At 38.9% G+C, this 72,089-nt stretch overlaps 3 protein-coding genes across 3 annotated transcripts; all 3 read left to right on the forward strand.

Annotated features, from left to right (window-relative positions):
• The first annotated feature begins 19,406 nt into the window (after window positions 1-19,406).
• Window positions 19,407-27,125, forward strand: LOC104220986 (protein argonaute 1-like). The gene is made up of 22 exons (XM_009771957.2): window positions 19,407-19,529; window positions 20,086-20,867; window positions 20,979-21,187; window positions 21,266-21,415; window positions 21,540-21,673; window positions 21,793-21,902; window positions 22,084-22,190; window positions 22,364-22,502; window positions 22,584-22,700; window positions 23,754-23,861; window positions 24,026-24,097; window positions 24,468-24,590; window positions 24,674-24,839; window positions 24,925-25,184; window positions 25,262-25,404; window positions 25,589-25,651; window positions 25,742-25,805; window positions 25,931-26,066; window positions 26,195-26,268; window positions 26,350-26,444; window positions 26,535-26,566; window positions 26,707-27,125. Exons 2-22 carry the CDS (start codon window positions 20,094-20,096, stop codon window positions 26,925-26,927), a joined length of 3,297 nt encoding a protein of 1,098 aa, XP_009770259.1. The 5' UTR covers window positions 19,407-19,529; window positions 20,086-20,093; the 3' UTR covers window positions 26,928-27,125.
• A 700-nt stretch (window positions 27,126-27,825) lies between these two features.
• On the forward strand, window positions 27,826-32,396 carry LOC104220987 (sucrose synthase 5-like). The gene is made up of 15 exons (XM_009771958.2): window positions 27,826-28,192; window positions 28,301-28,433; window positions 28,527-28,681; window positions 28,764-28,956; window positions 29,043-29,161; window positions 29,259-29,475; window positions 29,564-29,659; window positions 29,760-29,933; window positions 30,021-30,137; window positions 30,222-30,388; window positions 30,474-30,698; window positions 30,799-31,365; window positions 31,451-31,589; window positions 31,679-31,806; window positions 32,089-32,396. Exons 1-15 carry the CDS (start codon window positions 28,116-28,118, stop codon window positions 32,234-32,236), a joined length of 2,655 nt encoding a protein of 884 aa, XP_009770260.1. The 5' UTR covers window positions 27,826-28,115; the 3' UTR covers window positions 32,237-32,396.
• A 4,793-nt stretch (window positions 32,397-37,189) lies between these two features.
• Window positions 37,190-38,532, forward strand: LOC104220988 (ornithine decarboxylase-like). The gene has a single exon (XM_009771959.1). The coding sequence runs from the start codon at window positions 37,233-37,235 to the stop codon at window positions 38,427-38,429; it is 1,197 nt and encodes a 398-aa protein (XP_009770261.1). The 5' UTR covers window positions 37,190-37,232; the 3' UTR covers window positions 38,430-38,532.
• Window positions 38,533-72,089: the final 33,557 nt, after the last annotated feature.

The following is a 72,089-nucleotide window of genomic DNA, read 5'->3' on the forward strand; positions in this document are numbered from 1 at the left end:
CCATCTGGATGTCTCACAAGGAGATTTATTAGCACTTTTGCAATTTCCTTCGGAAACATCAACTAATACAAATAAGCCATCCACCATTTTGGGTTACTCTAACCCCAGCCAGATTCTGATATCCCATCTTTTTCTTAAACCATACATATTAGCTCCTATAGGGCATAACTGAGATCGGTGTGGCCAATTGTACATACCTCTGTTACTGTTGAAGGTAACTCAAAAGGCTTATATTCCTTTGCTTGAGTTGTAAATACTATTAACCTTCATAAACTAGGCGTCTTGTACCCTTCTTCATCTTGCTTCTTTTGCATCATGAAACTTGTATTTATCTTCTGAATCTTTCATTGACTTTCACCAAAAAGGTCGATAGATAGTCTTGACTTAAGGCTCTTTATCAAGAGGCTTATACATCTTAGTACACACATGATCCACTGAAGACCTTATATTTACTCATCATAAGCACGACGCAAAATCGAGTTCCTCTTACTCAACACTTCCACAGCTACATCTCTTACTAACCGTCTTTCTGAATATAGGCATCATTGTATTATGAATAAGATAGAGTTTAGGAAATTGAGTTCTTACAACTGAGCTTTACCACACGATCTAGAGTAAAAAGAAAGAGTGTCAGTCCTAAATGTCCTGTAGCCTCCTACTTATAAGTGTGGTGCACAACACACCCATAAACAAGACTCTACTAGACATAGCTTGTAGACTCTTTAGGACATAATTGCTCTAATACCACTTTTGTCACGACCCAAACCTATAGGCTGCAACAGGCACCCGGTACCTTACTTAACCGAGTACCAATATAACATATCTTTCTCATTGTACTTTCAATGGCAAATGGTCCAAATGAGCCCTCATGAGCTAACCAGAATAAACATAAGGGAACACTCAATATAGGATGACCCAACCTGATATAAAAAAACTTGTACATGTGACATACTGTCACGACCCTAACCCGGAACCTGGTTGTGATGGCATCTCTCATGAAGACAAGGCCAGCCAGTTCAACCTGACTCAACTTTTATAGCAGTTAATCAACATAAAAATAGTCTAAACATGATTTAAACAATACTAAATAGCGAAATATCGATAACAATTCGGAAAGTCCAACCCGACACAGCCCTAATCGGGGTGTCACAAGTCACGAGCATCTCTAAACCATAATACCAGTCTGCTAAAGTTATAAACTACTACATGTGTTTGAAAGGAAACAAAAATGATAGAGAAGTAGAGACACGGGGCTGCGGACGTCAACAACTACCTCGTAGTCTCCGAAAAACCGCCTGGAACTGGAGGAATTGGCACTCAAGAGCGGTACCAGCTATGCCTGAATCTGCACACAGGGTGCAGGGAGTAAAGTGAGTACTCCAACTCAGTGAGTAACAAATGTAAATAACGACTGAAAGTAAGAAAACACGTAAAACACAAGGCATTCTATACTGAAGCAGTAAAATCACTTTAAACAGTAAAACAGTGAAGAGTCAAGTAAAATCCCTTTTCAACAAGTAAAAAAAGTAATTGACAGGTAAGAAAACAAATAGAAGTTCACCCCTCGGGCTCAATCTCAGAACAATATCAGCCCCTCGGGCTCAATCTTAAAACAATATCAGCCCCTCGAGCTCAATCTCAGAACAATAACAGCCCCTCGGTCTCAATCGCACAACAATATTAGCCCCTCGGGCTCAATCTCACAACAATCTTAGCCCCTCGGTCTCAATCTCACAACAATATTAGCCCCTCGGGCTCAATCTCACAACAATCTTAGCCCCTCGGGCTCAATCTCACATTACAATGGGTACCCGCGCTTACTAGGGGTGTGCAGACTCTGGGAGGGCCCCCTTACGGCCCAAGCGCAATATCAAGCCATCTCGTGGCATCAAATCTAGGCCCTCGACCTCATATCAATCAAGCCACCTCGTGGCATATTTATGTATCTCAGGTCCTCGGCCTCATATCGGTATCAATATATCCTCACAACTAGGCCCTCGGCCTTACTCAGTCCAAAAGTCATCAAAAGCCCCTCGGACAATAGTAAAACAGTATTTCTCAGCCCAAAACATCATTTAAAAATATCATTTAAGTCTCAAAACTGAGTAAAGATGGTTGAGTAGTAAAACAGTGGAAAATAACATGACTGAGTTTAAGTAATAAGTCGAAACAATAAGGAAATATTAATAAAAATCCCTGAAGGGTTCAAATAGTTGGCACAAAGCCCAAATATGGCAATTAGCCCAAATCATGATGATAACAAATAAGTTTCAGTTAAATACACGGTAAAATTATCAATTAGGACAGAACAAGTCACAATCCCCAATAGTGCACGACCCCACGCTCGTCATCAAGCGTGTGTACACCTCAATATAGCACTACGATGTGCAAATCCAGGGTTTCAAACCCTCAGGGCTTCATTTACAATTATTACTCATCTCGAACCGGCTAAATCTCTAGCTCGCAACGCCTTTGCCCCTCAAATCGGCCTCCACACATGTCGAATCTATCCAAAATCAGAATGAATACGTCATAATATGCTAAGGGAACAAAGCCCAAGCAAAAACAATCAACAAAGGGCACAATTCCCGAAATTACCAAAACCCGAGCCCCGGGCCCTCGTCTCTAAATAGGATAAAATTTACATTTTCAGAATTCTCATACCCTCACGAGTCTAACCATACCAAAATTATCCAATTCCGGTACCATTTGGTCCTTCAAATCATCATTTTATATTTTTGGAAGATTCCACAACTTTCTTCCCAAATCATGAATTCAATGATGAATTCGATGATATATTCATGTATTCTAGCCAAATCTGAGTTAGAATCACTTACCCTGATGAATTTCTTGAAAAACCTTTGAAAAATCGCCGAAATCCGAGTTCTCTAGGTTAAAATATTAAATAAAACCCAAAACCTCGTATTTATAGAGAACCCCACAGATATCCATCTGTGCGGAACGCACAAAAACGATCACAGTCCGCATAAAACCAGTGCGGTCTGCACAAAAATGATTGCGTCCGCACAGGTTTTCATTTGCAGTGACAGGCTTTACTCTTTTAGCCATAACTTTCGTTAGATGTTTCCAAATTGAGATATCTTTACCTTTCTGGAAACTAAACACGAAGGGCTACAACTTTTGTTTTTGAATCATCTCAATATTCCTTATATAGTAAAAGATATGAGTTTTCGAAGTAGGACCAGTGAAATGCTCCCCACCGCGGCCGCACTTCATTTTGTGCGGACCGCGCTGGTGGGCTCTGAGGCCTGCAACCCTTCTGGACCTGCTACATCTATAATTTTTGGCCTAAAACATCCCGGAACCTACCCAGAATATACCCGAAACCCCCAGAACTTCAAACCAATTGTACCAACACATCCCATGACATCGTTCAAACTTGTTTAAAGCTTTGGAATGCTCACAACAACATCAAATCACCAATTTAACATAGGATTCAAGCCTAAGAACTCCAAGAACTCTTAAATTATGCTTTTGATCAGAAAGTCTATCAAATCTCGTCCGAATGACCTGAAATTTTGCACAAACATCTCAAATGACACAACAAAGCTACTACAACTCTTGGAATTTCATTCCAACCCCTATATCAAAATCTCGCCTATCAACCGGAAATCGCCAAAATATCAACTTCACCAATTTAAGCCTAAATCTTCTTTACAACTCCAAAACCCATTCCGATCGTGCTCCTAAGTCACAAATTACCTCCCGAAGCTAACCGAACCATTAGAACTCACTTCCAAGCCTTCTAACACATAAGTCAACATGTGGTTGACTTTTCCAACTTAAGCGTTCTTAAAAGAGACGAAGTGTCTCAAACTTCACCAAGCTCATTCTGGACTCGATCCAACCAACCCGATACCACAAAAACACGGATAACGAAGCATAAATAAGTTGAAATAGGGGAAACGAAGTGGTAACTCATGAGACGACTGGATGAGTCGTCATACATACAGACCTATAAGGCCATCATGATCATTTGTAAACTCAAAACATAGGCCGACAAGGCCATACAAGTATCCGTATATATGACATCTGTCTACAAGCCTATAAGAATACATAATTATCATAAAGGTCGGGATAGGGGCCCGCCATACCAAACAATATACATCTAAATTATACTGACCAAACAAGCAACTTTGGAGCAAATGGAGCGGATCAATATTTTTTGTTGAGCTGATAGTCTACTTAGAGGACTCTCGACCTGTCTATCGGGACTTGCGGGCATGAAACGCAGTGTCCCTAGTGAAAAGGGATGTCAGTACAAATAATGTACCGAGTATGTAAGTAATAAAAATCAGTAAATAATAGACATGAGAGAAACATGGAGTAAAAGACTCGACATGTAAGTCTGAATAACTCTGTAAATCATGTGATGCTTATAGTATTATGCATATGCATATGAATGTCATGTCATGCATAGGTACATGTGTTCATAACATCATTAGCCTCTGAGGGCATCCCATCATATCATCTCGTCCACTGTGGGCAAAATCATTAACGTATACCAGCTGATTAGGTGGTGGTGCATATATAACACCGTAACCTTTTTCCATATCCCATAAACATATATACACATATATAACGCCATTTGGTCATGGGTCATTGTACATGAATGCAATGCATGAGAAGTACATCAATAAAATCTCTCAGAATTGTCATAAGACCATTATGCCTCTGATTAATATCATGACATAAACTTTATGAATTTACGTATTTTTTGAGATCCATGAACGGACGATAGAATAATAAGACATATGAGAATTCAAGAACATAGGCACCTCTAATACTTCTATGAATAGAGTCATTATGGAAATTGTGCATTAACTCGTTTCGTTTATATCGTATGGATCATGCCAAAAGGAAAGAAGGGATATCCCTAACATACCTGAGCCGATTCTATTGACAATCCCTCTAATACACATCAATTGCAACAAAACACGTTATGGAGGATCGAAGCAGGGAAAAATCCGTATGATATTCTTGAGAAGGATTGCACTGTCCTTCCTTAGAATCACAAAATCTCACGTTAAAACTTCGACCATTGTAAATCACGTATGTAATCTCTCTTAAACATAAACCTTTTTATGTACTAGAGAGAACTTAAACCTTCCTTAGAAGTCTATAGAATATTATAAAGGGAATATAAATCCTTAGAAGACTAAACAATATTAAAAAAGGAATGTACATCCTTAGAAGACTAAATAATATTATAAAGGGAATGTAATCCTTGTATGTGCTCTAAAAATATGATACCTTTCTTCATATAATATGAGTCACTTGGTGGCTTTATTAAACATTTCAGGGGCTGCCACGTGGGGGACTTTGTCCCCACTTATTAATTATTCACAAATCCTTAATTACATGGTTAATCTCCCATTAAATCAATAATTAACCAACTACCCATATAATTAAGAATTATCTGAATTTACTTAGAATACTACTCCCTTTTAATACGCCTTATACACCTTACTATCATGGTCATGTGATACCTTGTATGGTACTAGTTCATAAATACCGGGTATTTTAGCTCGGGTCATATTTTATCCGAAAAATATCAAACTTCGACGAAATTTATTTTCTTCGATTTGCTTACCCTCTCACCTTCACGAATTTACTCATCATTTGTTTGAAATATAATAATGCTTATAATTTCAAAATAATATCATTCCCGAACTTATGTCGATTAACTTACGACAAAACTTTAACATACAAAAGTGCGGGATGTAACATCTAATTTCCCAACTTCCATCAATTTATTTATGGTGTACTTTTACGAACGAAAAACATGGGGTGTAACAAATAATATTATTGTTGACCCTAGTAAGTGTCAAGTCGACCCCTCGTCACTACTTCTTCGAGGTTAGACTGGATACTTACTGGGTACATATTATTTATATACTCATAATACGTTTCTGTACTTAATTGTACAGGATATAAAGCAGGTGCATCTAGTTACCCGCTCGGCGCGCATAATTGATCTTGGACTGAGACTTCACGGTGATATGCCTCCTTTCGAGCCGTTCAGCAGTATGCAGGAGTTTCTCTTTTGTTTATGCCTGTCTATTCTATTTCAGACAGTAGGATAGTTATCTTTTGTATATTCTGCTAGTTGCCTACACACTTATTATACTAGATTTTGGCACATATTAGTAGACTTGATTTTTGGGTTGTGTTTCTATGGTCTTTATTTCTTCTAGTGGTTTCTGTTTTGCTTACCTTATAAGTCTGTGCTTTATCAAATGATTTGAATTTAAGTAAAGTTAGATATTGGAATTGTCTAATAAAAATGAGAATTCCCTAGTTGATCAGTGTTGGCTTGCTTAACAGCGGTGTTGGGCGCCATCATGACCTATAATGGAAATTGGGTCGTGACAACATGATATCAGAGCACTAGGTTTACGTAGGTCTCTTAAGTCATGGGCAGACCTAATAGAGTCTTGCGGATTGATACAGAGACGTTTGTACTTATCTTTGAGAAGCTATGGGGTGTTAGGAAACTACTCTTTATTCATCTTCTATCGTGTACTTGATGATATACTAAATTCTCTCTCTTATTCTCTCACAGATGGTAAGAATGCGCACATCAGACGTTCTGGACCCGGGAGTAGCTGCTCCCCCCATTGCTAGAGGTCGAGGCAGAGGTCGGGGGAGGGCACTGGACCGAGGTAGGGGACAAGGACGTCCTAGAGTTGTCCCATTTACACCACCGGTGGATCCAGTAAAGGATCCCATTATTGAGGAGCAGGGTGAGGTGCCTGCAGCAGAGCTTGCCTCTGGCGGATTTCATGACAGCACTAGGCTTTTAGGAGGTCATAGACCATATGCTGTGGTTCATAGACTCTATGACCCAGGCTGGTTTATTTCTAGCAGACCCAGCCACATCTCAGGTAAGAGGGGGAGCACAAACCCTTACTGCACCGGCTCTTAGGTATGCAGCTGCAGTGTATCAGACTCCGGGTGCACTACCAGCGGATGGGCCCCAGCCAGTTGCAGCAGTGGCACCTGAGCCTAGACCAGCTACAAACAACGATCCCCAGAATTTATTGGATAGATGGACTAGGCTACACCCTCCTATCTTCGGAGGCAAGCGTCATGAGTATGCCCAGGATTTCATTGATAGGTGCAGGGACAGACTGCATAACATGAGGATATTGGAGTCTCATGGGGTTGACTTCACTACTTTCCAGCTGGAGGGCAGGGCCCGTAGGTGGTGGCAATCTTATCTTCTTGGCAGGCCTGCTGGTTCTCCTACCATGTCATGAGGCCAGTTCACACAGCTTTTCTTGGATAGGTATATTCCACCCTCTGAGAGGGAAGAGTTGCGGTATTAGTTTGAGCAGCTTGAGCAAGGTCAGATGTTAGTGACTGACTATGAGGCGAAGTTTTCTGAGTTGTCTCGCCATGGACTTATGATATTTCCTTCGTACATAGAGAGAGTGTGGATGTTTGTTGTGGGGTTGCACTCCAATATTAGGGCCAATATGGCCTGAGAGGTTGAGATAGGGACTTCTTATCAGCTGGTAGTAGAGATTTCTTGGAGGATTGATGGCTATCGTCAGAGTGGTAAAACGCATATGCAACAGGACAAGAGGGTCCATTTCTCTAGAAAGTTTAAAGGTGCCCCGTCAAGGGGTAGAGGTCAGTTTGGGAGGAGTCGGCCTAGAAGGCCCCCATATTCAACACCACCACCTCTTCTATGTGCTCCAGTGCGCCCTTATTTTAGCTCCATACTAGAGAGCTCTTACCGTCTAACAGCCATCCAGGGTTGTTCCAGTGGGTACTCAGGTCACCAGGGTTCTTCCAGCTCCTATTTTAGTGCCATGCTAGAGAGTTTATACTGCCCACCGGCTATTTAGGCTTCCTCCAGTGGGTCTACAGGACATCAGGGCAGCAGGTTACCGCACCGAGGGGCTATTTCAAGTGTGAAGATCTCGGTCACATGAGGAGATACTGCCACATGTTTTGGGGCAAAGCAGTGTAGCAGGGTCAGCAGCTCATGATTACATCACCAATTGTACGATCGCCCACAGGCAGAGGGAAGACTGGTAAGGTCGTCCTAGAGGTGGAGGCCAAGTAGGGGAAGGTCAGCCAACTACTGTTTAGTTAGACAGAGGACAGCCAGCCGGCGCTCCAGCCAGATTCTATGCTTTTCCAGCTAGACCAGATGCATTGGCCTCAGATGCCGTGATCACAAGTATTATTTCCGTTTGTGATATGGATGCTTCAGTACTATTTGATCCAGGGTCTACCTATTCATATGTATTATCTCTGTTTGCTAATTTCCTAGATATTCCTTGTGAGTCTTTGAGTAATTCTGTTTATGTGTCCACTCTTGTGGGTAATTCTGTGGTTGTGAATCAGATCTATCCGTCCTGTGTGGTCACATTTTGTGGTTACGAGACTATAGCAAACCTCTTGTTAATTGATATGATCGACTTTGAGGTTATCCTGGGCATGGACTTGTTATCCCTGTATCACGCCATCCTTGATTTCCATGCCAAGACTATTACTTTAGCAATGCCAGAGTTGCCGAGGTTAGAGTGGAAGGGTTCCTTTATTAGTACATCTAGTTGGGTCATCTCTTTTCTGAAGGCTCGATACATGGTCGAGAAGGGTTGTTTGACTTATCTAGCTTATGTTCGGGATACCTCCACAGAGTCTCCAACGATTAATTCAGTTCCAGTAGTTTAGAAATTTGCCTATGTGTTTCCTTCTGGCCTTCCAAGCATGCCAGCGGATCATGATATTGATTTCTGTATTAATTTGGCTCCAGGTACCCAGCCCATATCCATCCCACCATACTGTATGGCTCCGAAAGAGTTGAAGGAGTTGAAATAGCAGCTTGAAAGGTTGTTAGCAAAGGGGTTTATGAGACCAAGTTTATCACCTTGGGGTGCACTAATATTGTTTGTGAAGAAGAAAGATGGGACTATACGGATGTGCATTAATTATCGCCAGTTGAACAATGTCACCATCAAGAACAAGTACCCATTGCCGGGTATCGATGATATTTTTTACCAGTTGCAGGGTGCTCGGGTGTTTTCTAAGATAGACTTGAGATCGGGCTACCTCTAGTTGAAGATTCGGGACTCAGATGTTCTGAAGACTGCTTTTCGTACTAGATATGGCCATTATTAGTTCCTAGTGATGTCCTTCGGCTTGACTAATGCCCTAGCGGAATTTATGTATTTGATGAACCGAGTGTTCATGACATATATTGATTTCTTTGTTATCGTCTTCATTGATGACATCTTGATTTACTCACCTAGCATGGGGGAGCACGAGCAGCATTTGAGAGTGGTGCTTCAGACATTGCGGGAATAGAAGTTATATGCTAAGTTCTCCAAGTGTGAGTTTTGGCTAGAGTCTGTGGCATTCTTAAGACATGTTGTGTCAAGAGAGTGTATTAATGTGGATCCCAAGAGGATTGAGGTAGTTCAGAGTTGGCCACATCCTACTTTGGTGACTGAGATTAGGATATTCTGAGGTTAGCAGGTTATTATTGCCGGTTTCGTGCAGGGCTTTTCATCCATTGCATCACCTTTGACTAGATTGACTCAGAAGGGTGCTCCTTTTCGTTGGTATGATGATTGTGAGGCGAGCATTCAGAAGATCAAGATGGCTTTGACTAGAACACTGGTGGTAGTGTTGCCTTCCGGTTCGGGGATGTATACGGTGTATTGTGATACTTCAAGCATTGGATTGGGTTGTGTATTGATGCAGGAGGGGCAAGTTATTATATATGATTCACGTTAGTTGAAGATTCATGAGAAGAATTATGCCTTGCATGACCTAGAGTTAGTCGCGATTGTTCATGTTCTTTCCTTCCGGCATCAAAAAGAGACGTGACTAACGGCTTGCTTGGATGATTGTTACACATCTTTCATAATATATCGTATCGTACTGATTGTATTGTACTGTATCGTTTAATAAATATAATGTTTGGATAGATTGTGTCATTTGTCATCGTTTCATGATATCAGACACCAGTATTATGAAGAATAAACTTACAATATTATAAAGAAAAATTATGATGCAAGGTAAAATTACTATTAAAAAGATAGGGTAAATGATAAAATAAAATATTTTAATAATAATAAAGGGTGAGATTGAGAGAAAAAGACAAGGTAACGATGTGACCACACCAAATCGGTCGTTACATAAAGTGACACATTTCGTCGTTATGTAACGACGAATTTAACGATACGATACAATAAAATTTAAGTAACTATCAAAACAAATATTGTATTTAAAGTAACAATACAATACGATACAATGCGTAACAACCATCCAAACAAGCTGTAAGTACTTACAACAATACTATTATCACTAAATTTGTAAAGAGATTATTCGTCAGTCATATAAACACGGCCTAAGCCAAAAACTTCTTAGTGGTAAAAGTGTTAGATTTTCTTTTGGAAAAATAACATTGTATAGCTGCTTTCAAAATATATATTTTGTGTATATATGTACATTCTATATATTATATATAAAAATTATGGTAAAAATTTTATACGCTTTTTCGACTATCGAATATAAATAGTTTATAATGCGAGCTAAAAGTGATAATATTCCTTTCTTTATTATGTGTAGCCCAATAAGGTTAAACTCATAACTTGAATTTATGATAATGAACAAATCCTCCGTTAATTTTGTCTTAGATGGACGTACTAGATTAAGTTAAAATTCTATAAATTGATCATCTTCAACTCGAATTACGGGAACCTACACATATTAGTACACCTAACCAAGCATTACCATATTGTGTATGCTATTCCATCATTGAAAGTGTGGTAAAACAAGTTAGGGCAAGGGAAGAAAAATCAATCTTTTATAGAAAGCTTTATTTTCTTTTTCCCCTACTAGAAGGCTTCTGAATCTTCTACAATAATGTCTTTTGAATTAGGTATGTTTTCTGTGATATCTTTCTATACAATTACTATAATAAAATTTTGGTATGCAGGATTAGGATTTGATTTATGTTATGTTATGTCATGTATGTTTATGTATGCAAAAAATACATTGTACGATTGAAAAGTTACGATAAAATAACTATGCGCTAGGAGATATATTTTGCCATGTTTAAGGAGCTTTAATAAATTTTAGAATTATTGAATACAAAGTTCCACCACAAAAATCTTCATTCAATTATGTCACAATATATTTACAGTCTAATGATATCGGTAAGCGTTTCTACACCATCAATTTCACCCATACAACAACATATGCACTTGTGGGTGCTAAAATATCCATTACCTTTGATCATATATAGTAAATTGGCATAGGCAATTATGAAAACATTTATATATATATATATATATATATATGTATGTATGTATATATATATTGATGAGCACCCACAACTAAATTCCTTTCTTTCTCTTCTTTTAGAATTATTATCGATCAGCACCCATGACTTTAAAATCTTAAATCTGACATTGCATAGACCCCCTAATTAAATAGAAAAAAAAATTCAAAATTATTCAAAAACAAAGGAAAGAAGTGGGAGTAAACTTCTCTATTTTCAAGTGCATATGCCGAACTGTTTAAATATTTTTTTTCTTCACATACAATCCTTTTTTTTTTCTTCCTACATGCTTATAGTCATTCACAAAATAAATAAGAATTAGTGGACAATAGAATTCACGAGAAGAATGATAACGGCTAATAAGTACAACAACTAATGAGAACTTCAGGTAGGTCATGTAAGTTGGCTCATTAATGGGTAATAAGTAGGCAAGTAATGTGTAAATGGCTTTCGAGTCACAAAATTCTTATGACAAATGATATGAGCACATATTTCAGTAACATGAGAAGTCTCGGAATCGTAAATAGTACTACAATTGCTATAAAAACTCTTACACTTCCCTAGAACTTTTGGAACATATTAATGTATTATGTATACTACTTATCTCTAGCCAAACATCTTTAGCCAATCCAAAGGTGAAATATCTAAGTACCAAACATGGATGCTACAGTAACATAACAATCATGCCACCAAAGAAAGGACGACCAAGAATGGTCCTTCAATCACCACTTGCCTCAGCCCCTGTCACATCATACTTCCTAGCTAGTGTATTTTTTTAAGCTAATTTCACCTGCTACCTCTCATCAGATATTGAATAATTTTGTCCATCATTATTAAAACAAATGAGGTACGTCCTAGTGTATAAAGTAATACTTAAGAAATTTATCTACACGCGAGAGAATACATGATGTATAACAATACAAACAATTTATAATTACGACAATATAAGTGTAATTTTACAGGTAGAGTTTGGAAAGGGTAATGTGTACACAGACTTTACCTTTATTTTATGAAATAAAAGATGTTATTTTCAGTTGACCTTCAGCTCAAGGATACATTTAACATTTTATTATAATTAATTAATTAGAGTAAATGTATTTCTACCCTCAATTTATCACATTCAATTAATCATAATTAGGGGTGTTCAAACCGAACCAGAAAATCGTACCAAATCGAAAAATCAAATTAAACCGATTAAAAACCCCGACTAGGTTTGGTTTGACTTGGTTTGGTATTGAGTAAAAAAATCCGAACCAAACCGACATATAAATATATAAATTTTATTTATATTTTTAAGACTTTATGTGAATTTTCTTTAGAAAATGTAGAAATATTTGGGATTCTCTCATGTATTAACCTTGAAAGCGTAAATTAACGAAAAATTATTGTTAGACAACTAAGAAAATAACTATCATGTGTTACTAAAAAAATTCTCCCACTAGAATATTTTAATAGATCATATGTTTGTCATTTTTTTTTCCATATTTACTAAACATATATTCACTTATCAAAGCTTTATCTATAATTTTAACAAAGTAAGATTGAAATAATATTCATGTAACAAAAAAATTCGAAAACCCCAAAAACTCGACAAAACCGAACCAATCCAAACCGATATAATTGATTCGATTTAGTTATGATACAAATCGAACCAATCTGGTCCATGCACACCCCCTAATCATAATAAGTAGATTAGATATAAATCAGTGTGCATAAGCATTTACCACCAAAAGCTAATTTGGTCCCTAGCTGCATTAAGAAACTTCTGGTAAAACATCAAACTCTAATTTTTGCTAATTGAAAAATGGCCCCACTAAAACAATATAATAAACACCTTATCTGTATTAGTTAAGAATCTTATTGCTTTCAAAGACACCCACGTCCAACTGACATTTCCAGTTCCAACAAAAGGATATTAATAATTAATTATACTTAATCCTTTATGGCAAACATTACTGCACTAAAAAAAATTAGTCAGAATTACTTTAGATTGAATATTGTTCTTATTTCGGCATTTTGCATAAATTTTAGTAATTACTGAATTTGTCTATAGTTTTTTTGCTAAAGAATTTGTTTATGTAGAATGTTCGAAAGAACCAAAAGACACGTACTTTTTTTGTCCTTATAAGCTGTTCATGAACCAAATAGTTTTTGATTTAAATAGCTTGGTGACCAAAATGATCCACACACTAATGTTTATCTCTTTCCTAAAATGGTAGAGTGGTCACATGAAGATCACGTGATCATCTGTTTAAGCAACAAACTTGAAAGATGCCATTGATACCCTTTCTATTTTGCCAAATTGGTTTGTCCAAAATTCCCAACTACAAATCCTTGAATTGAATAGACACCAATTAGGATTATGTAACAACTTTTAGGCATGAGGATTTCAATTTTCAATCCTTTGGTACAACGGTTCCAAATGGATTAATCCCAGAAAAGAAATAAGTACGATAGTTTTTTATTCCCTTTTTTTACAATTTAATTGTTCTAGTACGCACCTATTATTTCACACTGGTATAGGTACAAGGTAAATTTGCATCAAAACTTATTCAAGTTCGAAGTAAATCACTTAGCATTAATAATAGAAAAAAATAATGCTATATTTTTTTTTTGAATATTTTTTGTATGTTATATATAAATATATACAAATTTTATATATTATTCCGGTTATAAATATAAATAATTTCGGCCGCGAGCTAAATTTAATCTTTGCGGAAATGACTTTGGTTTAGTGGATAAGCTTTTTGTCAATCGTAGATGAGGGGCTAAGCCGATTGCTTTAGGTTATATCTGAGAACCAATTCTTTTCTTTAAAGAGTGAAAGTTTTTGCTAAGTGAATCTATTAAAATAATTTTAACTAGATAATAGCCGTGTTTTCTTATAAGAGAACGACACGATTTTCTTTTCAAAACAAACATCACTTAGGTTGCATACTTGGATTAGATGTGGTTTTTGTTTATGTTATATTAGTATATTATTATAGAATTTTTTTCATTCTTATACACTATTGGAAACTTTATTACCCTAAATATTCATGTTTAGTAAATTATCCTACCTACACAAGTTTTGGTTACAAAATATATACATTTTACCTTAAAAGGCTTCCAATCTATTATTAGTGCATTCAATTAAGGGATTTAGTTACATCCTTTACCTTTTTTTTCTCTTCTCCATCTTCCCTCTTTTATGTAGTATTACTTTTCTTAATCATTTTTTTTAAACCTCTGTAGCTTCATTCAAAACCCATCACTGATTACTTTACTGCCAACTCCAAATTAGCAGGAAAGAGCTTAATATACTTTTAATTCCTTCATTGTGTCTCCTTAACATACCAGTTTACTATTAACAGTCGATATTGAATTATTCATAAAAAGTTATACCAAAATAGAATGTTAAAAACACTGATATCAGTATGAAAGAAGAAGAAAATAATAGAAGGAGGAAGTCAGAAATCTCGTATGGAAAGTACCACTCACTGCACCTTTGCGATGCTGCCTTTGCACGTATGCTAAGATCTCTATCATTCGTTTTCCATTGATTTGAACAAAATTAGAAGGAAAAAATGTTAAGCACTATCCTCTAGAAATCCAAAATGAAAACCGAATAGGAAATAAAGAGTTTTCACCGTTTCACGTTTGGATGAGCTTATTAGCAGCAGCAGCTGTGAGAAGAAAGAAGTGAATGTAGGGAATTTAACAGATCCAAAAAAATATAATATCCATGAAACTACAAATATAGTGACAGGATTCATACAAACATCTCATGTCTTAAAGCAGAGGATGGTGAATCACACAACTTATGTTCCAACGGGGGAAGTTCATTTCTCTATGGAGTGACATCATTACTCTACATACTACACAAGGAGAATTTTTATACAGCTACAGTATCATACAACTTAAACATAATTTTTATACAAAATTTATAATATATCTTTTGTATATTTTGTATCTAATTTATTCATAGTAAAAATAATTTTCATACAAATAAATATATATTATACAAGTTATCTACAACTTTCAAACATTATTTCTACCAAGTTAAATACAATTACAATAACATATAACTTAAATACAAATTTTATACAATATGTCTTTTGTATATTTTGTATCTGATTTATATATAGTAAAAACAAATTTCATACAACTAATTATATATTATATAACTAATCTACAACTTATCTACAATTTTCATACATTATTTCTCCTCACTAGTATACAACTATAATATCAACAACAACAACAACAACAACAACAACAACAACAACAACAACAACAACAACCCAGTATAATCCCACAAGTGGGGTCTGGGGAGGGTAATATGTACGCAGACCTTACCCCTACCCCGAGGGGCAGAGAGGCTGTTTCCAGGAGACCCTCGGCTCAAGAGAGCAACAAGTGACAATATATTAGTACTATCAATAGGCTCATAATAAAACATATAATACATAACATAAAATAAAAATAACAACAATATAAGAAATATAGGAAATACGAAAATGATGGAGAAAAGGATGTAAGGTATACTAATATCCAATAGATATAGCGCTGCATCAGTAGCTAATCAGTAGCATCCTAAGACTAACTCCTAAATGGTTAGTCTCACTCTAGTGCGCTGTATTAATATTCACAAACTACCCTCTAACCTACAACCTTAATGCTTGACCTCCACAATTCTCTGACAAGGGTCATGTCCTCAGAAATCCTAAGTCGTGTCATGTCCTGCCTGATCACCTCCACCCCAATACTTCTTAGGCCTCCCTCTACCTCTCCTTGTGCCCACCATTGTCAGTCGCTCACACCTCCTCACTGGTGCATCAGTGCTCCTCCTCTGAATGTGCCCGAACCATCTGAGTCTTGTTTCCCGCATCTTGTCCTCCAAGGGGCCCACGCGCACCTTCTCTCGAATATCTTCATTCCTAATCTTGTCTATCCTTATATGCCCGCACATCCACCTCAGCATCCTCATCTGTGCTACTTTCATCTTCTGGATGTGTGAATTTTTAACCGGCCAATACTCCGTCCCATACAACATAGCAGGCCTAACCACTGCTCTATAAAACTTACCTTTTAGTAACGGTGGTACTTTCTTGTCACACAAGACTCCCGTTGTTAACCTCTACTTCATCCACCCACCCCTATACGATGTGTGACATCCTCATCGATCTCCCCCGTCCCCTGAATAACTGACCCAAGGTACTTGAAACTACTCCTCTTAGGGATGACTTGTGAGTCGAGCCTCACTTCCACTCCTGCTTCCGTTGGTTCGGCCCCAAATTTGCACTCGAGGTATTCCGTCTTCGTCCTGCTCAGCCTAAAACCTTTAGACTCAAGGGCATGTCTCGAAAACTCTAGCCTCTTGTTGGCTTCGCGTCGTGTCTCGTCAATTAGGACTATGTCATCCGCAAATAGTATGCACCATGGCACCTTCCCTTAAATATGATGCGTTATGACATCCATCACCAGGGCAAATAGGAAAGGGCTGAACGCAGACCCTTTGTGCAACCCCATAACAATCGGAAAATGGTCGGAGTCGCCTTCTACTGTCCTAACCCGAGTCTTAGATCCATCATACATGTCTTTAATCGCCCTAATGTAGTCAACCGGGACCCCTTTAACCTCTAGGCATTTCCATAGGACCTCCCTAGGAACCCTGTCGTACGCTTTCTCTAGATCGATAAACACCATGGGAAGATCCTTCTTCTTATCCCTATATTGTTCCATCACCCTCCTAATAAGGTGGATAGCTTTTGTGGTAAATCATGAACCCGAACTGGTTATCTGAAATAGACACCGTCATTCGCACTCTCATTTCTACCACTCTCTCCCAGACTTTCATGGTATGACTCAGTAATTTGATACTCATATACAACTATAATATCATACAACTTAAATATAATTTTTATAGAATATTGTTCAAAGTTTATACAATAATTAAATAAATGAAAGAAAAATATATAAACAACAGAATACAATTTTTCTACAATTTTACTACAATTTCGTAAATATAATGTATATTATGTCTTCTTCTTCGAGTTTCAATATGAAATTCAGCCAAAACCAAGTCTAATCTTTACCAAAACCCCTCAAAATTGAGATATAAACTCCAAACCATATTCTCAATTGTTTGCAACAACACCCAATCCAAGCAAATAATGGTTTTTGAAAACCCAAATTCGAATTCAAAGCTTCAAAGCCTTTTAATGTCTGTCAATAGTGGAATTGCTGCTCTCTTTTCTTTTGCTTTACATTACTGAAATTAGGAATTGAGAGATAGAGAGAGACGTAGAGAGAATTCTCAATTTTTTGCAGCAACATCCAATTCAAACAAATAATATTTTTTGAAATACCAAATTCGAATTCAAAGCTTCAAAGATTTTTAATGGTTGTCAATGATGGAATCGTGGGTTGGTGCAAGATACGTGAGAGAAGAGAGTGAGATGTGGAGAGAGAGACGTGGGGAGTAGAAGATATGTTAGAATGATTTTAGGACACTAATTATTATCATTAATTCTCTTAAAATGTACATAAATGGTAATTGGGTATATAAAATATAATTATAATAAAACTTGAGTAGGGATGGTAATATAGTTTCATATAGTGTATAGAAATATAAAAATTCCATTATTATAATACAGTCAAACCTCTCTATAACAACTTCGTTTGTTTTGATATTTTTTGGCTGCTATAGTCAAGTGCTGTTATAGAAAATATATATTATAATATAATGTTAAAATCGGTTTTGAAAAAACTTAACGTTTATAGTAAATATTGTTATATAGGGATACTATTATAGAGAGATCTGACTATATTATCAGAATTCGAAAGTTGAGCGCGCTTAGAGCGAAGATAGTACTAGGATAAGTGACCCTATGAAAACCTCGTGTCGTATTTTTTTTACTATGTAAGATTACACTAAATACATTGCCGTATTGCTATTATATACTAAAAAATAAAAAAATAAATAAAAGAAAGCAAGTGGATGCAAGTAACTCAATATTCTGAAGCTTTAACTAGTCTAAAAAGTAAAAGTAACAGTCCACTAAACCGCTGATTACATCACTACTCCACTAAACCCCACTAATACAACTCCACGCACTCTAATAATCCCACCAATATATAAAGAATATGAAATGAATAACAAGTCAAACAAAAAATAATTACAACAAATAATTCTACTAATAATTTTGTTCTGGTTTTATTTGTAACGAGTGCTTGGATTTAGTTTTGGAAAAACTGGTTTTAGACTTTGCATTATCTAACTGCCTTTTGTTTGTTTGTTGAAAAATATTGCTAAAACTCTAAAACAATTTTGACTTTCACATTGATTAAATTAACAGACTGTCTACAACATACGTACTCTTATAATGTTACACATATTTACAATAGATTCTTGAATAAAAAATTAATTAGAAAAAAATTTCAATTTTTCTTGAGGCAAAACTGCAACACTCTAAAATATAGAAGTGATAAATGTGGAGATTAAAGCAATCCATTATTGAAATGACATGTCCACAAAATTTAAGTTTTATTGATCAAATGTCATAAGTATATTAACACAAATAGATTATTTATGAAGTAACAAGTTAATGTAATTTACTAGTAAGACTTATACTTCAATATTATTAATGTAGTCTCACATACAATATATGTGATTCTGATTCCATTACTTTTTTTTTTCTCTTTCCTTTCATTACCACTAAAATTGAAGGTAAGTCTCTTATTATAAGCATCTTTTGGTAACATAATAAAAATAATATAACTAACTTGATATGATTGATCAAACTACACCTATTATTTATACTATCTAACAAACATTAGTAGGAGTAAATAGTTCATAGAAAAAAGATAAAAAAACTATGCTGAGTAAACTTTGCCACGTCATCAGCCAGCTGATTAGAACCCAGTCAACGTCCATGATATGTCCACATCAGCATCCGATTGGACTCGCGTCCAAACAAAAGGACACACAGAAACGGTACCATGTAGGGGCTAAGTTGTCATTTTAGACGACCTACCCTCGCTTTATAACACACCGGGTCTCCTTAATCCTCTTCCATTTTATCGATTTTCTCTCTCTACAGTCCCCCCCCCCCCCTCTCTCTCTCTCTCTCCAGTCCTTTGGTGCCGTTTTTTTTCCTCTGTTCCCATCCTTTGCAGTGTGCGGTAATCGGCTTTTACAGCGGCGGCGGATTTTGAGGTAACGATCGGATTAGTGTTTTTAGGTTGTTTTGCCGTTTTGCTTGTTAGGTTTCGTTTCTTTGTACTTGTGTTAATTTAGCTTGTGATGTTTTTGGATAGATCTGTTTGCTTTGTGTTTTTGGCTTTCGTTTTTGGTCGATCTGTTGTTTCACTTGTGAGTTTTACTCTGATTCTTCCGTTGGCGTGTTTTCGTTGAATTCGCTTGATGATCAGATCTTTTAGGTTATTTCCACTAGCGTTTGCTGTTTTGCTTTCACAAATGTATTTTAAGCCAGTGCTAAGGTGTACTTTAGTTAGCTAGGTTTTTTGTTGTTTTGCTTTCCTGTCCTCTTTGGCGTTTTGTTTTTAGTTTTGTAAATAAGTGTTGCCTATGTCTACAATATAAGTTGCTTGTTCTGTCTATGTATAGTACAGTGGATACTTTTTTATGGGTTTTGGTTTGCGATTTTTCGGTTCTGAGGTCATACCAGTCTCTAAACATTTGAAGAGAATGCGGCTGATCTCTGTGTGAACGTGACTGAATTTTTTCAATCATTGTTGTTTGGTTTTTCTAGTTGATACGATGGTGCGGAAGAGGAGAACTGAGTTACCTGGTTCTGGTGAGAGCTCTGGGTCTCAAGAAACTGGAGGACAGGGTCGTGGCCAGCATCCACAGCTGCTGCAGCAACAACAAGGCGGCTACCAAGGTGCTCAAGAAACTGGAGCACAGAGTCGTGGCCAGCGTCCACAGCAGCAACAACAAGGCAGCTACCAAGGTGGAGGAAGAGGTTGGAGGCCGCAGCAGGGAGGATATGGTGGCCGTGGTGCTGGTGGACCTCCACGTGGTGGAATGGCCCCTCAACAATCATATGGTGGAATGGCCCCTCAACAGTCATATGGTGGACAACCTGAATACTATCAGCAGGGCAGGGGGGCTCAGCAGCATCAACGAGGCGGAGGACCACCCCAGCAACATGGTGGCATAGGTGGCCGTGGGGCACCTTCTGGTGGGCCTTCTAGGCCACCAGCACCCGAGCTGCACCAAGCTACCTCCCAGACTCCATATCAAGCTGCAATGACTACTCAGCCTATACCTTATGTAAGACCAACTGAAACATCCTCTGAAGCTGGTTCCTCATCTCAGCCACCTGAGCAGGCAGCTCTACAAGTGACACAACAGTTCCAGCAACTTGCTTTGCAGCAAGAAGCGGCTCCAACGCAAGCAGTTCCACCTGCATCAAGCAAATCACTACGGTTTCCCCTGCGTCCAGGGAAGGGGAGCAATGGTATGAGATGCATAGTCAAAGCCAATCACTTCTTTGCAGAGCTGCCTGACAAAGACTTGCACCAGTATGATGTGAGTGCTCAAACTTTCTAGTAATTTTTTTTGTTCTTATTATTTTGGTTTCTTATATTCTTCCCTATCGTTTATCATATCTATTGTTAATCATTATTTAATGAATTTCAGGTCACAATTTCTCCAGAGGTGCCATCACGTGGCGTCAACCGTGCTGTCATGGCGCAGCTGGTGAAGCTGTACCAAGAATCTCATCTTGGGAAGAGACTTCCAGCATATGATGGAAGGAAAAGTCTATACACTGCAGGGCCCCTTCCATTTGTTCAAAAAGACTTCAAAATAACTCTTATTGATGATGAGGATGGGCCTGGTGGTGCTAGGTATATGCCTGAAGTTTCAAATAGTTGTTGGTTCAGTTTCTAGCAATTCTAAATTTCTTTTTGTTATTATTGAAACAGAAGGGAAAGGGAATTTAAAGTTGTGATCAAATTGGCTGCCCGTGCTGATCTTCATCACTTGGGAATGTTTTTAGAAGGGAAGCAGGCTGATGCACCTCAAGAGGCGCTTCAAGTTCTGGATATTGTTCTGCGTGAGTTGCCAACATCTAGGTATGGTTTTTGGATGCAATGCACATCAGTGTAGTTTCTTTACATTGTGATGACTGTACACAAAGAAAATTGATTATTTATGAATATCATTTTGTATATTTTCTTAATTTGTGAGTGATGACAGGTTTTGTCCTGTGGGTCGTTCTTTCTATTCCCCTGATTTAGGGCGAAGACAACCATTGGGTGAAGGTTTAGAGAGTTGGCGTGGGTTCTATCAAAGCATTCGCCCCACACAAATGGGCTTATCACTGAACATCGGTATGCATAGTATTGACATTTTGGAACTGTTGTTTTGCTATATTCTTTGAAGTTTTACTTAAACTCCCACAGTAATTAAGAAAAATTTATGATGTTCAATTTTGTGTATCAACGTACAGATATGTCTTCCACTGCATTCATTGAGCCACTGCCAGTCATTGATTTTGTGACACAGCTTCTGAACCGAGATGTGTCATCTAGACCACTGTCTGATGCTGACCGTGTAAAGGTGAACTTCTGACTTTCTAAGAATCTTATTCTTAAGTTCGTGTCATTGTTTATATGTTTGTCCTCTATCTAGTTAGCTTATAGCAGATTGTACTTTATGGATATGTTGTCTTGCTTTGACAACTTGCTTCTTTATGAATGTTGTTTCTCTCACTCCGTAATTGGTGGTTTTTGGGCTGCAGATCAAAAAAGCTCTGAGAGGTGTGAAGGTGGAGGTTACTCATCGTGGAAATATGCGGAGGAAGTACCGCATTTCGGGTTTAACATCTCAAGCAACAAGAGAGTTGACGTATGTAGGCTTATTTAGTTATACAAGAACTTTTATATAAGGTCATATCATGTGTAGCTGCAAATAGTGGGGTTCCTACATGCTGGCTTTCCGTTTCCTGTCATATCTTCCTTGATTCTTTCTTGGTGCTGATCCTTGATCTTTCTCTTTGTTTCCCCCTTGTTTCTTGGTAGCTTCCCTGTTGATGAAAATGGTACAGTGAAATCTGTAATTGAATATTTTCGAGAAACATATGGGTTTGTAATTCAGCATACCCAGTGGCCTTGTCTACAAGTTGGAAATCAGCAGAGACCTAATTACTTGCCAATGGAAGTTAGTGCCTCTTTCACACTGAAAACTAATCTTCGCTCATTATCATATCAATTTTCTATGCTTACATGTATCATGGTCCAGGTCTGCAAGATTGTGGAGGGACAAAGGTACTCAAAGCGCTTGAATGAGAGACAGATCACTGCACTTCTGAAAGTGACCTGCCAGCGTCCCCAAGAGAGGGAGCGTGATATTCTTGAGGTTCGGAGCTCTGCCTTCTTATTTATTTACATGCTTTATTTGGAATACATTGCGATTGAGGAATAGTTGACTTATTGGGCGGTTGATTTATCTTTTAATGTAGAAGTGAAGTGACATATGAGAGTTAAATTAATTGTTACTGGTGCTGTTACTTTGATTCTAAGTTGCTGCACTTCATATCAGTTACTCCCTCCGTTCCAATTTATGTGAACCTGCATGACATGGGCACTGAGTTTAAGAAAAAATGAAGACTTTTGGAATTTGTAGTTCTAAACAAATTAAAAAAGGGCTCAGAGTATTTGTGTGGTTATAAAATCTTCTCATTAAGGGTAGAATTGTAAGTTTAATCTAAATTATTTCCAAATAAACGGACCAAAAAGGAAATAGGTTCACATAAACTGGAACGGAGGGAGTAGTATTTTCTGTTCTGGTATAAATGCATGTTCATATAGATTTATCTATTATTAGGAGCAACAACGCGATGTGTTGGTCACATAGTTTCACTTGATAAGGTTGTGGTGGAAAAGTGAATGTGAATAAGAGATAGATAGATAGAGAAATCTTATTTATATTTATGATTTGTAATTGCATGGCTATGGTTAATCTAGTTTGGGAATTTAATTTGCTGGAACTTGATGATTCACAAATTTGCATCACCTGTACACGTAATTAATGTAAATAACATCTTTTGTTTTCTTCTTTTATGGTGAGAGAGTCTGTCCTGCTTTGTCACAGGCTGTGTTGGTGAATGATTGCCAGTTTTAGTCCCGTGTCATGATCCATATTCCATCTTTAACACATTTCGAAAATAATGTGAGATCTTTAAGGCTAAGCATTTGCCACGGTCACCGACAGAGGATAGTCCTTTTTGTCTAGATTTCTTTGAAGGCTAGACTGTAGTCATTTTTGGCATGTTGAGACTTGGAAAAGATATCATGGTTGCTGTGCTATACTTCACAATATTTATTAGCAAAAGTTACAATCAGATGACTGTTTTTGATTTGATAATTTGCTTATAAATTCACTTCCATTTTATTTTTGTTTCTATGTCAGACCGTACATCATAACGCCTATGCTAATGACCCATATGCCAAGGAGTTTGGTATTAAGATTAGTGACAAGTTGGCACAAGTTGAGGCTCGTATTTTGCCTCCACCTCGGGTAAGTTAAGGCTCCTCACGTCTTTATCAAAAAATTAATTCCTCTCATGGTTGAGGGGGTATGGTCTTACTACCCCCGAGTATACCATTCTTGCTTAAGTTTGATTTGTGCAGTGAAATGTTTATTTTTGTTAGGATTTCAGTAATGAGTATGTATTTCTGCAGCTTAAATATCATGATAACGGTCGAGAAAAGGACTGCCTGCCACAAGTTGGCCAATGGAATATGATGAACAAGGTACCTAGTACTGTTGACACTCTTTAAATTTCATCTCATCTGTTTGTTTTTGTTTTATGTTCAGTTAATTCGTACTATCTGGTGTGTACTGGTAGAAGGCCCGCGTTGCATTTTCCCTTCATTATTTTGATTCAATGAAAACATTGGAGGTGCACTATTATTAGTACACACCATCCTGGCTTTTTTGTGAGACTGCTGTGTGGCTGTGTACTGGTAGAAGGCCCGCGTTGCATTTTCCCTTCATTATTTTGATTCAATGAAAACATTGGAGTGCACTATTACACACCATCCTGGCTTTTCGTTGAGACTGCTTTGTGGCTGTTGTTCTTTGCTCGGCTAAGACTAATACTGTATATCTTACTATTGACAGAAAATGGTAAATGGAGGGACGGTTAACAATTGGATCTGCATAAACTTCTCTCGCAATGTGCAAGACAGTGTTGCACATGGGTTTTGCTCTGAGCTTGCACAAATGTGCCAGATATCTGGCATGGTAAATAAGCAGTTTGCAGTTTTCTTTTCTTGTCATTTTTGGTCTTTCAACCCAATATTGACATTACTATCTTGTCTTTTTAGAATTTCAATCCAAATCCTGTTCTGCCACCTTCGAGTGCACGCCCTGATCAGGTCGAAAGAGTCTTGAAAACTCGATTTCATGATGCTATGACTAAGTTGCAGCCGCATGGGAGAGAGCTTGATTTGCTAGTTGTCATCTTGCCTGACAATAATGGATCTCTTTATGGTATAAATGAAAATAATACCTCTTGTCTTCTTTAGCAGAAGTTTGCACGGTGAGGGGGCTAATTTTTTTTTTATTTCTTGACCAGGTGATCTGAAGCGTATTTGTGAGACTGAACTAGGAGTTGTCTCACAGTGCTGTTTGACAAAACATGTATTTAAGATGAGCAAACAGTATCTAGCCAATGTAGCGCTGAAAATCAATGTGAAGGTGGGAGGGAGAAACACTGTGCTTGTTGATGCAATATCGAGGCGAATTCCTCTTGTCAGCGACCGGCCTACCATCATTTTTGGTGCAGATGTCACCCACCCTCACCCTGGGGAGGACTCTAGCCCATCCATTGCCGCGGTACACTTTGTTATTTAGTTCGTGGACCACATCTTTATCTTTGAGGTTCTGAATGTGTGAAATAATTGTCTTTGCAGGTGGTTGCTTCTCAAGATTGGCCTGAGATTACAAAGTATGCTGGTCTAGTTTCTGCTCAAGCCCATAGGCAAGAGCTTATTCAGGATCTGTACACGACTAGGCAAGATCCTGTTAAGGGGACAGTCGCTGGTGGAATGATTAAGTACGATAACTTTATTGCTTCCTCTTTTTCTAGTACTTCTGTACTTTCTTGGGTTTTTAGCAGTTGGTGTTTCTCTGGATTCTGATAGAGGAAGCTTTTAGCAGCTGGTCTCTTCCTTTGGATTCTGATGGAGGATTGAACTTTTCTTATTATGATATTCTATCTTTTCCTATTTATGATTCAGGGACTTACTTATATCCTTCCGAAGAGCTACTGGACAAAAGCCTCAGAGAATCATTTTCTACAGGTATGGTGAAATAATGCCGTTACCAGTGCAATATGCGATTTTTCCTTTCTTGTTCTTCCTTTGGCTTAAATGAAATACTTTCTCTTTTAGGGATGGTGTCAGTGAGGGACAATTTTATCAAGTGCTTCTTTTCGAACTTGATGCGATCCGCAAAGTATGTTCCTTTCATTTTTGTTATTTATTCTTGTTTATTCTTAATTATAGATTATGTGTAATCTGCTAATTTCCTTTTCCTACTTTTATTTATTAGAAGTATTGCACTGACTTGAGTTAATTCAGGCATGTGCGTCTTTGGAGCCAAATTATCAGCCCCCAGTTACATTTGTTGTGGTTCAGAAACGACATCACACAAGGCTTTTTGCCAATAACCACCGTGACAGAAATGCAGTTGACAGGAGCGGGAACATTATACCCGGTAAGTGTTGATCTAATTTCTTGTACTTTGGACATCTTACAAGTGATGTAAGTGTCGGTCTAAATTCTTGTACTTTGGACATCTTACAAGTGATGCTAAAATCTTATTTTCAAAACATAACTCTACAGGTACTGTTGTAGATTCAAAGATATGCCACCCGACAGAGTTTGATTTCTATCTTTGTAGCCATGCTGGCATACAGGTGAAAGATTGCTATAATGTAAACCATAATGGTGGTCAGTGAGTCCGAATTGTAATGTTAATGAATGTTGTGATACTGTAGGGTACGAGCCGTCCAGCTCACTACCATGTTCTATGGGACGAGAACAAATTCACAGCAGATGCGCTGCAGTCTTTGACCAACAACCTCTGCTATACGTGAGTGCACTTTTGAATTTATCAGGATTGTTCTGGAAATTTCCTTCTGTACTTGGTCATTCTGATGGTCTTTAATCTTCCTCTTTTTAGATATGCAAGGTGCACACGTTCCGTCTCCATCGGTATGCCCCTACACTTGTTTATGGCTTTGTTTGTTATTTAGTCAGTTCTTTTGTAGTCTGTCCTCCCTTCTTTTTACTTATTTTAGCAATAGCTCGTTTATCATAATATGATTTTGAACAGAAATTTTTTGCTTTTGCAGTTCCCCCTGCATATTATGCACATTTGGCAGCTTTCCGTGCTCGATTTTATATGGAGCCTGAGACATCTGACGGTGGTTCAGTAACAAGTGGGGCTGCTGCTGGCAGAGGGGGTGGTGCAGGAGCTGCTGGAAGGAACACCCGAGCCCCAGGTGCTGGTGCTGCTGTTAGACCTCTTCCTGCGCTCAAGGATAATGTGAAGAGGGTTATGTTCTACTGCTAGAATCTTAACAAACAAGCTATAGTTTGGACTTTAGCTGACATGCATCCTTTGGAGCCATTGACTGTTAATTATGGCTTATCATGCTGTTTGTTTTTTGCGTTTTCTATAAATCAATAGTTGTAACTGCTTGGCTTCCCCTAATATTTGTTACTATTGATGCCGGAAAGCTATTTAATGTTTGTGACGTTGTGGTTTTAAGCAGCGCTCTCCTTAGATTCCTCGTGATGATATTTTTATTTTTGCACTGAATTTTAACATGGTGCCATCACCATGATATAATAGATCGAAACCATCAGTGCCTGTTTAGTGGATTGTTCTTGGATCTTGCATTCATGTATCAAAGCACTTGGCTGTTTCAAATTCCTATTAGTCAATACTATATCATTAAGATGTTTCCAGTATGAGTGCAGTGAGGGCATTACAGACGTGCATGTCCTCTCTGATTTGTGTGACTGTTATACTAATGCTTCCAACTTGCGATTCAGTTGTTATAAACTAAAGAAAATAAGTATGTTCACCACTGGTGGAAAATCATATGGATGATGTTTTTGGCTATTCTAGAGGGCTTAAAGGAATCTATTCTTCCATGATAACTCTTTAATGGTTGTGTGTAATCTCTGAAGATGGAGAATGTGATGAACCTAACTGTAACTGCAACACAATAACGAACGGCCATCTCTGATTAACGATTTAATTATAAAATTTAAATATCAGCATGTTTCCTTTAGTAGGAGTTCATTTATAGCATACACAATTCACTGCGTGAAAGTGAAGGGAAGGGCAGATGAAATTTTGTAGGTGAACCAAGGAAGAAAAGAATAAATCTCAGCAAAGACAAGTCATACAAAAAGAAAATATTGGAAGCACTCAAACGTCTGGAGGGAATAGCAAAGACAAAACCAAGATTTGATGGTAAACAAAAAGGGAATTCTTTACTTTGTCTCCATCTTTCTTCTTCTTCCTTGTTGCCACCTTAGCACATACTAGACACCATGGAATGTCTTTATCTTTGCTTCTACACTCCCTCATTGGCTGCCATCAAATTCCCTTTCCATGTGCTTACCTTCTCCTATCATTCAACCATTTCTTATATAAAGCATTGCACCATCATTTGTCACCAAGCACCAAGGGTCCTCACTGCAAGTTTCAACCTATTTTCTTCTTTGCACTCGTAAATACAAATTTACCATGGCCTCAACAGTTGCTGATAGCATGCCTGATGCTTTGAAACAAAGCCGGTATCATATGAAGAGATGCTTCGCTAGGTGAACACCCTTCTTTTATGTTTTTTCCCCTCTACGTGTTTATGTCAAATTTCCATGCATAATGCTAACTACTTTTCTTCTTTTTGACTTCAAAATTGGATGTGAAAGGTTCATTGCAATGGGAAGGAGGCTAATGAAGTTGAAACATTTAACAGAAGAAATAGAAGAAACTATTGAAGACAAGGCAGAAAGAACCAGGATTTTGGAGGGTTCACTTGGAAAAATTATGAGTTCCACACAGGTCAGCACCATTTAACCAACTTAGTTGAACAGGAAAAAAAGAAAAAGCAAAAGAGTTATTGCAAGGCGTAACGATTTTCTTTGAAATTTTCAGGAGGCAGCTGTTGTTCCACCTTATGTTGCTTTTGCAGTAAGGCACAATCCTGGCTTCTGGGATTATGTCAAAGTTAACGCTGAAACTCTCTCTGTGGAAGCTATTTCAGCCAGGGAATATCTCAAATTCAAAGAGATGATCTTTGACGAAGACTGGTAAGTGGAAAATTGTATCATTTTAAAGAGAAACAATTTTGTAACATACAAGAATAGTTTTGATGGTTGAATGTGCAAGCAGGGCAAAGGATGATAATGCACTGGAAGTAGATTTTGGTGCTTTTGACTACTCTAATCCTCGGTTAGCCCTTTCCTCTTCTGTCGGAAATGGGCTCAACTTTATCTCAAAAGTTCTGTCTTCAAAGTTTGGTGGAAAGCCAGAGGACGCCCAGCCTTTGCTTGATTACTTACTAGCTCTTAATCATCAAGGAGAGGTATGAAAATGGACTACCTTTGTTTCTTAAAGGTATTATATAATGATGCGCGTTATAAAGTTCCTTTTTAAATTGAAACTTTGCAGAATCTAATGATCAATGAGAATCTGAATGGTGTTGCTAAGCTTCAAGCAGCATTGATAGTAGCTGAAGTTTTTGTATCTTCCTTTCCCAAAGACACACCTTATAAAGACTTTGAGCATAAGTAAGCTTCTCATATGCTTCCATTGTCATATGCAGTATACCAATGACATGCTACCGAAAAGTTGTTTATGTTTGTGACTTGATTATGAAAACTCTAGGCTCAAAGAATGGGGCTTTGATAAAGGGTGGGGTCACAATGCAGGAAGAGTAAGAGAGACAATGAGACTGCTTTCCGAGATAATCCAAGCACCAGATCCCATAAATATGGAGTCCTTTTTCAGCAAGCTTCCTACTACATTCAACATTGTTATCTTCTCCATTCATGGTTACTTTGGCCAAGCAGATGTCCTTGGTCTGCCCGATACTGGAGGCCAGGTCTACATATACAGCAATTTATCTCCTTTTGCCTCATATTGCTTATTAGCGACACTTGCATCATTGAAATCAGACTTTTACTTCACAGGTTGTTTATATTCTGGATCAAGTAAGGGCTTTAGAGGAGGAAATGTTACAAAGAATCAAGCAGCAAGGGCTAAACGTGAAGCCCAAGATTCTTGTGGTGAGTTTTGCAAAAATATGCTTAGACAGGTTTTGAGATTGATCGGAGAAGGGATTAAGATGATCAAGATCTTTGTTTCCTGCTTTCATGATGTAAACAGGTATCTCGTCTCATACCAGATGCTCGAGGGACAACATGCAATCAGGAGATGGAACCTATTCTTAACTCATCCCATTCTCACATCCTGAGAATTCCATTCAGGACTGAGAAAGGAGTTCTTCGCCAATGGGTTTCTCGGTTTGATATCTATCCTTACTTGGAGAACTATGCCAAGGCAAGTCTTCTAACAAAATTACCACCTATTCATACACTTTATTTACTTTCTTGAACTAATCGTTTGGTTTGTGACGTATATCATTAGGATGCTTCTGCTAAGATACTTGAGCTCATGGAAGGTAAACCAGACCTCATAATTGGGAACTACACTGATGGAAATTTAGTGGCATCTCTATTGGCCAACAAACTTGGAGTTACTCAGGTTCCGTAGCTGATCATATGATCATATTTTCTACATTGTTTCTTGATAATTAAATGGAAATCTTATTGGATGATAACATTTTAGGGAACCATTGCTCATGCATTAGAGAAAACTAAGTATGAAGATTCTGATGTGAAGTGGAAGCAGTTTGATCCCAAGTACCACTTTTCTTGCCAATTTACTGCCGATTTATTGGCAATGAATGCTGCTGATTTTATCATTACCAGCACATATCAAGAAATCGCTGGAAGGTTAGCACTGACTCTCTCAGTATATTTGGCAACTTAATGAATTTACTGCAGTGGCCAACACTAAAAGCTATCATTCGTCCTTCAGCGAAACTAGGCCTGGACAATATGAAAGTCACACAGCATTTACCATGCCGGGGCTTTATAGAGCTGTTTCAGGCATCAATGTATTTGATCCAAAGTTCAACATTGCTGCTCCTGGGGCTGAACAGTCTACCTATTTCCCTTTCACTGAGAAACAGAAACGATTCAGCACATTTCGTCCTGCTATTAACGAATTACTTTACAGTAATGAGGAAAACAATGAGCACATGTAAGTCTAATTGCCCATTTTCCTAATCTAACCATTGCTTAAATCGTTCTGTTTTTACCGGATGTGTGGTACTTATCAGTAACATTTTTTTTTGGATCAGTGGATTTCTTGCAGACCGGAAAAAACCAATTATATTTTCAATGGCGAGATTTGATACAGTGAAGAACCTGTCAGGCTTGACTGAGTGGTATGGGAAGAATAAGAAGTTGCGGAACTTGGTAAACCTTGTTATTGTTGGGGGATTCTTCGATCCATCAAAATCAAAAGACCGGGAGGAAGCAGCTGAAATCAAGAAGATGCATGAATTGATTGAGAAATACCAGCTCAAGGGACAAATGAGATGGATAGCAGCTCAAACTGATAAATATCGAAATAGTGAGCTATACCGAACTATTGCTGACACTAAGGGAGCTTTTGTCCAACCGGCTTTATATGAAGCTTTTGGACTAACCGTTATTGAAGCAATGGATTGTGGATTGCCTACGTTTGCAACTAATCAAGGTGGACCTGCAGAAATCATTGTTGATGGGGTTTCAGGTTTCCATATTGATCCTTACAATGGGGACGAATCAAGCAAGAAAATAGCTGATTTCTTTGAGAAGTGTAAGGTTGATTCTAAATATTGGAACAGGATATCTGAGGGAGGTCTCAAGCGCATTGAAGAATGGTAACAAACTAGTTCCAAGTTTAAAAAATGGAAAAAATGCTTATCATGTTATATTTTCGTGGTTTTAAGTTCTGCTTCGATGCAGTTATACGTGGAAGATTTATGCAAACAAAGTGTTGAATATGGGATCAATCTATGGATTTTGGAGACAATTCAATGTGGGGCAAAAGCAGGCTAAGCAAAGATACTTTGAGATGTTTTACAATCCTCTCTTCAGGAAATTGGTAGGTTGTATATGTTGAATACAATTTACTAAGATCCTCAAAATGACCAAGAAATATACATTGACTATGCTACTTTTGTAATTTCACAGGCCAAAAGCGTGCCGATCCCACATGAAGAGCCATTGCCACTTGCAACATCAGACTCTACTCAATCCCAAGAATTAAAACTACCACTACCAGTTCCAGCAGCAGTAGCTAAAGTTCTGCCATTAACAAGGCATGCTTTTAACTTAATTACTTCTCTACCTAGAGTAACTGGTAAAGTGGATGTCAAGTGACCAGGAGGTCACGTGTTCGAGCAGTGGAAACAACCTCTTGCAGAAATGCAGGGTAAGGCTGCGGACGATAGAACCTTGTGGTCCGGCCCATACCCGGACCCCGCGCATAGTGGGAGAGCTTAGTGCACCGGACTGCCCTTTTTTACTTCTCTACCTAGAGTGTATATATTTCAATACAATGGAGTTATTTTCTGATTATCGTGATTCTTGGTTTAAAACAGGATTGCACCTCAGGAAAAAGAAGAAGACAAGAAACTTGAGACCTCAAGAACAGAGATGGCGCAACATGCTTGCCATTGGCTTTGTCTTTGTGTTTCTGCTTCTGTTATAGTTTATGCGTTGGTAAAATTGTACCGTTTAGTTGAATGATTCTGAACCTTAACACGTTAGGAAAGAACACTGAAATAAAAGGAAAATCATCAAAGGGACAAAATGCTAGCTTATGTCTCATTCAGTTGAAATGTTAATAATATTCTTGTAGTGATGACCAATTACAGGAGTAATAAAATTGCCAGGCATTTTGTTTGAATTGCATTTTATGACAGGTTACCACCTGATGGTTAAGTGGCTTATTTGTTTACCATTTAGCATATGTACTCATATAGTGTAAATAACTTTTACACAATCAATGTATTTTAACCTGTCACAGCAGGTAACATGCCTTATCTTTCAAGTTACTAACCCTATCTTTTACGTACGGTTGCGTTATCTTTTATATGACATGATAGTAGGAGACTCTTTTTATAATTAATTTGAATGTATAGAAGTAAGGGGTGTATATGAACCGGATTGATTTGATTTTTATTAAGATCAAACCAAATCAACTATATCGGTTTGGATTAGTTCGATTTTGACAGGGTTTTCGTTTTTTTTTTTACTTAAATGTTGTTTCAATCTTACTTTGTTAATTTTTTAATAAGTAAATATATGTTTAGTAAAAATTAAAAAATAGACAAATACATTATCTATTAAATATTCTTATGGGAGAATCTACTTAGTAACACATGATAGTTAATTATTTTTTTAGTCGTCTGACAATAATTTTTCGTTGATGTACACTTTCAAGGTTAACTGAATTTAGTAATTAAACATAAAAATCAATATGATACTAAATAATAATAACCATTTCAAATTCAAAAAAGATATAAGAATTTAATAGATCTTGACATATGAATATGGAAGAACAAAGTGATTAACGCATTTCAGTAACACTTGATAAGAAAGTGATCACACAACCCATTATTTAAGGTTAATAAATATGGAGCACTTCTTATTTTATTTAATATTATATCCCATAAGAGAATACTAAATATTTCTAGATATTTTTTTAAAGAAAATTCTATATAAAATCTTAAAAGTATATATAAATTTAATTATATATTTATATGTCGGTTTGGTTCGAATTTCTTACTCAATATAATACCAAACCAAATCAAACCAAACCTAGTCGGATTTTTTAATCGGTTTGGTTTGGCTTTTTCATTTGGTGCGATTTTCCGGTTTGGGGATCAAGTGAGAGGGTTTTCCTTTTTTTTTTGGGGGGGGGGGTGTGCTTCTGGCAAAAGCGGATCCAGGATTTAAATTTTATGAGTTCAACTTCTAAGATTTTTAGCATTGAACCCATTATATTTTTGAAGTTATGGGTTTGTACCTATTATTTTTACAATTTTAATGATTTTTTCTATACAAAATTTTACTCCATATCAAAAGTTATGAGTTCAATTGAACTCATAGGCCGAATACTACATCCGCCTCTGGCTTCTGGCCATTGCAAATTTTGAAAAGTTACCATGAGCTGATAAATTCCAAAAGATTCTGCAGGAAAGAAGAAGAAATATTTTGCATGCACTTTACATGAAGATGAAAGCGTGAGACTAAATTCTGTTGCGTAATTTCAGAAAACCAATCAATTTTCTAGTGAAAAACCACTGTCACATGAATCCTTCGAGTGAATAAAGGAAAGAAACCAAACACATGAATCCAATATGTCGAATTCAAAGGACACATGAAAAATCTCTACGAGAAGGTCGACGAGGAACAAAACTCATGAGTTCATTCATGCTTTTCTCTCTTGTAGTTGAACCATATATGCGCGAAGCCAGGAATTTTTATATACACAATATAATTTTTCGGTAAATCATATTCGATTGACTATCCTTTAATGTATGTAGCTACGCCACTGCTGACATATGAAATTAGCAAATCTTCCAAAGAAACTCATAAATTAGTGCGATTAAAGGTTTGGTAATACAATGACGGATTCAGGATTTTCATATCATGGGACGTTCAGACTTCAACTATTTTTAGTTTGAAAATAGCTATTGAGATAGGGTGCTCAGTTAACATATTTATATGAATTACTAGTACTTTAATATAGGTACTCCCTCCGTCCAAGTTTACTTGTCCACCGTTGACTTTGCACACCTTATAAGAAACAATAAATAATACGATAATTTCATTATATCACCCTTATTTAATATAGGTTAGTTTGATATTTTCATATTATCTTAATAACACTTTTTATTAAGTAAGACATGAAATGTTTAAAATCATAATATTTTAAAGGTACTTTTATATGTTATAGTAGTATATATTATCAAACTGATGTGTCAACTGTGTTTCTTTTTTATTTTCTTAAAATTCAGAGCCAATTAAACACTATCATATTTGGAAAAAGTTGTAAATTATTACGCTTATTTAAAATGAAACCGACAGTGGTAAAGAATCACGTATCCAACTGTAAGATAATCAAAAACAATAATGAGGACAACAAGTATTACTGACATGTTGAAGAAAATTAAAATGCACGAGGGGTGTCGCCTGTATAAAATAAATATACTCTCTCCAACTTTAATTGTTTTTTTAAAATTATTTTCACAGATATTTAAAAATCCGTTTTTTAATATTAATTAATAATAAAATTGACCATATTAATCTTAATTTTTTTATTAAAAATACGACAAATAGTACTCATAGGTTCTCTACTCGAAGGACAACTGTTTTACTCGAAGAACAACTTTTAGAAAAAAGTTAATTCCTTCTTGATATTTGAAAAAATAAAATATTATGGACTACTAAAAAAAAGAAAAATCAAAAAATCAATTAAAATTAACCGGGGGAAGTATACTTCTAATACAAATATAGAGGTCGTTTCTCAAAATGCGACACCGTATGTCCTTTCACTTACATACTACCTCCTTTCATCTTGAATTATTAAATTCTTAATTAATAATTTTTACCCATTTAATACGTAAATTTTTAGCACAATACATAATTTGAATCAAAATTATTGAATCTGTCTTAACCCGTAACCTCAACTCTAGCTCTGCGGCCCTTGATGTAAACCATATAGCATTGAGATTAATAAGATTTTAAAAAATTAAGGGGAACTTTCAGAACTGACTATTGTTTGGAGGCTTATTGCTGGGCGTACGTAGTTATAATTTAGCTAATTACATGCAGTAACTACTAACTGCTTGCCACGGGATATATGTTGATGTATTCAATTCAGTAGTATATATATTGTATTCAATTCGGATGTATTCATTCTTGTATATTTTATATTGTATCCAATTTCGCTATATTGAATTAAGTTGTATTCAAACAACAAAAATAAAGAAATAGGAGGTATACCTCTCTATTCAATTCGGCTGTATACATTGTATTCAATTCGACTATATTCATTTTTAATTATTTTACATTGTATTCAATTTCACTATATTCAATTCGACTATATTCAAACAACAAAAAACCACTCAAATAGTGATATTCGACCGTATTCAATTCACTATATTCATTCATAGCTAATTTTACAGTGTATTCAATTTACTGTATTTAATTCGACTGTACTCAAACAATAAAAATTCAAAAATACAGGGATCTACCACAAAAAATAACCTTCGAAATACATAAATACAGACAAAAATACAAAAATAAATTGTATTTGCTTGAAAAATACATAATACACTCAAATTTGAGTATCTTTGTATAAAATAGAATGTATTTGCATCATTATATGTGACTCAATATCAAATAAGAAAAGAAAGTTCGTCGGTGATGGCGTATTTCAGCCAAACAAATTTCCACCCTCCGTCGTCTTCACACATCACCACCCTCCATTGTCTCCGCAAATCAGAACCGTCGATCCAGACCCATCACCACCCACTATCAGATCTGAAATTACGAAGTCGCCACCCACCGTCTGGATCTGGATCTAACGTCGCCAGATCTGGATTTGGATATGACGCCGAATCTAGGTCTAACGTCGGATCTAGGTCTAACTCGGATCTCGACAACGGCCTTGCCGAGGGCAAAGAGAGGGGGGACGATGACAAAGAGCTGAGGGAGAAGAGAGAGAGAGAGTTGAGGGAAAAGTTGAGGGAAAAGTTGAGGGATCAGTTGTATATATTTATACTTTGCTATAAAATATAAAAAGTGACTATAAATAATAATATTTTTTAAGCGTTTTGGTTTATAGAGTGTATTAGTTAGCTATAATATGTAAAATTTCTGAAAATAAATACTCAATTAAACTAGAACTGGAAATATAGAAAGAAAGGTTCAAAGAAATTCTCAATTTTTTTTTTACTATTTGGTTTTCTATAAAATAAGCCAAAAACTATATCTGATCACCTACTGGGCAAATGTAGTGATGAACCAATGGGTTCAATTGGACACATAATTTTCGATGCGGAATAAAAATTTATATAAAAATTTATTAAAATTGCAAAAATAGTAGATATGAACGCATAACTTTAAAAATATAATGGGATCAATGCTAAAAATCTTGAAAGCTGAACCTATAGGATTTAAATCTCTGATCTGCCTCTGATCACCTAAATTGACCAAAAAAATAAAAGAAAATATTATTCAACTTTTTCGACTCGCTCATATCTGATCTGACCAACTCATTTACCACCCCTAGATCTGCCTAACTCATAACCTCAACTCTAGCTCTGCCGCGCCCTTGATGTAAACCCTATAACAAGATTAATAAGGTTTTAAAAAATTAAACACTCAATTAATCTAGAACTGGAAATATAGAAAGAAATGTTAAAGAAATTCTAGAATTTTTTAATCATTTGGTTTTCTATAAAATAAGCCAAAAACTCTATCTGATCACCTAACGTGACCAAGAAAATAAAGAAGATATTATATCATGTAGGTGCGATTAAGTCATTCACCACGTGAATGTATGCAATTTGTTAAATTTTTAATTATGTGATAATCTTGAACGTTAATACAATATGAGATATTTTAGGCATTGGCTTTCTATATAAAGGAGAGAGGAGAATACTCTTATACTTGTACTTCATATTTTCAGCTAATAAAATATTTCTCTCCCTTCTTATTATATTTCTTGATCATGTTATTGTCTACAGCTATTGATAAGAATCATGTTCACAAAATACCAAAAGATGGGATGCCAGATTTAATCCGTTCAATTGCAGAAAACCATGAAGCTGGCCAGCCATTTTATCTACTTGATTTGGCTATAATTGAAAAGCTTATGGACAAATGGAACCATTCTTTTCCAAATATGAAACCTTTCTATGCTGTGAAATGCAACACTGAACCTGCACTTCTTACTAAACTAGCCAAATTGGGTGCAAATTTTGATTGTGCTAGCCAACTAGAAATAGAAACCGTCTTAAATCTCGGAATTAGCCCAAACCAAATCATATTTGCTAACCCATGCAAAGCTATTTCCCACATCAAATACGCAGCCACTGTTGGGGTCAATCTCACAACTTTTGATTCCAAACTTGAAATTGACAAGATCAAGAAATGGCAACCACAATGTCATTTGTTGCTTCGAATTAAAGCCCCTAGTGATAGTGGCGCGTTACGTCCCCTGGGAAAAAAATTTGGTGTATTACCAGAAGAAGTTGAGCCATTACTGCATTATGCTTATAATGTGGTAGGGCTGAAAGTTGTAGGCGTTTCATTTCACGTTGGATCTATAGCACAAGATCCCAGCATTTATCGCGAGGCGATTGCAACTGCTAGGACCGTGTTTGATGTTGTTGATCATCTTCGAATGCCTAAAATGCAGATTTTAAACATTGGTGGAGGATTTAGATCAACACCATTGTTCGAGGAAATAGCTAGTGTGGTAAATGAAGCAGTCCAAGATTATTTTTCCATGCCTAATTTAACAATATTTGCAGAGCCAGGACGGTTTTTTGCGGAGACAGCCTTTACATTAGTCACTCATGTGATTGGTAAAAGAGTTAGAGGTGAAAAAATAGAGTATTGGATTGATGAAGGGATTTATGGATCATTTAGGCCAACACTTTATAATAGTTGTTTTGTGGGTATAAAACCATTGTTACGTCAGGTAACAGAAAAATCTTGTCAAATTTGTGAGTCAACTATTTATGGACCAAGTTGTGACTCACTTGATGCAGTAGCTATTGACATAAAATTGCCAGAGCTTCATTTGGATGACCTGATAGTGTTTTACAACATGGGCGCATATTCAATATGCGGAGGAACTAAATTCAATGGATTTGATATGTTATCTACACCTACCTATCTTGTTAACGCAAACTCTAGCTAAAATATGTCCACGGACAACAAAATAATGAATAGGAGCACTCCTTGTTATTTTTATTACTTACATGAGCATGATTGAATAAAGTATTTGTTCACATTTAAGTGTATCTATTTGCTACATTAGGCCGCCGTTTATGGTAGTGAGATCTGTTAGTACATTTGAATGACATGCTTTTGTGAGACAAGGACATCTATTTTATTACAAGCTTTCCTATTTTTCCTTTTTAGTCTTAGTGTGTGTTTGGTACGAAGAAAAATGTTTTCATGAAAAATGAATGGTTATATGATTTATTTTCCCTTTTTTGGTTGGTGAGTGAAATTTTTTTTCTGGAAAATATTTTCTAGTGTTTGGTTAGAGAGTAGAAAATATTTTTTTATGCTACTCTCCCTACTCACCCCCCTTCTCCAAAGTCCCCATGTTCTCTTGCTCCCCCCTCCCCCCCCCCCCATATATCCCAATGTTTTCATAACTCTATTTTTTTAAAAAATTTAATTATTCTTCTAAGAATTCACACAAACCCAAATGAAATAATGTGTTGCATTACTTTTTAATGCAAAGATAACATTGAAATTTGTGCTCCATAACTAAAAAGAAAATACTTTTTTGGTTCAAAAATAAAGTATTCTATCTACAACATGAAAATAAAATACTTATTTTGTTGAAATGAAAGAAAATATTTTTTTTGCATCATGAAAAGAAAATACTCATTTTGTTGAAATGAAAGAAATATTTTTTCTACATCATGAAAAAAAAATACTTTTTTTGTTGAAATGAAAGAAAATAGTTTTCTACATCATGAAAAAAATACTTTTTTTGTTGAAATGAAAGAAAATATTTTTGTTAAATCATGAAAAGAAAATATTTGTTTTTGTTAAAATGATAAAAAATACTTTTTTCTATCATGAAAAGAAAAAAAATCATTTGTTGAAACGGAAAAAAGTATTCTATCTATAACACAAAAAGAAAGTACCATTAATAATATTTCTATTTAGGGTAAGAGTTGGGGGTTGGGAGTGGGGGTGGTTTGATGGGGATGATAAATAGGGTACCATTGGGGGTTGAAGAAAGTACCATTAATAATACTTTTTAGGGAAAATATTTTCCTCCAATTGAAGGAAAATGAGTTCATGAAAAAAATATTTTCCAAAATATTTAAGGCAATTAAACATGAAAAAATTAAAAAATATTTTCCTTCCTATCAAACACACTCTTAATTTGGATATTTTAAAGTGTATCCAAACTGTATTGAGGATGTTAGGTTTTACTTTCTCCTCCTTTGTGCATTTATTTTTAGGTGCATAAGAATAATGCTGAATAAGGTGTATTAGTAATGCTGGTATTAGTTATGCTTGCATTATTTATGCTGGTATTAGTTATGCTGACATATTTTTTATCCATTGTTTGGTTTGATGTATTAAAGTATTGCACAATTTCTAAAAGAATTGTTTGTTTATAAAAATTCCCTCAAAACTAGTCCACGCTCTAACTTTTTAAAAGAAACATATGTTGAGAAATGTTTTTATATGAAAAAGTTTTAAAAAAATTATTTTATTTGTCTACCTATATTGTAAAATAAAATAAAATATTTATTTATGAAAAAGGAAATATGCTAAGTATTTATTTATTTACTAGGGATATAATTTTATTTCTCACTATTTAGATTATTTTGAACTTGCATTAATATACTAACTAGAATATTTTAATCAAGCATAAATTTTGAAGGACAATTTTGTCTTTAATTAAGCTAATGCATGCATTAAAACCTATTGCATTGCTAATACCATTGTTTTCTATGCATTAGTTATGCATAGGATAATACCAAATAAGATATATAATTAATACCTGCATAATTAATGCATATGTTCAAAATATTTACCAAATAATATATTATTAATACACAAAGCCAATGCATGCATTAGCTTACCAAACGATCCCTACTCTTTAATATACAACGTAAAGGTCAATACCTAAGACTGCTTAAGAACAAAGACTGCTTAATCTCTTCTTTTTGTTTATAACCGGATTTGGCTTAAAAACCATCGATCCTTTAACCAAATATACCTTTTTATCCAATTGGAAACCCAACATATGAAACTTTCAGAACGGAGGTGAGCATAGGTGAGACGATCTAAGTTTTTATTTAATTTTGAAATGAGTACAAGATTGAGTTTTTATTATATTAGACGGTAGACTAATGCTGTATTTTGTCCCGGGCCCGGGCCTTAGTGGGCCTAACGGGCCGGGCCTCGCGGTCCCGGGCTTCGTGGTCCCGGGCTCTGGCGATCCCAGGCCTGGCGGTCCCGGTCTTTGTGGGCTCAATGGGTGGAACCGGCCCGTCTAAGCCCACATGGTCCTGTGCTTAACGTGCCGGGCTCGTGGGCTTCGCGGGCCTAGCGGGTCTTTTTTTTTTTTTTTTTAAGACAATTTCTTGTAGTATCATGGCTATATTAAAAATATATATGTAGTATATATGTATATCTAATTATTAAAGTGCTTGACGAAAAAGAAAATAATAAAACAATAGTAAAACACTAAATTGTCATGCATAATATATTTTCTTGTAGTATATTATATTGTATCTTATGTATATATATTCTCTTATATATTTTCTTTTAGTATATGTATTGTATCTTATGTATATATATTCGCATAATATATTTTCTTGTAGTATATATATTGTATCTTATGTATATATGTTCGCATAATATATTTTCTTGTAGTATATATATTGTATATTATGTATATATTGTAGCATAATATATTTTCTTTTAGTATATTATATTGTATCTTATGTATATATATTCTCTTATATATTTTCTTATAGTATATATATTGTATCTTATGTATATATATTCGCATAATATATTTTCTTGTAGTATATATTGTCGCACCTCCTTTTTCCGCACCAGAGAGGGTGCAAGGGAGTTTTTCCAATCAAAGGACAATCGAAATGGGATTGGTTTATTAATTTCAGAGTCGCCACTTGGGAGATTTAGGGTGTCCCAAGTCACCAATTTTAATCCCGAATCGAGGAAAAGAATGACTCCATATTACAGTCTGCGCACCAGAAATCCGGATAAGGAATTCTGTTAACCCGGGAGAAGGTGTTAGGCATTCCCGAGTTCCGTGGTTCTAGCACGGTCGCTCAACTGTCATATTCGGCTTATTTATCTGATTTTAAATACCATTATGAACCAATGTGCCAATTTTAACTTTTTACCGCTTTATTGTTATTATTTCAAAAGGATGTGAACATCGCTTAAAACATGTCCTTGGACTGCGTCACATGAAATGCACCCACAATCTGGAACATATTTTATTTGATGTTTTGGGATTTGGATCTGGGTCGCATGAAATGCACACCCCAAGTTTTAAGAAAGTAGATTATTAAACACGCACCTAAAGAGACTATCGTGTTATTATTTTGGGAAGGGCCGTGAAATTTGCTAAACGGCCCGTCCCGGAATCTAAGTATTTAATATATACATTTAGAGGGCCCCGCAGCTTCTACATTTTTGTTTGTCGAGGCTCGTCTCATTTTTATTTTAAAGGATAAACCTATAATGACTATATTTCCTATTAAGTTCGTCTCTAAAAATAAAAGAAAATCTCTTAATTATTTACATGCTTGCAGATTATTTACAGCAGGATCCGAAATGCTTTTACAGAATAAGGAAACATGACCATGCTTACGGACAGCTGATCAAACATTATGGGCCCAAATCCAGCTCATGCGGGATGGGCCAGACCTGGGCCACTGTTTATTCGAGGCGGGTCTGTTTGGTCTGTTTTGACCTGGGCTCGACCTTCATAAGGTTGAGGGGCACGGACTTGTGCTAATTGTTATAAGGGTGTGGCTTGATAATTATAACGAGGCAGTTTATCAAAAGAGAATGAAAATTAACTAAGGCGGATAGTTTTATTCTTTGACATGCATTAAAAGAGAATGCTAATTACAAAACACAACTAATTTCCAAGACATAGCCTAGTATACTGCCAATCCTTTTGTCTGTTAACCTAACCAACATATGATATTAAACCATACTACATTTTTTGTATTCACTATATGAAAGGACCAACTCCAATACCCAAACAAGATTGTAAACCATTACACACTACATAATCATCTATATAGCAACTACATGTGGACATAGATGTCTTCAAATCTTCCCTTTTGTATTCATGCTCGACTTTCAAATTACATGGACAGTATTAGTTGTGTACCTGGTATAGAGGAACAAAAGAAGAAGGAAAAGGATCAGCTGAGTAGTACACAGCAAACAACAGCAACAACAGATTCACAGCAACCACACAGCAACAACGACCAGCCAACAATGATGAAGCTCAGCAAGGAGTCGAGCAACAAATAAACAATCCCAGAAAAACAGAGTAGGAAATAACAGCCCAGAATGTTGAATGTAACAGCAACAGAAATCCAATGACCACAAGAAAGCTTGGCAAACGACAGAAAAGCAAAAACCACAAAGACAACCTGATCAAACTGGACTCTTACACAGTTTCTTCTAGACAATACTCATTCACAATGTTCTGAAATTTATTCCTGTTTTTCCTTTTTCAGTTTTCTTACTCACAGAATCTCTCAAGACCCAAAAAATGAACTCCCTTTCTAATGGAAGGTCTGCCTCTTTTATAGCCTAACCTTAACACTTTACAATCTGTTTTACAACTCAAAATTGTCCCCCCCCCCGTTGTTTTTCCACTCACTTCTTTTAAATAAACAAAACTCCCATCAGATCCCTGACAGCCCCTCTCTCTTCTGTTGTTAAAATGTATTGATCACTTGTTTATTTAACCAAAGTATGGGCAGTAGGAATATAATCTGACAGCACATGCTGTCCAATTATTTTAATTCCTTAAAGCTAACCATACACATGCTGCCCACGGTCTAAACCAAATGGCATCGTGTTTTAAAATCAAAGTCTGAATCTGCCATTATAACCCTTCCCCTAGATGTTCTTTAATTCGATTTGAACAAAATCAATAGGCAATACAATTCAGTTCCTAATGGGACTCAAATACGATCACAGCAGAAATAAGCAATACGAATCAAGTTGTTACCATTAACGATTGAAACTAATTGACGACATATATCGACTCGACTATATTAATCGTAACACATAACAATCAATCGTTCATATAAACAACACGTATAGAGTCCCGAATGACTTCAGACAAATTTGTTCAAACACTGGGAACTTATATGAATTAAACTCGTTTGACGACTAATCTAATTGATGAACACGTATATCACAGGGTATATTCAGAACACAAACAGAAGACAATTGACCAAATAAAAAGGCCTTTAACAGAGATGGAAGAAATCCGAATGAAAAATAACAAAATGACAAACAAACACAACGAAATATGCTGACAACTTAATTAGAACTAAAACAAAAGAAAGGAAAACTTACCAAAAGAGTTTGAAATCAAAATGACCCAAATCTGACTCAACTTCGAACTCTTGAGGCCGAACAAACTTTAATCAGGGTGTTCTCACGTGAGAACACCTTGATTAAGGTCTATTAGACCTCAAACCCTTGTCAAGACCGGCCGGATTCCCCAGGTGCATGTGTTTCAAGTTCTGGATTTTCAGATCTGGATTTTTAGGAGTTGTGGGTAGATTCGGACCAAACCAAGCTTGGTTTGGTCACGAGGAAGGTCAGGGGAGTGTCTGGTATGAAGATGGGGTGGTTTGGCATAGATCGAGTTTTGTCTCGAATCTTCAAATCCAGATTCGAGACGATAGGAGGTGATTCGAGGTTCGTGGTTAGTGGATTCGTGTTCAGGGTGGTTGGATGCTTTAGGGGTGTGAAGGGGGTGGTCACCGGCGTTCGTGCCGCCGGGTTTTGGTGGAGGGGAAGCTAGGGCGGCTTGCTAGGGTTTGGGGTTTCAGCTCGGGGAAGGAGACGAGTGAGGGGTGGGGTTCGGATAGGGGGCGTGGGGTGAAGGGTTGAGTTTATATATGGGGAGGCTGATTGGATCTGAGCCGTTAGATCAGATGATCTCAACGGCTTGGATCTGATGCTGAGAAATGAGACGGGGTCGTTTGGTAGTTAAACGGGGTCGTTTGGTTTAAGTGAGGGGTTGGATCGGATTGGTTCCTGGGTCGGGTTTTGAAACGGGTTACTGATAGAGGTCCTGAGCCGTTGGATCGAGAGTTTGAACGGGCCAGATCAGACGCATGATGCGGCATCGTTTCGGGAGGTGGTCAGGGCAGGCCTGGTTTGGACCGGGTCAGATCGTTGGTTTGGGCCTGTTTTTGTCTTATTTTTTGGGCCCAAATTGATTTCAGCTTTCTTTTGTTTTCCAATTTAAAGAAAAATAAAAATAACTAATAAAACAAATGAAATTAAAACAAATAACAATATAGCACTTCAACATAATTATCATACCAAATAAAAATGTTTAAGTAAGTTAAATCACAACCTAAAACGAACGACGCACATATATTTATATTTTTGAATTTTCTTTTTAATGACATATATTTTTTGTATTTTGTTTGATAATGATTAAAATGCAAAATGGACAGACCTACAAACGACTAATAACACATGTCACGGAAAAAAAAAATCGAAAAATTGTACAGCGAAATCATCCGTCACTATTTTTATTTTTTTGTTTTCCTTTTGGAGTGATTGCTCGTGAAGCAAAAATCACGTGCTTACAGCTGCCCCTCTTTGCACGAAGACACTAAGGGTTTTCGCGCAAAGATAAAGCGAGCGATTTTTGCCTGTCCGAATACTCCGTGTGAAGCATTTTTTGAAAAGGATTTGACCGAACCTTTGCTTCAGAGGTTTCCTACATATCCTGGGCTGAACAGGAATCAGGTCAATGTAGTTCGGGAAATTTTTGGTAGCTGGGACTACCGTGTGACTGTAGTGTTTGCTGTTGTTGTGTGCTGTTGCATGCTGCTGTAGGATGCTACTGCTCAACCGATCTCCCTGTTACATTGCTCTAAAAGGAAAAACAAGAAGTTAAGCTAGAGTATGAGATCTCATCTATCTCCCACTTGTTCTTGTTGTCTTGCTTTCTTGTCGGCTAACGCTTTCCTCTGACGCCTTTATTTTGTGAACTTGGAGATGATGATGGTCTTTCACCTTTTCTGAATGTCAGTTCTCATCACTTTGCTTGATTTGCTGGGAACATGGCTTTCTTCCTTAAATCTTTCAATGGTTTCTTCAGCGGTATGGTTTTTCATCAGAATTGTTATGTTGGGCATGCCATAATGTTTCCGAACTGCTTCTTCTGAGACGCGTTCTTCCTTCCTTTTGAATGTGCGCTTGCTTTGGCAGACTTCTGCTTCTTTGCGCTGGGGATTTTATTGTTTTTCCTGCTTGGGGATCTCTGTTGTACCCTTCCGTCTTTAGGTGGGGTGACTGATTCCAAAATCTAGAGCTAGAAGTATTCCCGCATTATACTGGTGGGCGACCTAGAACTTAAATGTATTCCCGCATTATACTGGTGGGCGACCTAGAACTTAAAATGTATTCCCGCATTATACTGGTGGGCGACCTAGAACTTAAAAGTATTCCCGCATTATACTGGTGGGCGACCTAGAACTTAAAAGTATTCCCGCATTATACTGGTGGGCGACCTAGAACTTAAAAGTATTCCCGCATTATACTGGTGGGCGACCTAGAACTTAAAAGTATTCCCGCATTATACTGGTGGGCGACCTAGAACTTAAAAGTATTCCCGCATTATACTGGTGGGCGACCTAGAACTTAAAAGTATTCCCGCATTATACTGGTGGGCGACCTAGAACTTAAATGTATTCCCGCATTATACTGGTGGGCGACCTAGAACTTAAAATGTATTCCCGCATTATACTGGTGGGCGACCTAGAACTTAAATGTATTCCCGCATTATACTGGTGGGCGACCTAGAACTTAAAAGTATTCCCGCATTATACTGGTGGGCGACCTAGAACTTAAAAGTATTCCCGCATTATACTGGTGGGCGACCTAGAACTTAAATGTATTCCCGCATTATACTGGTGGGCGACCTAGAACTTAAAATGTATTCCCGCATTATACTGGTGGGCGACCTAGAACTTAAATGTATTCCCGCATTATACTGGTGGGCGACCTAGAACTTAAAAGTATTCCCGCATTATACTGGTGGGTGACCTAGAACTTAAAAGTATTCCCGCATTATACTGGTGGGCGACCTAGAACTTAAAAGTATTCCCGCATTATACTGGTGGGCGACCTAGAACTTAAATGTATTCCCGCATTATACTGGTGGGCGACCTAGAACTTAAAAGTATTCCCGCATTATACTGGTGGGCGACCTAGAACTTAAAAGTATTCCCGCATTATACTGGTGGGCGACCTAGAACTTAAAAGTATTCCCGCATTATACTGGTGGGCGACCTAGAACTTAAAATGTATTCCCGCATTATACTGGTGGGCGACCTAGAACTTAAATGTATTCCCGCATTATACTGGTGGGCGACCTAGAACTTAAATGTATTCCCGCATTATACTGGTGGGCGACCTAGAACTTAAATGTATTCCCGCATTATACTGGTGGGCGACCTAGAACTTAAAAGTATTCCCGCATTATACTGGTGGGCGACCTAGAACTTAAATGTATTCCCGCATTATACTGGTGGGCGACCTAGAACTTAAAATGTATTCCCGCATTATACTGGTGGGCGACCTAGAACTTAAATGTATTCCCGCATTATACTGGTGGGCGACCTAGAACTTAAATGTATTCCCGCATTATACTGGTGGGCGACCTAGAACTTAAATGTATTCCCGCATTATACTGGTGGGCGACCTAGAACTTAAATGTATTCCCGCATTATACTGGTGGGCGACCTAGAACTTAAAAGTATTGAAATTGTTTTCCCGTTCTTCCGAGAAAATTTTCGACAATTGGCAGAAAATTTTCTGCCCCGGTTTTTGGTGACTTCCATGGCGGTGCATCTTGCTGCCATCATCAATCCTTTGTTTTCCTGCAGCAGACAAAAGGATTTAATCAGTTTTAATCGTGGTGGTAGAGGGTGCCTTTCTGGCGAGCCGTTTTTCTCTCTTCCCCCTTTCTTGCTCTTTGTCCCCATAATTGGTTGGCGGGCAAAGTTGCCTATTGGGGGTCTCTAGCCTGCTGGGGATTGGTTTTCAATTTATCCCCTTTTTTGCTTTCTCTTTAAACACATGATGTGGGAGTCTGCTTCTAACTCCCGGAACCACTCCCTTTTGGAGCTTACTTCTTCCAAAATTTCCGGGCACAATCACTGCATTGCCTGGGACCGGCCCTTAAGACTGTTTGTATTATCCTGCATTGGGATGAATTCCCCTTCGGTTTCTGGTAGTAAGCTTTGAAAAATCCTTTCAAGACACATTTTAGGAAAAGAAATAAAGATATGGAAAAGAGAAAAACTTTCTGAACCAATATTTTGTGGGAGGAGACAATCCAAAGAACTTATCTGGAGGACACAACTGGTCCCCGTGATCATGGCGTGCACCATAGATTCCGACCCAGTCTATTTGTATCAATTGATCTGCTCGATGGTTTGACTTGCTGGGGATGATAAAGGAGTGTTCATTTCGTTTCGAATGTGGTAGCTTTGCTGATCTGTCTTGTCGCCTCATAGTGCCCTTCGAGGGGTTTTCACTAATGAGACTCTCTCTTTTCTCTCATCTCCCGGCGCCTTATGGTGCCTGTGAAGGTTTTCACCAATAAGACTCTCTCATTTCATATCCCTCATCTTACATCGCCTCTCGGTGCCTGTGAAGGTTTTCACCGATAAGACTCTCTCATTTTATTTCTTTCGAGGATCCGGGGTGTTTTAGATACGACCCTCTCTTCCGGGGATTCTATTGACTATCAACTCATTCCCAGTCTTACGATCCTCTTCTTTGCTGGGGATCAGTGTATTATTCTCGGCCTTATTTGCCGGACTTGGCATCTCTCGAACATTGATCGGGAGGTCTTTTGGAGGTTGATGTTGGTTTTGGTGTGGGTTTGAAGAAAGGCTATAAAAATGAAAACAATTTGAAGGGTGATGTGCTACAACTTTTGGAATCAAACCTTTGTTGGAACTTAAAACATAACCTCTGCCCCAGTTTTCTTGCTTGGGGAATTTATCTTTTACGCTTATGTTGAGCTACGTGCGTTACGCACATTGTGTTATATTGTGCACACTATGTACATTATGCATCCTATATTTGCTATGATGCGTACTATGACCGAGCCGTGAGGCGCCTACGTATCCTCTTCGAGGAATCAGGTCAAACGTAGTTCCCACGGTTTTGTATTTCTTGTGATTTTATCTTCTTTTTTTTTCCTTCTTTTCATTTTTCTTTCTTTTTCTCTCTTCTTCTTTTTTCATGTCTTTCCTATTATTGATTCCAAAAGAGGGGTATGAAAGAATAACTTAAGGCTCAAAGGGGGAAGCAAGGGTTAAACAGTGTTTGGGTAGAAGAAAGAATTGCCTCCGTCATCTCATTATCCAATAAATGCCAAATACAAACAAACAAACCGAACAATTGCCATAATTAAAGAAATTACGCATAATATCTCTTGACTGCATCTGAATTGATAGCCATGTCGACACATCTACCTTCGACATCTGTCAAACACAAAGCACCGTTGGACAATACTCTGGTCACGATATAAGGCCCTTGCCAATTTGGGGCGAATTTGCCTTTTGCCTCGACCTGATGTGGGAGGATCTTCTTCAATACCAGCTGCCCTACTTCAAACTTCCTGGGGCGCACCTTCTTATTATACGCTCTTGCCATTCTCTTCTGGTACAGCTGACCATGGCACACTGCTGCCAATCTTTTCTCATCTATCAGGCTCAACTGTTCCAATCGAGCTTTGACCCATTCATCATCATCAATCCCGGCTTCAGCGACAATTCGGAGGGACGGAATTTCGACCTCCGCTGGTATCACGGCCTCAGTTCCATACACCAACAAATAAGGAGTTGTGCCTATGGAAGTCCGGACGGTAGTGCGGTAACCCAACAAAGCAAAGGGTAATTTCTCGTGCCATTGTCTGGACCCTTCCACCATTTTTCGCAGTATCTTCTTGATATTCTTATTGGCTGCTTCGACTGCTCCATTCGCCTTGGGACGATATGGGGTGGAATTGCGGTGTGTAATCTTGAATTGTTGGCATACCTCTCTCATCAAGCTGCTATTAAGATTCGCACCGTTATCCGTGATGATCACTTTTGGGATCCCAAATCTGCAGATGATATGGGAGTGAACAAAGTCCACCACTGCCTTCTTGGTTACTGATTTGAAGGTTTTAGCCTCAACCCATTTGGTGAAGTAATCAATGGTCACTAGAATGAACCTATGACCGTTGGACGCTGCTGGCTCGATGGGCCCAATGACATCCATGCCCCATGCTACAAACGGCCAGGGTGCTGACATCGTATGTAACTCTGTTGGCGGAGAATGAATCAAGTCTCCATGTATCTGGCACTGATGGCATTTCCTCACGAAAGTGATACAGTCGTGTTCCATGGTGAGCCAATAACACCCTGTTCGAAGGATTTTTCTTGCCAATACATATCCACTCATGTGTGGCCCACAAACTCCAGCATGTACTTCTGCCATAACCGTTGTTGCCTGCCTGGCATCTATGCATCTCAACAATCCCAGATCCGGGGTTCTTTTGTACAATATTCCCCCACTGAGGAAGAAACCATTCGACAAACGCCGAAGGGCTCTTTTTTGGTCTCCAGAGGCATGTTCTGGATATATCCCCATCCTGAGGTATTCCTTGATATCATGAAACCAGGGTTCGCCATCTGCTTCTTCTTCTATGGCATTGCAGTAGGCGTGCTGATCACGGACCTGGATGTGCAGAGGATCAACATACATTTTGTCAGGGTGGTGCAGCATTGATGCTAAGGTGGCTAAGGCATCCGCAACCTCATTGTGAACTCTCGGGATGTGTTTGAACTTTACCGATCGAAATTGCTTGCTCAGATCATGCAAGCATTGTCGGTATGGTACGAGTTTTAGATCTCGTGTTTCCCATTCTCCCTGAATTTGATGTATCAAGAGGTCCGAGTCTCCCAAGACCAAGACGTCTTGGACATCCATGTCAGCAGCCAGGCGCAGACCCAGAATGCAAGCCTCATACTCGGCCATATTGTTGGTGCAATAGAAGCGTAGTTGAGCCGTAACAGGATAATGCCGTCCTGTTTCAGAAATGAGTACTGCTCCTATTCCAACCCCTTTTGCGTTTGCAGCTCCATCGAAGAAAAGCTTCCAACCCGGTTCCTCGGGTAATTCCAACTCATTCGTATGCATCACCTCTTCGTCAGGAAAATACGTTCTTAAGGGCTCGTATTTTTCATCAACGGGATTCTCTGCCAAATGGTCTGCCAGTGCCTGGGCTTTCATGGCTGTCCTCGTCACATAGACGATATCAAACTCGGTGAGCAGAATTTGCCATTTTGCCAACCTTCCCGTGGGCATAGGTTTCTGAAATATATATTTCAATGGGTCCAAACGGGATATGAGATACGTAGTATATGAAGACAGGTAGTGCTTCAATTTCTGAGCTACCCAAGTTAGGGCGCAACATGTTTTCTCGAGTTGAGTGTACTTGACCTCATGCACTGTAAATTTCTTGCTAAGATAGTAGATGGCCTGCTCCTTCCTTCCTGTGTCATCATGTTGCCCCAGTACACAACCAAATGAATTTTCCAAGACCGTCAGGTAAAGGATTAGGGGTTTCCCGGGCTTAGGCGGGACCAATACGGGTGGATTAGACAGATACCCTTTGATTTGGTCGAAGGCCTCCTGACACTCTGCTGTCCAACCTACCGCAGCATCCTTTCTCAGCAACCGAAATATGGGCTCACAAGTTGCTGTGAGTTGAGCGATGAACCTGCTAATATAATTGAGTCTACCCAGCAAACTCATTACCTCTGTTTTGTTCCTTGGCGGTGGCAAATCTCGGATGGATTCAATTTTGGATGGGTCTAACTCAATCCCTCGTCGACTGACGATGAATCCTAGTAACTTTCCTGATGGAACCCCGAATGTGCATTTGGCCGAGTTAAGCTTGATATCATACTTCCGGAGTCTTTGAAAAAATCTCCTTAGGTCTGCTATATGGTCCTCCCGACGCCAAGATTTGATGATCACATCATCGACGTACACCTCAATCTCCTTGTGTATCATGTCATGAAACACCGCAGTCATTGCTCGCATGTACGTTGCCCCGGCATTCTTTAATCCGAATGGCATTACCCGATAGCAGTAGGTTCCCCATGGCGTGATAAACGCTGTCTTCTCAGCATCCTCCTCGTCCATTAGGATCTGATGATAACCCGCATAGCAATCCACAAAGGATCCGATCTCGCGCCCTGCGCAATTGTCGATCAAGATATGAATGTTGGGTAGAGGAAAATTGTCCTTGGGACTTGCTTTGTTGAGGTTGCGGTAGTCAACGCACACCCTGATTTTTCCATCCTTCTTTGGGACTGGTACCACATTGGCCAACCATTCGGGATATCGAGTGACCCGAATGACCTTCGCTTGTAACTGCTTAATCACTTCTTCCTTGATCTTTACACTCATTTCTGTTTTAAATTTCCTTAGTTTTTGCTTGACCGGAGGGTATGCCGGGTCAGTGGGTAATTTGTGAACCACTAAATTGGTGCTTAATCCAGGCATATCATCATATGACCAGGCAAAAACATCTTTGAATTCCCTGAGAGTTTTGATCAATTCTGCTCTGACATTCGGCTCAATGTGGATGCTAATTTTGGTCTCTTGGACGTTATCAGCGTCTCCTAGATTCACAGCCTCGGTGTCATTTAAGTTAGGCTTGGGTTTCTCTTCAAATTGGCACAGTTCTCTGTTTATTTCTTCGAAGGCTTCACCTTCGTCACATTCAGATTCATCGTCACAAACGACCTTTTGCATCATTGAGTCGGTTTCAGATTGATTTATTAGACTAGGTCGAAGATCCGCTGTGCATGCCATGTCATTAGAACCAGTAAAAAGAGAACTGTTCAGAAAGAAAAAGAACAAGACAAAAATTAAAATGAGACAAAAGAAAAGAACTTTATTAAATTTGCGGGATAAAAAGGGTTCACACTTTTACAAAACGAAAGTAAAATTTGGATTACACCCTTGAATAATCCGATCAAACAAACAAACAAACAAAACATTAATCAAAGCCTACTACCAAGACTCCCCTCGGACAGGAAGAGGAGTAACCGTCCAATTGTTGGTCTTGGCCTCAGGCCCCACAAATTGTATCTCTGCTCTGCTGGAACCTTCTCCAGCTTCCACCATACTGACATCCGTGAATAGCCTCTCAAAACTCTGATTCAGGTCTTCATTTATACCGATCAAAGGTCCTCGAATCTTTGGGATCGCTGACCCCTTGGCACTTGCTTTAACAAAAGACCTTGAGAGGCGTGGCACTGGTTTAGGCAGAAACCAGACCCTCTTCTTCATTCTTCGCGCCTCCTTCCTGTCTGCTGCGGTTGGTTTGAACCCCAACCCGAAGGTTTCCAGATTCTTAGGAAGGGAAACAGGTTGGACTATCCCTTGAAGTTCAACTCCCAGGCCTTTTCCCGGCACAAATCCATTACCCAGCATTTCTGATACCATCATGACTGTTGCGGCAGCTACCCTAGGGTGCGGGATGATTTCTCCTTCAGAAATTTTGTTGGCCGACCCTGTATCGAGAATCTGGTAGACCCAGGGACCCTTGTCATCAGTGGTCTCTATGAAAGGCACAATGGTTCCGCCCATGGTGCATGTTGTATCCTCGCCGTGCAACACGACCTCTTGTCTTTCCCACTCGAACTTCACTGTCTGATGTAGGGTGGAAGGCACCGCTTTAGCTGCATGAATCCAGGGTCGTCCTAACAGCAAGTTGTAAGATACCGTGGCGTCCAATACCTGGAATTCCATGGTAAACAGGACCGGACCAATGGTCAGTTCAAGTACAACATCCCCCACAGTGGCTGTTCCGTTTCCGTCAAACCCCCGGACACAGATGCTATTCTCCCGGATTCTTCCACGGTCAATCTTTAACTGGTCCAGGGTGGATAATGGACAAATATTGGCGCTTGAGCCGTTATCCACCAATACTCGGGTTACCACCGAGTCTTCACATTTGACAGCTAGGTATAGAGCTTTATTGTGCTCCGTTCCTTCCACCGGCAGGTCATCATCTGAGAATGTCACTCTGTTCACCTCGAAAATCTTGCTGGCAATGGTTTCCAGGTGGTTTACAGAAATCTCACTGGGTACATGGGCCTCGTTCAATATCTTTAACAGGGCCCGACGATGTTCCTCGGAATGGAGGAGTAATGACAATAGTGAGATCTGGGCAGGTGTTTTTCTCAGCTGCTCAACCACAGAATAGTCTTGTACTTTCATCTTCCTCAGGAATTCTTCAGCCTCTTCTTCTGACACTGGCTTCTTGGTTGCCACTGGGTTGGTTTTTCTTAACTCCACCAGAGCAAAACATCGACCTGATCGAGTCAGCCCTTGCGCTTCACAACTGACTTCTTCCACCTGTTTTCCTTGGTATGTCACCACTGCCTTTTCATATTTCCAGGGCACAGCCCTGCTGTCAATCATCGGCAGTTGGACCACCGGCTTTATGGTCACCCGTTCCCTACATACCCCTTTCAACATGACTGTCGGTGTGGGCAGGATCCCTGGTATTACCAACTTGCTTGGCTCGGGTTTGCTTGCTATGATGGACGGGCTCTTCCCCAATATCACTACCGGCTTGACGCCTTCTCCCTGCGACCGTACACTCGTTGCTCCACTGGTTAAGACTTCTTTCGGGGCGGCTTGGATCATCATCACTGTTTGTGAGGGTTTTCTTAATTCTCCTCCCTCACACACCAACTCAATCATGTGAGCTTCGTGGTGCGCTGGCAGTGGGTTTTGGTTGATGTTAGGGGCCTCCGGTGTCTGGACCTCGATCTTATTGGTGTCAATAAGATCCTGTATGGCATGCCTTAACTTCCAACACTTCTCGGTATCGTGCCCGAGCATCCCTGAACAGTATTCACAACTGATTGAACGATCCAAATTCTGAGGCGGGGGATTTGGTTCCCGAGTATGGACAGGACTAACCAAACCCAATTGCCGCAGCTTGTGGAACACAGCGGTGTAGGTTTCTCCCAGTTCGGTGAAGGTTCTTTGCTTCCGCAACCTGTCATTCCTGGCATCTGGATTTCCCCGGAAACCTGCCCCTGAAGGATTTCTATATGCCCTTGGTGGAGGGTAGGTGTTTTGTGGTGGTGCATATATGTTCTGGGGAGCCGGTGCGCGCCATTGTGGGCGAACCGGAGGCTGAGTGTATACCTGGGCTTGGTGTACGGAACAATGTGGTTCTCGAGGTGGATAGAAATTTTGTGGTGGGTTGTATGGGTAGTTTGACCTGTGAGGCCTGGGTTGGTTGTAGTGCGGCCTGCCAGCCCTGGACCAACTGCCTGCCTCGATCGTGGCAACCTCTTCTTTCTTTCTTCTCAGCGCACCTCCCGTGCCGCTTTGAATAGCCTGGGTTGTGGCCTTAAGCGCCGAATAGTTCAAGATCTTGTCCGACCTCAAACCTTCTTCTATCATGACCCCAATTTTGACCACCTCGTTGAAAGATTTTCCAACCGTCGTCACCAAGTGACCAAAGTAGGTTGGATCCAATGTCTGCAAAAAATAGTCCACCATCTCTCCCTCTCTCATGGGAGGATCGACTCTAGCTGCTTGTTCTCTCCAGCGGAACCCGAACTCGCGAAAACTTTCCCCGGGTTTCTTCCCAGTTCTCAATAACGTGAGACGGTCAGGGACTATCTCTAGATTGTACTGGAAATGACCTGCAAAAGCCTGCGCCAGATCATCCCACGTGTACCACCTGCTGAAATCCTGCCTGGTATACCATTCCAGTGCAGATCCGCTCAGACTTTGGCCGAAATAAGCTATCAAAAGCTCATCCTTGCCTCCTGCCCCTCTCATTTTGCTACAGAATCCCCGCAAATGTGCCATGGGATCACCGTGCCCTTCATATAAATCAAACTTGGGCATCTTGAACCCAGCCGGGAGTTGGACATCTGGGAAAGGGCACAGATCTTTGTATGCCACGCTGACTTGATTGCCCAGCCCGTGTAAGTTCCTGAAGGATTGCTCCAGGCTTTTGAACTTTCTCAACACTTCATCCTGTTCAGGGGCCTTAACTGGCTTTTCAACCTCTGCCGGTACTCCCAAATGGGGATTGTAAGCCTGTGGTTCGGGTGCATGGAATGTAGGCTCAGGGGGATAGTATTGGGTATCGTGAGCCTGAAACAATGGCTCACTAGCCGTTCGCTGCAAAGGGGCTGATATAGGTCCCACAAAAATGGGAATGTTGGGTGTTGGGAGAGGTTGATGGGGTGGTGGAGCTTGGGAATCGTGAGGGCTTCTTTCTTGATGATAGAGGGGGTTTGGGCGGCTTGTGGAAGGGCCAGAGTGAGGGTATTCCGGCATGTGTCCCAGTGTCTCAGGGCTCTTTTGTGTTTTGGCCAGGGCTAGCTGCATTGCATGCATCTCTAGTCCCATCCTTTCAATCTTTTCCATTGCCTCTTTTAGCAATTGGCTCATCGGCCTTTCTTCCTCATTGCTATTCTCCGAAGTAGTCATGCTTGATGCTATCGGTCCTTTGGATCTGGTTTGGTATGAATGTGTTGCCAGAATTCTTTAACAACTAACTGTCTGGTATCAGACAACAACAAACTTTGTTAGTGTTAGAGCTTAACAGATTTGATCATAACACATAGAGGATGCAATGCACCTAGGCAGTTAACCGTTTCTACATGCTTTGCTTCAAACCACATGCGTCATCCCGGTTTGTTCATTCGTCTCTTTTTAAAGTATTTTGCGAAACCCTGCGTTTTATTTTATATACATTTTCTTTTCTTTATTTATTAAAAGCGGTCGAATCTTATGGGGATTGCCTACGTATCACGTCCCCGCGCGAATCAGACCAGGCGTAGTTCTGCCTCAAAGCAAAGACACACAGTAATTCTTCTGGAGTCACTTAATTTCATTATCAAAATTTGCTATTACACAGTACTTAAAATAAAAATAGCAGAAGTACAGACTCCACGGTTTTAAACTTGGTTTAATGAAAAGAAAACAACATATGGAAAAACAACCAAAGCCAAATAAACAGGACTTGACCAAAACTAATTCTCCAATTTAAGGGCCCGCGAGGCATCATTCGGCCTTTCCGCGGCTCTAGGTGTAAGGTCTCTTTGCAGGTTCTTCAACTCGTTCATAATCCGGCGGACGCAGCCCATGATGGAAACAAGGAGGGTCTTCCGAGGTGTTCGCTCACATGCCAAGCATTTCATGTAGATGTAATGCCCTATTTCATCAATCCTTGCTCGAATGCTATCTCTTTCACTGAGCAACTGCCTGATTTGTTGGTTCTTTAACCCCAGTGCCTGAGCATCGTCAGCAAGTTGATCCTGAAACAACTCCATTTGTCTTTCCATGCAGGCCATTGCATCGTAGCACTGTCTTCTGTCGGCCTGGGCGTCTCGTGCTTGTTTGACGATCCGATCATGTAGAGTGGAGCTCGTCTCCCTTAATATTCTGACGCTCATTTCATAATCCCTTATGACCTGTTGCAAATGCTGCTTCCGGGCCATTGCGTACTTTGCCCCTCTGACCTTCATCCTTGTTATGCAAGCTCTTGATTGTTCTAATTCTTCTTGGCCTTGGATGACCTGATTTCTCAAACTTGCTATCAATCTTTCATCAGAGCGACGCTTCTGTCGGTCAACGTTACTCTTACTGGCTTGGCGAAGGCGGGCCTTCAAGGTTTGGTTTTCTTGGGCTAACTTGTTTCTTTCAGCCTGCTCCGAGGCGACTTGCACATTGTTCTCAAATACAAGCCTTTCAACTTGTTGCTTTAGCTTCCCGATTTCGACCCGGTAACCTTTCTCCCTTTTTAACCATCCCCATTGCTCTTGTGAATCATCGGTGAAGTGTTGGACGTGGGCCCTTTTAGCAGGTCTTTGCCGAGTCTGAAACCTTCTTTCGAACCAAGCATCGTACTTTGGGTCTACCTCACCTTTAGCTAGCTCTCGTACCATGGTTTTGGGCTCCAAGAATCTACATTCATGCCACAGTTTTCTAATCTTCCCCTCGGGGAATATGACTCCCGGGCTTAATTCCAAGGCATGCTTGCTCAGATTTTCATCATTAGGGACTACTTGAAACCTGCCCAGTTGTCGTAATACCCGATGAGGGGCATATGGCTGGATGCTGCGAAGCCCCATTAAGAGAACATGACATTCTTCAGCCGACATGTAGATAACCTCAGTATCAGTCAACCAACCAAATGCCCATTCAATTTGGTCAGATGTTGTTGACCTTAACCGTGTAACCCATTCTTCGACACCTTCAGGAAATCTGGCGCCTGTCATGCGCTTCTTGAATCCGCTGATACAATTCCTCTCGGTCAACCCGTGGCTCATGTATCCTACTCGGTGATGGAGGTGTTCCTGCATCCATAGCTGAAGTAACAGGTTGCAACCTTGGAAGAACGTACCTCCTTCTCGGCATATAGTTAGAGCCCGGTAGATTTCGGACAAAATCAAAGGAACCACAGTACTATTGGTTCTTTTGATTGCCACGTCGGCCATCCCTACCAGACCTATCTCTATCTTTTTGTCCTTCCTTGGGCAGACCATGACTCCCAAGAATGCTGTGATAAAAGCCAAAGTACGTCTTGCTTCCCATTTGTTTCTGTTCCCGCCGTGAGTTAGCCCAAGGTTCGGTTCCTCGAAACCCTGCGGGGTTCCGTACCGCTGATACAAGAAATGGAGATCACAACACCCTCTTGATAAATCGTCATGTTGTACCTTCCGACTAATGCTTAGTAGATCCAGAAACGCATGCGGGGACACTGGCCTTGGCGAAAGCAAATATTGCCCTCTTAACTTCTCATTCAGTCCCGCATATCCGGCAACTTCCTCAAGTGTCGGTGAAAGTTCAAAGTCAACAAAACGGAATACATTGCAGGTGGGGTCCCAAAATGGTATTAGAGCTTCAAGAATATCTGTCCTCGGCTCAACACCCAACAAATTTACAAAACCTCCCAATATTCTTCCTATTACCCCTTTGCTATCGGCTTCCAAGTCATTCCACCACATGTGGAGTTGTAGAGGGACCTCGCTGAGGGCTGAGAATGGTTCATTTTGCTCTGTGTTCATCCTGCACATTTATTAGGGTGACCTTTTAGGTGAAAACAAAAACCTTTATTTTGACTCTAATCAAAATCTTTGGACAAAACAAAAAAAAAAAAATTTATTTATATACATGTGTATACATATATGCTTTATGGTATATCATTTTTGATAAAAATAGAAAAAGAGTTGGACCCGATGAGGGTTGCCTACGTATCTCACATCCGGTGAGAATCAAACCGACGTAGTTCGGGTGATAAACTAACTGGTTTATTTATTTCTATTTTTTTTTATTTTTTTTTTATTTATTTATTTATTATATTTTTTTTTTAAAAAAAAATTTCCCAACATTCAAAACCGGTCATCATGCATGTTTGAAGCAAATAAATGCACAAGCAGTGAGTAGGATGCATCAGGATGGCCTTTTTCTATTTCAGGTTGCTATTCCTAGACGGACCCAACCCCTGTGTTGAGTCCCCTAAGTCAAATGCACATGATGCAAATTACTAGGGATCCGGCATGTGGCTTTGTTATACTAGGTTCAGAACCTGGGTGTTTGTTCTAGACCTGGCTTACCCGAGCGGACAGCTCGAGCCGAGGGGGGGCAGCGTACCGGGAATACAGAAGCTTCACCGGCTTAGCAACTTATCCGAACCTCGTTCTAAATTGGGATTTGACACTATACAGAAAAGAAGTCATACGAAGTATGCCCTTCTTCATGATTTAGAAGACTCAGAAAGTATAGGTTTCGGCACAATTTATATACAGTTCACATAATATCAAAGCAGTAAAAGCAACATTTAGCACATTAGGCTCAAAACATGTAAAAATCAGATAAAGCCAAATATAACAATTTATCTAAGCTCGAATTTCTAACCCTGAACCAGTGGTTCTGGGTTACAATTCCCCAGCAGAGTCGCCAGAGCTGTCGCACCTCCTTTTTCCGCACCAGAGAGGGTGCAAGGGAGTTTTTCCAATCAAAGGACAATCGAAATGGGATTGGTTTATTAATTTCAGAGTCGCCACTTGGGAGATTTAGGGTGTCCCAAGTCACCAATTTTAATCCCGAATCGAGGAAAAGAATGACTCCATATTACAGTCTGCGCACCAGAAATCCGGATAAGGAATTCTGTTAACCCGGGAGAAGGTGTTAGGCATTCCCGAGTTCCGTGGTTCTAGCACGGTCGCTCAACTGTCATATTCGGCTTATTTATCTGATTTTAAATACCATTATGAACCAATGTGCCAATTTTAACTTTTTACCGCTTTATTGTTATTATTTCAAAAGGATGTGAACATCGCTTAAAACATGTCCTTGGACTGCGTCACATGAAATGCACCCACAATCTGGAACATATTTTATTTGATGTTTTGGGATTTGGATCTGGGTCGCATGAAATGCACACCCCAAGTTTTAAGAAAGTAGATTATTAAACACGCACCTAAAGAGACTATCGTGTTATTATTTTGGGAAGGGCCGTGAAATTTGCTAAACGGCCCGTCCCGGAATCTAAGTATTTAATATATACATTTAGAGGGCCCCGCAGCTTCTACATTTTTGTTTGTCGAGGCTCGTCTCATTTTTATTTTAAAGGATAAACCTATAATGACTATATTTCCTATTAAGTTCGTCTCTAAAAATAAAAGAAAATCTCTTAATTATTTACATGCTTGCAGATTATTTACAGCAGGATCCGAAATGCTTTTACAGAATAAGGAAACATGACCATGCATACGGACAGCTGATCGAACATTATGGGCCCAAATCCAGCTCATGCGGGATGGGCCAGACCTGGGCCACTGTTTATCCGAGGCGGGTCTGTTTGGTCTGTTTTGACCTGGGCTCGACCTTCATAAGGTTGAGGGGCGCGGACTTGTGCTAATTGTTATAAGGGTGTGGCTTGATAATTATAACGAGGCAGTTTATCAAAAGAGAATGAAAATTAACTAAGGCGGATAGTTTTATTCTTTGACATGCATTAAAAGAGAATGCTAATTACAAAACACAACTAATTTCCAAGACATAGCCTAGTATACTGCCAATCCTTTTGTCTGTTAACCTAACCAACATATGATATTAAACCATACTACATTTTTTGTATTCACTATATGAAAGGACCAACTCCAATACCCAAACAAGATTGTAAACCATTACACACTACATAATCATCTATATAGCAACTACATGTGGACATAGATGTCTTCAAATCTTCCCTTTTGTATTCATGCTCGACTTTCAAATTACATGGACAGTATTAGTTGTGTACCTGGTATAGAGGAACAAAAGAAGAAGGAAAAGGATCAGCTGAGTAGTACACAGCAAACAACAGCAACAGCAGATTCACAGCAACAACACAGCAACAACGACCAGCCAACAATGATGAAGCTCAGCAAGGAGTCGAGCAACAAATAAACAATCCCAGAAAAACAGAGTAGGAAATAACAGCCCAGAATGTTGAATGTAACAGCAACAGAAATCCAATGACCACAAGAAAGCTTGGCAAACGACAGAAAAGCAAAAACCACAAAGACAACCTGATCAAACTGGACTCTTACACAGTTTCTTCTAGACAATACTCATTCACAATGTTCTGAAATTTATTCCTGTTTTTCCTTTTTCAGTTTTCTTACTCACAGAATCTCTCAAGACCCAAAAAATGAACTCCCTTTCTAATGGAAGGTCTGCCTCTTTTATAGCCTAACCTTAACACTTTACAATCTGTTTTACAACTCAAAATTGTCCCCCCCGTTGTTTTTCCACTCACTTCTTTTAAATAAACAAAACTCCCATCAGATCCCTGACAGCCCCTCTCTCTTTTGTTGTTAAAATGTATTGATCACTTGTTTATTTAACCAAAGTATGGGCAGTAGGAATATAATCTGACAGCACATGCTGTCCAATTATTTTAATTCCTTAAAGCTAACCATACACATGCTGCCCACGGTCTAAACCAAATGGCATCGTGTTTTAAAATCAAAGTCTGAATCTGCCATTATAACCTTTCCCCTAGATGTTCTTTAATTCGATTTGAACAAAATCAATAGGCAATACAATTCAGTTCCTAATGGGACTCAAATACGATCACAGCAGAAATAAGCAATACGAATCAAGTTGTTACCATTAACGATTGAAACTAATTGACGACATATATCGACTCGACTATATTAATCGTAACACATAACAATCAATCGTTCATATAAACAACACGTATAGAGTCCCGAATGACTTCAGACAAATTTGTTCAAACACTGGGAACTTATATGAATTAAACTCGTTTGACGACTAATCTAATTGATGAACACGTATATCACAGGGTATATTCAGAACACAAACAGAAGACAATTGACCAAATAAAAAGGCCTTTAACAGAGATGGAAGAAATCCGAATGAAAAATAACAAAATGACAAACAAACACAACGAAATATGCTGACAACTTAATTAGAACTAAAACAAAAGAAAGGAAAACTTACCAAAAGAGTTTGAAATCAAAATGACCCAAATCTGACTCAACTTCGAACTCTTGAGGCCGAACAAACTTTAATCAGGGTGTTCTCACGTGAGAACACCTTGATTAAGGTCTATTAGACCTCAAACCCTTGTCAAGACCGGCCGGATTCCCCAGGTGCATGTGTTTCAAGTTCTGGATTTTCAGATCTGGATTTTTAGGAGTTGTGGGTAGATTCGGACCAAACCAAGCTTGGTTTGGTCACGAGGAAGGTCAGGGGAGTGTCTGGTATGAAGATGGGGTGGTTTGGCATAGATCGAGTTTTGTCTCGAATCTTCAAATCCAGATTCGAGACGATAGGAGGTGATTCGAGGTTCGTGGTTAGTGGATTCGTGTTCAGGGTGGTTGGATGCTTTAGGGGTGTGAAGGGGGTGGTCACCGGCGTTCGTGCCGCCGGGTTTTGGTGGAGGGGAAGCTAGGGCGGCTTGCTAGGGTTTGGGGTTTCAGCTCGGGGAAGGAGACGAGTGAGGGGTGGGGTTCGGATAGGGGGCGTGGGGTGAAGGGTTGAGTTTATATATGGGGAGGCTGATTGGATCTGAGCCGTTAGATCAGATGATCTCAACGGCTTGGATCTGATGCTGAGAAATGAGACGGGGTCGTTTGGTAGTTAAACGGGGTCGTTTGGTTTAAGTGAGGGGTTGGATCGGATTGGTTCCTGGGTCGGGTTTTGAAACGGGTTACTGATAGAGGTCCTGAGCCGTTGGATCGAGAGTTTGAACGGCCCAGATCAGACGCATGATGCGGCGTCGTTTCGGGAGGTGGTCAGGGCAGGCCTGGTTTGGACCGGGTCAGATCGTTGGTTTGGGCCTGTTTTTGTCTTATTTTTTGGGCCCAAATTGATTTCAGCTTTCTTTTGTTTTCCAATTTAAAGAAAAATAAATATTTTCTTGTAGTATATATATTGTATATTATGTATATATTGTAGCATAATATATTTTCTTGTAGTATATTATATTGTATCTTATGTATATATATTCTCTTATATATTTTCTTGTAGTATATATATTGTATCTTATGTATATATTGTAGCTTATAAATATATTTTCTTGTAGTATATATATTGTATATTATGTATATATTGTAGCATAATATATTTTCTTGTAGTATATTATATTGTATCTTATGTATATATATTCTCTTATATATTTTCTTGTAGTATATATATTGTATCTTATGTATATATTGTAGCTTATAAATATATTTTCTTGTAGTATATATATTGTATATTATGTATATATTGTAGCATAATATATTTTCTTGTAGTATATTATATTGTATCTTATGTATATATATTCTCTTATATATTTTCTTGTAGTATATATATTGTATCTTATGTATATATATTCGCATAATATATTTTCTTGTAGTATATATATTGTATATTATGTATATATTGTAGCATAATATATTTTCTTTTAGTATATTATATTGTATCTTATGTATATATATTCTCTTATATATTTTCTTATAGTATATATATTGTATCTTATGTATATATATTCGCATAATATATTTTCTTGTAGTATATATATTGTATATTATGTATATATTTTCGCATAATATATTTTCTTGTAGTATATTATATTGTATCTTATGTATATATATTCTCTTATATATTTTCTTGTAGTATATATATTGTATATTATGTATATATTGTAGCTTATAAATAATTCTAAGTATAGACAAAGAAATATTGCGAAAAGAAGCTCATGGGTAGAAGCAATAAATTTTATTACCAAAAAATGACATATCTTTCTTAGTCATCCTTCCCCCAATGGAATGAGCACAACAAGGTACTAATACCACCATTAGAAGGAAAAAAAACTAAGGAAGATGTGCCAAAATACAAGTTACATATTATTCTATGTATTATCTCTAACAAATCTCATAAATCCTTCAAGGTTCGGAGGAGGTTGCGTTGGTGGTGGTGGAAAAGAAGCTTGTTCATCACCACTTCCGGGCGAAGCCGAATCCTCCGCAAGTTCCGCTATCATTTCTTCATAAGCTTCATCTATCGCCGGTTGTGCTTCTGCAATTCCAAAGTTTCTTCTTTCCGAGCGGATCCAATCTCTAAACAATACTGATTTTTCCAAGCTATCCCTCATAGACGCTCTATGATCACCTATTTGCAGTCTTGCTTGACTGAAAGCGCTCTCTGATGCAACAGTTGAAGCTTGAATTGATAAAATATCCCGAGCCATCCTTGCAAGAACAGGAAAATGTTTTTCCCTTGCCTTCCACCATTCCAAAAGATCAAAAGAGCCGTCTGGATTCTCCTTTTCAAGTCCCTGAGATAAATAAACTTGAAGCTCATTTAGATGTGAAGTTTCATCATAATTTTCACCTTGAGACCCCCTGAACTCCGTCCAAGATTTAAGAGCTTTTAAGCCCGCAACTCTTTTAGAGGATTGTGAGCTAGACGAAGTAGGGGTTGGAATAGTTGGCCTAGCATGCTCTAAGGCAAGTTGATAAGCATTATAAACTGTTTGAGCGTTAATCTTAATTGAAGCTTTTGCATCTGCAAGTGTCGCAATTTCCTCATTTGAAAGATCTAAAGCCTTATAAATATTTGAATACCAAAAATGAGGACCTCCCAATTTCATTGTAGGATTTAGCATTGCAGCAAGACCATAAATAGGAGGGATAGGAAAAAAATATTTTTTAAACTTTTGTTTCATTTCATTTATAGCAAGTTCATAAATATCCCCACCCTCACTAAATTCAACAAACAAATCAGATAGTGCTGCAATATAAACTAAACAGTTTGAAATAGTAGGATAATATTGCCCAGAAAATGCATTTGTTGCAATTTGAAAATGTTCTAAAAAATCTAAAAGAATTTTAACATTAGTCCAATCTTGAGTGGTAAGCATTTCATCATCATCTTCACCACCTACCCGAGAATTAAACGTTGCATTAATTGGGTTTCTATATTCATATGCTACTACTAAACTTTCGTACATACAATTCCATCTAGTCGGGCAAGGTTTAGGAACCTTTCTTTCTCTAAGGCCATATTCATCACATTTTTTAAAATACTCTCTAAGTCTACTTCTACGGTTTGAATAAAAAAGCCAATTAAGAGCCATTCTAACCTTTTCAATTTCTATGTTTAATATTCGCATACCATCACCGACAATTAAATGATAAATATGACAAATACATCTAACATGGAAAATATTAGTAAATGCAGGATTTAGTGTTGTTGTAAGCATGCCTATAGCACTGGTGTTACTAGAAGCATTATCCATTGAAATTGCCATTATTTTATCGCTAAAGCAAAAATATCTACAAATATCTGCAACAGTGTTAGCTATAAACTTACCTGTGTGACGCGAATTAATTATTCTATATGCAATTATGCGTTTTTGCATTATCCATTCCTCATCTATCCAATGACTTGTAACAGTTAGGTAATCACAATCATTACCACTTCTACCAATATCAGTAGTAATAGAAATCCGATTAGGTATATGAGTAAATAAATACCGCAAATATTGTTCATATTCATGTTTGAATTTATAAATATCACTCTTAACTGTTGCGCGAGGCCAACCTTTATAAGTAGGATTAAACACTCTTCTAATATAATGAACCCAATTAGGATTAGAAGCAAAAGTATAAGGTAAGCACATAACAGTAATCATCTTTGCTAATTCTTCACGATCTCTATTTGGATCGTAATATAAAATACCTCCAGTGACAGTGTTAATTCCTGGTTGAACTAGATTTGAACCTGTACTAGGGTTAACCGCAGAATCTACACTTGTCCCCTCTAGCTGCGCTTTCATTTGAAAAAATCTAGCCTTATCTCTAGGGTGTGTTTTTATGTGCCTAGTCAAACTACCTGTGCCGCTACGGTCTCCTACATATTTATGCGACATTAATTTCCCACAAGTTTTACACTTAGCCTTATTTTTTTCTCTTACTTGAGTAAAAAAATTCCAAACTAATGATGTTTCTAGGCGTTTAGCAGGTTCTCTATTAAAAGTAGGAGTTTCTACAGGTGGGTCGACCGGTGCATCACTTGGGTTATTAAGAGGACTAGTAGGTGTATCATCTAAATCCGGTGCTTGAGTTTCATCATCATCCTCATTTTCCTCATTATTTTCTAAGATGGTTTCATTAGGATAAAGAGCATTCATAATTTCATCATCTAATCTATCACCTGGTGCAACATTATGATAAAATTCACTATCGGTAAATTGAAAACAAGGGTGATCACTATCAAGAATTACGGAAGGAGGAGGACGTCTAGGTTGACGACTACTTTCAACTTGCTTATCTTTTCTAGGTCGGGGAGCCGGGGGAAGGGTAGTTGGTTGGCCACTACTTTCACCGGTTTTATCTTTTCCTTTACCAAACATTTTTTTCAAAGTAAATGCCATATTAATTATAATTATGCAAACTAAACCACACAAAAATATATTCTAAAAACGTAAGAGTTGAAACGAGTTTACCGGATTGCCGAACAACTTCTTGAAAATTGAAAATCGTTGAACACTTGAAAACTTCAATTCAACAACTTCACAATTTTTCACGAAATTTCAACAATAAATTAAGTAATTGTAGTAGAGAGATTGAGAGAGATTGAGAGATATTGATGAATTGGTGAATAAAAATGAAAGAATGAGGGGGTATTTATAGTTGAGAAATGGGGAAAAGTGTAATTATATAAAGTTTGGGGGCCAAATGGCCATTTTTTTAACTTAAAAAACGGTCATATTTTCAGCCCAAACGGCTAGATTTTAAATATGGCCGTTGGAGATTTTTTTTTTTTTTTGAAAAATAGCCGTTGGGCCCGCCAGGACCGGCCCAGGCCCGCCTGCCGGTCCCGGGCTCGTCGGCTCAACCATGAAGACCAGCCCGTGACGGGCTCAGGAGGCCCACCCAGGACCGGCCCACCAGGCCCGTTAGGACCGCGGGCCCGGTCCGGTTCAGGCCCGGCCCACCGAGCAGCCCTACGGTAGACACGTGATTTATTTGGAAACATACTTAGATATTAAAAACAGCCTTATTTTCTAGCAAATAGGACCACTAGAACGCGTAAAAATAGCATGGTCTAGATAGTTTTCGGATTGGTCATTCAAAAATAGCCAGCATTTACTAAGTTAATAAAAAATAGCCACTATTTTACTGCAACAGAGACCGGTCCAGCATAATATACTGGAGTTTGGTGCATCTGTGTATGAACTTCCAGCATATTATGCTGGACCTGTATACTTTGCTGGCTCCAGTATAATATTCTTGAACTCATTATGTTATGGAGTTCCAGTATATTTATATTATGCTGGGGTATTTTTTCGGATTTTGAACAGTATTTTCGTTCAGATTTATCTTTACATGAAAAGTGGATAAATTTCAATTACTTTTGAAACTGAGCTATTTTTGAACGACCACTTGTAAATCTGGCTATTTTTTAATTTCTCCCCTGCAAGGCAGACTAGTTTAATATTGTGATACTGTGAACTATTTTTTTATTAAAGCAATTGTAGAGTACAAAATTACAAATTAAGTGGGCAGTAGCAATTATTATAATTCAACAGCCAACCTATAGGCGGCATCAGCTTATCTTACGTTTTTAGCTAATTGATACGTTTATTACTGGTAAGAAAAGGCAAATCATAGTACGCCATAATTGAAAAAGGGAAGATCCACCCTAGAGCCAAAACACAGGCGCCGACCTCTCCACCATATCAAAATAAAATACCTAATTAATTTTCTTGATGCATGAACTAGAGAAAGGAATTTTTACCTCCTATATCAAATGTTAACACCTTATTTATTTTAAATAAATACCATTTAAAAAAATTATATTCTATAAATACCTTTTAATGTTTATAGCAAAATATCTAATTTTGGTTACCTCCTACCCCTAAGCCACTAAATACGCTATTTAGTTACACTATTTTCTTTCTCTCTCTACTTTGATACATGTCATTCTCTTCCCCCATTTCCTGAAAACACGATGCTCAATCTCAAAATTCCTCTCACCCACATCACCTACGTTCTCTCCGATCCCAATTTCTCTAATCCCATCGTACATTGCTTTGGCGTTTCTTCGCCATTGTATTTGATTCACTTTCCATAATGCCTCCTCATTTAACGATTTTGAAGTTTACAATCGGACAAGTCTTGCCTCTTGCCAGATTGCTCTTGGTCTAAATTACGCCGCCAATCAAGGCCCAGCTTCAAGTGCGAATCCCAATTACCAATGAATTGGAATGACAGACGAATGCCTTGATCTTCAACAACAACAACAACAACAACGACCCAGTATAATCCCACAAGTGGGGTCTGGGGAGGGTAATATGTACGCAGACCTTACCCCTACCCCGAAGGGTAGGGAGGCTGTTTCCAGGAGACCCTCAGCTAAAAAAAAAAGCAACAGGAGCCGATATATTAGTACCATAAAAATGCATAATAAAATAACAGCAATATAAGAGATATGAAATACAGAATACGAAATACGAAATAGATGGCTGGTATAGTAAAACTAGCAGGTAAAGCCCTGCATCAATAGACGACCAATGACATTCTTAGTCTAACTCCTAACTGGCTAGTCTCACTCTATTGTGCTGTAGAAATATTCACAACTCTCCCCTAACCTACAACCTTAATACTCGACCTCCATAATTCCCTGTCAAGGGCCATGTCCTCAGTAATCCTAAGTCGCGCCATGTCCTGTCTGATCACCTCTCCCCAATACTTCTTAGGTCGCCCTCTACCTCTCCGCGTGCCCACTACAGCCAGTCGCTCACACCTCCTCACCGGTGCATCAGTGCTCCTCCTCTGAATGTGCCCGAACCATCTGAGTCTTACTTCCCGCATCTTGTCCTCCATGGGGGCCACGCCCACCTTCTCTCGAATATCTTCATTCCTAATCTTATCCATCCTTGTATGCCCGCACATCCACCTCAACATCCTCATCTCTGCTACTTTCATCTTCTGGATGTGTGAGTTCTTTACCGGCCAACATTCAGTTCCATATAACATGGCAGGCCTAACCACTGCTCTATAAAACTTACCTTTTAGTAACGGTGGCACTTTCTTGTCACACAAGACTCCCGACGCTAACCTCCACTTCATCCACCCCACCCCTATACGGTGTGTGACATCCTCGTCAATCTCCCCGATCCCCTGAATAACCGATCCAAGGTACTTGAAACTACCCCTCTTGGGAATGACTTGAGAGTCAAGCCTCACTTCAACTCCCGCTTCCGTCGGCTCAACTCCAAATTTGCACTCGAGGTATTCCGTCTTCGTCCTGCTCAACTTGAAACCTTTAGACTCAAGAGCATGTCTCCAAATCTCTAGCCTCTCGTTGACGCCGCCTCGTGTCTCGTCAATTAGAATAATGTCATCAGCAAATAGCATGCACCATGGCACCTCCCCTTGAATATGATGAGTCAGTGCATCCATCACCAGGGCAAATAGGAATGGGCTGAGCGCAGACCCTTGGTGCAACCCCGTAATAACTGGAAAGTGTTCAGAGTCGCCTCCTACTGTCCTAACCCGAGTCTTAGCTCCAGCATACATGTCTTTAATCACCCTAATATAGTCAACCGGGACCCCTTTATCCTCTAAGCAGCTCCATAAGACCTCCCTAGGAACCCTATCGTACGCTTTCTCCAGATCAATAAACACCATGTGGAGATCCTTCTTCCTATCCCTGTACTGTTCCACCATCCTCCTAATAAGGTGGATAGCTTCTGTGGTAGATCGCCCCGGCATGAACCCGAACTGGTTGTCTGAAATAGACACCGTCCTTCGCACTCTCATTTCTACCACTCTCTCCCAAACTTTCATGGTATGACTTAGTAATTTGATGCCCCTATAGTTGTTACAGCTCTGGACATCACCTTTGTTCTTATACAACGGGACCATTGTACTCCACCTCCACTCTTCAGGCATCCTATTAGTCTTGAATATAACACTAAACAATGCAGTAAGCCATTCCAAGCCTGCTCTACCCACACACCTCCACAGTTCAACCGGAATTTCGTCTGGCCCGGTAGCTCTGCCCCTTCTCATCTTACGCATTGCCTCCATGACTTCATCGATCTCAATGTCCCTACAATTACTTACTTCATGGTGACTGTCGGCATTCCTCGATTCCCCAAGTATAATATCCTGATCCCCTTCTTCACTTAGAAGTTTATGAAAGTAGGTCTGCCACCTCCTCTTAATCTGGTCATCTCCCATCAAAACTTTGCCGTCATCATCTTTTATGCACCTCACTTGGTCCAGATCCCGAGTTGTCCTCTCTCTCGCCTTAGCGAGTCAGAATAACTTCTTCTCCCCACCTTTGTTCCTTAGTTCCTCATACAGACGAGCAAAAGCTGTCGTCTTAGCCTCCGTCACTGTCATCTTCGCCTCCTTCCTAGCTACTTTATACCTTTGACCGTTCTCTCTCTTCTCCTCCTCGTCAGTGCTCCCTACTAACCGCAGGTAAGCCGCCTTCTTTGCTTCCACTTTACCTTGGACAACTGTATTCCACCACCAATCTCCTTTGTGTCCACCATTGTGGCCCGTAGATATCCCTAACACCTCTCTCGCCGCATTTCTTATACAGTCCGCCGTCATCGACCACATTGTGTTTGTGTCCCCACTACTTCTCCAAGCTCCCATTGCCGATAACCTTCCTTCCAACTCCTCCACTTTATCCTTAGTTAAGGCGCCCCACCTAATCCTGGGGCGTCCTTGTACTGACCTCTTCTTCCTCCTTATCCTAATATAAATGTCCATCACCAAAAGCCTATGCTGAGTTGAGAGGGTCTCACCTGGGATAACCTTGCAGTCCTCGCACAACCTTCTGTAGCATCTCCTGAGGAGGAAATAGTCAATCTGAGTCTTCGCCACCGAACTTTGGTAAGTAACCAAATGTTCATCCCGCTTAGTAAAACTCGAGTTCGCAATGACTAGATCGAAAGCCTTGGCAAAGTCCAACAGCGAAATGCCCCCTCCGTTCCGCTCCCCGAAACCAAAGCCGCCATGCACCTCAGTGTACCCACCTGCAGATGACCCAATATGACCATTGAAATCTCCTCCTATGAATAACCTCTCAGAAGGCGGTATACTACGAACAATCTCATCCAACCCCTCCCAAAAGCGCCTCTTAATATCCTCATCCAAGCCTGCTTGCGGTGCGTACGCGCTAACGACATTTAAAGTACCCTCACCCACCACCAACTTAATAGTCATTAGTCTATCATTCACTCGCCTGACCTCTACCACGGACTCTCTAAGATGGCTATCTACCAGGATACCTACTCCATTCTTACCCCTCAGGACACCAGAGTACCACAACTTATACCCATCCACGTTTTTCGCCCTCGATCCGACCCACCTAGTCTCCTAGACACACGCTATATTAATCTTCCTCTTCTGTAGGATTTTCGCCAACTCTATGGATTTATTCGTTAGTGAACCTATGTTTCATGACCCGATTCTCAACCTATAGACTCCCTTGCCCCCTCTACCTCCCCTGCTACCCGACCCACCCCCTGACCCCAGCCCCACACTCTGCCCACCCGAGGACATGTCCTTATCCTATCATCCCAGACTGCAGCCACTACACCTACACCAATCTAGAAAAGTCTCGCTAGAGCACAACGGACAACAAATCAAACTGGAAGGAAACAAGTGGTAACTAGTATCCTAGTTGAAAGGTTTAACTATTGCAAAGTAAAGTAACAGTAATTTAGCTAATACCAAAAGGGAAACAGTAAAACAGGAGGTACCAACTCCCGATAACCAAACCTGTGGCTGATTTACTGTACTCGATGTAGTTCTACGCTCACGCACCACTTCCTACCGCCCTTTGCTGACACTCGCACAGGTTGTTTTCCTTTTCCAGTGCTCGTGCACCCAACTTGTCTCCAATACTCCGAGAATTCCTGAAAATACAGAAAATACCACGACCCAAAAACCAGAAGGAGCTATCACCG

This window comes from Nicotiana sylvestris, chromosome 3, assembly GCF_000393655.2.
Source record: "Nicotiana sylvestris chromosome 3, ASM39365v2, whole genome shotgun sequence".
Taxonomy (NCBI): domain Eukaryota; kingdom Viridiplantae; phylum Streptophyta; class Magnoliopsida; order Solanales; family Solanaceae; genus Nicotiana; species Nicotiana sylvestris.

What these genes read in the sequence shown, in the direction of transcription:
- LOC104220986 (XM_009771957.2), top strand. Translation starts at nt 20,094, where the DNA reads ATGGTGCGGAAGAGGAGAACTGAGTTACCTGGTTCTGGTGAGAGCTCT. An exon ending in GGGCTTATCACTGAACATCG is followed by an intron (nt 21,674 to 21,792) that starts GTATGCATAGTA and finishes ATCAACGTACAG; the next exon opens with ATATGTCTTCCACTGCATTC. An exon ending in ACCAACAACCTCTGCTATAC is followed by an intron (nt 26,445 to 26,534) that starts GTGAGTGCACTT and finishes TCCTCTTTTTAG; the next exon opens with ATATGCAAGGTGCACACGTT.
- LOC104220987 (XM_009771958.2), top strand. Translation starts at nt 28,116, where the DNA reads ATGGCCTCAACAGTTGCTGATAGCATGCCTGATGCTTTGAAACAAAGC. An exon ending in AAATTATGAGTTCCACACAG is followed by an intron (nt 28,434 to 28,526) that starts GTCAGCACCATT and finishes TGAAATTTTCAG; the next exon opens with GAGGCAGCTGTTGTTCCACC. An exon ending in CTCTTAATCATCAAGGAGAG is followed by an intron (nt 28,957 to 29,042) that starts GTATGAAAATGG and finishes GAAACTTTGCAG; the next exon opens with AATCTAATGATCAATGAGAA.
- LOC104220988 (XM_009771959.1), top strand. Translation starts at nt 37,233, where the DNA reads ATGTTATTGTCTACAGCTATTGATAAGAATCATGTTCACAAAATACCA.